General features: G+C 37.4%; 2 protein-coding genes across 3 annotated transcripts; one reads left to right on the forward strand and one right to left on the reverse strand.

Annotated features, from left to right (window-relative positions):
* Nucleotides 1–1,939: 1,939 nt before the first annotated feature.
* LOC140233656 (lysosomal-associated transmembrane protein 4B-like) lies at nt 1,940–15,514 on the reverse strand. The gene is made up of 6 exons (XM_072313757.1): nt 15,249–15,514; nt 13,047–13,176; nt 10,855–11,069; nt 6,292–6,399; nt 4,590–4,685; nt 1,940–2,746 (listed from the first exon to the last, which is right to left on the reverse strand). Exons 1-6 carry the CDS (start codon nt 15,339–15,341, stop codon nt 2,669–2,671), a joined length of 720 nt encoding a protein of 239 aa, XP_072169858.1. The 5' UTR covers nt 15,342–15,514; the 3' UTR covers nt 1,940–2,668.
* A 13,743-nt stretch (nt 15,515–29,257) lies between these two features.
* LOC140234104 (UDP-glucose 4-epimerase-like) lies at nt 29,258–42,256 on the forward strand. 2 transcript variants are annotated; one of them, XM_072314183.1, is made up of 8 exons: nt 29,258–29,381; nt 30,923–31,038; nt 31,461–31,574; nt 34,272–34,451; nt 35,188–35,368; nt 36,540–36,703; nt 39,363–39,477; nt 41,922–42,256. In XM_072314183.1, exons 1-8 carry the CDS (start codon nt 29,258–29,260, stop codon nt 41,969–41,971), a joined length of 1,044 nt encoding a protein of 347 aa, XP_072170284.1. In that variant the 3' UTR covers nt 41,972–42,256. The 2 variants fall into 2 exon arrangements, with proteins under 2 accessions (XP_072170284.1, XP_072170286.1); XM_072314185.1 differs by lacking the exon at nt 31,461–31,574.
* Nucleotides 42,257–72,089: the final 29,833 nt, after the last annotated feature.

Here is a 72,089-nt window from a genome sequence, read left to right on the forward strand (position 1 = left end):
CTTTTTCTTTTATTTCCCTCTATACATCATGTTCAAAATATTATACTATAGTTCAGTTGACATAAACATTATATTGAAGTTCCTTGTAATGTCCTAAGAATGAAAAAGCGTGTAACATACATGTACTTGAAATGTGCCTAAAATTGTACGGTCACATATTTATTTGGGCTGTATAGAGTGCCATATGTACTATGCATACAGAGTAAAGAAAATTGTCAAAACTTCTAGCAACTAGTTGCAACAATCACAACAAAACTCCTCATAGCTCTCCTATTGACTGGAAGTATGAAATGATACACCTGTATGTATGTACACTAATTGAACTGCTGGGATGTAGAGGGCACAAAGCATGTCTGCTCCTTATATGTACATGTATCTTAGAAAGAGGAGAAAACCCATTGGCATGCCCTGTTAAAGGGATGGTACAGTATTGGTGGAGATGAGAATTGGGCTTTAACTTTTTGCGAGATACCAAGAAAACACTTATGATATAGTACAGACCATACCATTTTAAGAGGAATTCAAAGTTTATTTGATGAAAATCAGGTTTGGAATGACTGAAACTTCCAGAAAAAAAAAGTAAAACAAAGCGATCGTAATAAAGTGTGGGTCCCACACTTCATTAGAATCACTCTTTTTTGGATATCTCAGCCATTTCAAAACCAATTTTCATCAAATAAATGTTGAATTCCTCAAAGAATTACATGCTTTTTCATATTTTATAAGACGTTTCTCATTATCTCACCCCAAAAAAGTTAGAAACCTGAAATTAGGTCTCAACCAAAACTGTACTATCCCTTTAAAGGAGCAGCATCATCACTCCTATTAACTTTCAACATCAAACAGCGCACATTTTGCTCATTTATAAATACTACCTTTTGAAATCCTCTAAATGAAAAGGGGGAAAGCAGAATGGCATATTTCATTTTAGCAAATATCATTACTTTGAGCATTATTCTCATTGCTTGAACTTTTCATATTCATTTACCACTCATATCTCCTTATTTTGACATGAAAATGCACACACCACAAAAGTCACTCATTCAGAGGTGAGTATCACAGACCTCAGATCATTTCACTTGACTTTGCTAAGATTTGAGTGCAAGAAAATCTTGTATGACTTCACATAGCATACTGTGCGAGCTGAAATTTTCGCGTACAGATATTTTCGCGAATTGCTACTCGGAGGACATTTTCGCGTGTTGTTAATTTCGCGGTTGCGAGGGTCTACAACTGAACTTACTTATTTGCGCGTTGTTATTTTCGCGTGTTGTTATTTTCGCGGTTCAAAGGAGATTCGCGAAAATAAAACCACCGCGAAAATTTCAGCTCGTACAGTACATCAATTATACTGACATGGAAAATAAAGAGAAGGGAGGAAAGGATGAAAGACAGTGAAAACATGGAGTAGGAGGAGATGCTCAGATTGATAATCTTTCAGCAAGCATCATGTCTGATGAAACATGAAAAATATGCCTATTTTTTGGCGAGAAACTGAGCTACTTAAACATGAAACCAACCTCTGACTTCTGACAGTGAGGGATTTCACTGAAACAGTTATCATCCCTGTAATGCATCACCTTTGGAGCACATCTGATGAAAACTTGATTAATGCTATTTTCAGTGCATGCGTAAAGGAACAGTTCTGAACAGATAGAGAAATAGTAAAGAGCAAAAATTAAATAGATTTAAATGAATAAAAAAATATATATAAAATAAAATAAAACGAAAAATACATAATAAAGTTAATATTAAAAAAAAGAAAAAAAATACAAGAAAAGACCTTCCCAAGTATTGCACTTCCAGTCAAAATAATGGTTATGTGGCTGCAGATTTAAGCATTCCTAATGATTTGGGAGAGTATAGCAATGCTGCAATTAAAATTCAAAATGAATACAGGTGAAATAATATACTACATGCATATATGTTAAGCTACCACATTCATGGAATAAGCTGCTAGCCAATGTAAATGTAATCATGGTAGAAGACGTGAGTAATGAAGGTAAATCTTGTGGTTAATATCATAGCAACGTACGGAAAGAGGTTGCTAAAAATAATCAAACTAATCTATACTCACACACTACTAATACAAGTCATTTAGATTCTCCTCACTTGTAACCTTATATTGACAAGGGTATTTCATCTACAATGATAAATAACAAACACCAGCAATAACCAATTAAAATTATCTCTAAGAGCATGATTGCTCTTCTTTTGCACACATGATAAAAAAACATTTAAATCTTTGAATGTTTTGATCCCATCAATTACATGAATGGAATTACAGCCAACCAGCAAACAAAGTAGATACAATATTAAATGTATATCTTGCACGTATGAAACGCAAGGAAAGATAAGTGTAGACGATCATATACATAACATACTGTACTCATTTATTCAAATTATCATTTCTCTGTTATTTTGTATTAATATCTGTGACAAGAGCTACTTTAATTACATGCAATGATAAATGCATTATAGTTATTTCACTCAAATCTTTAGATTTAAGTCTCCACCCTGACCCTAATTCAAACTGTTTGTGCCTTTTATTAATATGCTCCTGATAGATAAAGAACCTTGGGCTGCCTAGAATTAACAAAAACTACAATACATTTTTGTTGATCTTGTCACAGTTGCTGTGTAAGTTGTGGCAACTAGTTGCAGTTGTTCACTCCATGTAGGCTGGTGGTGGAGGAGGTTTGTCAATCTTGACTTTGATGGCTTCATCATAGGATGGTAACAGCGCCTGTAAAATTTGACAACATGAAACATCAAATCGTAATGAATACACTTCAATATATTAAAGTACTTTTCTCTAGAGGAGTTCAGGTTTATTTTGTGTTCTCTGAAAGTTTGCCAGCTGATACGTTCTACCTGTAGCTCAAACATTTGTTTTCCACTACCCAGATTTCTTTCTCCTATGAGTGGTGGCCCTTGTTTAGAACCACCCCCCCCCCCACCCCCGAATTGAATCTACAAGTTTGATACAGCTTTGAGTGATCATGTCTTAATCACTTTTTGTTTTTAAACACATTCCCATTTCCTCAAATGGGGTGGTGGACCAAACACCTGGACCCTTGGGTTAGACTTCAAATTAATGCAATTGAGGAACAATATCTTGATAATTTTCTCTGTCTAATGCTAGTCACCTTTCAACTTTCTCTACCTCCTCTCACCCTCCCCCCCCCCCCCCCCAACCACACACACACACAAAACATTGTCTTGTTTATTCAACATAAACATGCGAGAAGAAATAGGTGAAAATAATTTTGGTTTAAATACTGTCAATTTTAGATTTCATAGAACTTTAGCTTTCCCTATATACAAGAAATGATGTCATAGAACTTTAACCCTCCCTGTACACAAGAAATATTTTCCAACCTATTTATTCATTTCAACAAATAACATGATTGTTGGCCTCACAAGTGCATACAGGGGAATCCATGATTTGAAAATGTTTCACAACATTTCCATGACCTCTATCCATCACAACAAATAACATTGTTGGACTTGTACCTGAATGTTGAGAATTAATGATTGGAAAATGTTTTGCTAAATTTCAACATCCTTTGGTTTTTCACAATTCATCTTTTCTAGCGCCTCATTTTTTACTAGTTTCTGTAACTTTTTTTTTAATGATGATCATATCAAAGCTGGACATTCTTTAGCTATAAAGTTGTGGCACAAAAAGACATCTTTAACATACAGTACAGTGGTATTTGACCTGCAGCCTACTACCACCTTCAGGTTAATGCAAATAATCATCATAAGTTTATTTCTTCATGTCCACCAACTTTCAGTGCCATCAGACATTCTTAGCTGAATTGCTGGGAGGAACTGTTTTGGCATACAGTGTGCAGTAATCTTTGACTACTCTAAAATTGACTTTTCACAATAATAATTTCATGTACATGATTTGTTATTTCTACCCTTTCCAGCAAATCATGCAACTACTGGACATTCCTCGATTAAGAGATAGCCAACGTTGAGTACACTTTGACAATTCATTCTGAGGAATCAATATCAGCAGTGCATTCCCAACTGTATGGCATACGTGAGCCAGGTGCCAAGGAAATGCACCAAATACAATTGTACATATATATTTTTCCCCCTTGTGTACATAGAAATTTACCAGATCTGGGACAGACAACCATACAGTGGTTGACCCTAAGACTCCAGATGATGCCTATAAATGTAGATTTCACTTACACTGTAAAAGTGGATGTTTTCGTGTTACTACTTTTTTTGTGTTCGGCTGGGTAAAGAAGAGTTTTGCACATTTTAAATCTAGGGAATCAAGACATCAACTACTGGAACATATGGCAAGCAAAAATAATCGCATGCTTCTATTTCCACGCTAGTTTCCAGTTGCGCAAAATGCGTGCCAATTTCAACACTGCAGGAATTTCCACTTTAACAGTATCCTACACTGGATGGTCCTCTGCTTAATGCAAATTCTAATCTCTCCCTCCCATTCTCTGCCATGAAACATAAATTAGTTATCCCTCCTTAGAGACTTGGGGAGTTACTGTATGTCCTCCTGACTTTCAATTGTCCTCAATCAAAGTGAGGGTGTCCTGTAATCTTACCTCTGTGTCTCCTTGGCCACTGGCATTGGTTATTTCCCGGAGCTCCAGATTTGCAATGTGCTTGTAGCAAGCCCAGATGCATGCAATGCAGTAGAACTGGAATGGAAAATTGCGCATTGACAACAGTTACTCTCTGTTATAACTCGGACACGCAGATCATACCACTGAACTGGAATTACGTGAGGCACTGTACACCAGGAAGAGTCCATCAACTGAACTAAAATATTCTAGTGTAGTGGTCAAATGAAGTTACTTCCATATGCGTTAAATACTTTTCCTAGGTCCATTATGTAGAGACCTTTGCAATTATTAAATCGGTCATAACTGTATTTTAATGCAAAGACATCAGACATAACCAACGATCACTCTTTTGAGTATGGCTTGTCACGGCAACTGCACCTATCACATTGTTGATGCAACTTTCAATAACTGCAACAAAAAATCTCCTATTGACCAAAGTCACAAGATTTTTTATTTTTTTTTAATACACCAAGAAATACATTACACACCATTTATCTCTGCATTTGGTTAGAAGGAACAAAACAAAACAAAACAAAACAAATATTGTCACATCATTTACAAAGTTGAACATTTTACAAGTTGTAACGTCAATTACCGTATAGTCGCCACTTGCGTGTATTTCCTATGCACTCCCAGGTTGGAAAACTAACGATAGGCACTGAATTAGTTCGCTGCCCATAGCGCGCCACACATTATTAGCGTGTGTGCTATACCCGCACTTCAACGTAGGATGCATTGTGCATCATCGCCTTTGAAAAACTTTGTTCATCTGCCACCTGAAATCCATCCAAAATATTACATTCTCGCATTAAAAATGGTTTTGTCACCTGTTACATATGGTTAAATACATTTGGATTACAATTATTTGTGTTTTTATGGAGGAAAAAGGGGAATTAGGAATGTCTTTTGGGAGCGATGAAAATCCGTCGCCCCAGCTGATCTCCGATCGCAGCAAGCATTACATGTGATGTGAATGTCTTGTAACTTCAGGTAGCGGTGACTTAATGGAATCGATGTTAGATTACTCTCCACCTCCAATTGAGTCAACATATCTTGGGAAGTTTACTGCACTCTAAGGATAACAAGCTCTTCCCTCCACTGGTATGTTAAAGGACAAGTTCACCTTCAAAGACATGTGGGTTGAGCGAATGCAGCAATATTAGTAGAACATTTTAGTGAGAGTTTGAGGAAAATCGGAAAATCCGTTCAAAAGTTATGAATTTTTAAAGTTTCTGCCTAGTTACGGCTGGATGAGAAGACTAAATAGCTTGTGATGTCACATGTGTACAACGGTATAAAGAAAGTATGAAGAAAATTCAACTTATTTTCACTTTTCTCGAATAACAAAAGAACACCCAACTTCTCTCTTTCAGAAGGCAAGGGGAATAATATTATCCTTAACATACATCAGTAACAAGTCCAAGAAATGTGCACTTTATTCAAAAAGTAAATTTTTGTGAAATTCTTTTTTTATTTTCCTTATATCGTTGTACGCATGTGACATCACACACTGTCGTAGTCTTCTCATCCAGCAGATATTGCACAGGTACTTTAAAAATTCATAACTTTTGAACGGATTGTCCGATTTTCCTCAAAACTTTCACTGATATGTTCTACTAATACTGTTGCATTCACTCAATCCACATGTATGGTATGTTAATGGTACTTCAAAAAAGGTTACCTTGAAGAGCATGATGCCAAGGAAGAGAGCCAGTGCCACAAACGTAAACCATGGTGATTCGATGTCAAACCTGTTCACTGGCAACAGTTCCTTCCAGTGCATGAACTCCTGCAAGCAATAGAGATGGACAGCAAATGTTAACTATGTGTATGTGTAGATACTACATGTACATAATTTGTACATTTATACACTACACTGTCCGTATTAGGGCCAGATGTTGGGCCTCAATGTTACATATCTACAAGTGCACATCACCCCCTAATGCAATACTTTGCGGCAAGTACCATATTTCTCACTTACATGTACATTGTGTACATATAGTGGATGTTGTATTTTCTAATTTAATAAAAGGCCCATGAGGAAGTCTCACCCTGTTCAGCCCACTTTGTGCCAGCCCTTAGACACTTGAGGAGTTTGACAAAGTCACCAAATTACTCCTACATTCTACGACAGGATATCTACACTGCGGTGATTTACAAAAACATAAGTTACAAATTTTTTGTTCATTATAAGTGGGTCATTCCATCGGGTTGGGGCAAAAATTGTGACATCAGAGTCCAAAAATAGAAGTGTGATAAATGAATTGTTTTGTTTATTCCAAGTTTTGTGGGACAATTCTTCAACTAAATCCACTCAAGGCTTCATAATACTGTCCTTCATATTTGAGTAAACTGAGAAACAAGATTTGACAAAATACCACCATTACATGGACATCATTTATCATCCTTGCTAAGACTATACTTGCTTACCTTCAAAATAAAAGGAGTTGATCTCAATCACTCCTAAGAAACTTTTTACTAACAAAATTGTTAATCACTTTGTTCCACATTTTTCAACATGGTGCAAGTATTTTGACAGGTAGAGCATCAATAAATGGAACATGAGACTCCTTGTGTATAGCAGTACCATGTTCTGTGTTGTTCTTTTTTCTCACCAAGCAAAGAAATTCAATTTATGATGGAATGTAGAACTAGGTATTGAAGAGAAATCATGCCTAATCAGAATGCAATAATTTTCATTGGAAATACTTGACCACTTTTTCTGACCTGACCTTCCATTTTTTATGTTACCACCATTACACGGACATCATGTCTCTGTAACAGAGGTATAATTGGGAGCGTTATAACTAAAATGTCCATCAAGGGTCATTACATACCAAATTTCACTTTTTGCCACAGGATCAATTAATACTACTACTGTTGTACTAGCAGAAAAACACCTTGAATGTCAAATTCTTTGGATGGAAATAAAAGGACTAAATATTAAAGTTGAAACGAGAATGTAAGAAATTATTTACAAGTGATTTTCAAAATCATACTAATCCTGTTCAAGTTTCCACTTCAGTTTGTCTTTTGAATCATGTCTTTTTCTGTGTAAATACAAAAAGACTGTTAAATCTTATAATTTCTAAATCTTTGATTACTTTAAAATGTCCATATCTCTTTTAAGACATTACCTTAAAATGTGCATGCATCTGTTACATGGACATAATGTCCCCGAAATGGTGGTACAATGGCACAGAACTAACAGTCTGATAATGGTATAAAACTTGTGATACTTGAAATGATATCAAATGTACACATGTGTATGGCAAGTTGCATCCTGGTGGAAAAAAAAAAAATGGATGAATGCATGGCAAAATGTTTATTTTTTGGCACAACGTGTGCATCCCCCCTTTTTTTCTATAAAACTGCAAACATTTAGATTTTATGACTTTGTCCGAGCAGTAGATGTGTACAACTATTACTTTATTCTCATTCACATAACTTTTTCTTGACCTGGTAAATGAAGGAGAGTAAGAACACATAATGTTTGAGTACTCAATGATTGGTGTTTGACAAAAATAACTTATTCAACTTATCATTTTGATTTTTATTACTGTTACATGGATATCATGTCCCTGTAATAGTCATATCGAATGGTATTACATTACTGAATTTTGATAGTTGTCCAGTATCAACCACCTGATGCAAACTCAATATAAACTCAAGCAAAGGTATACATCACATCCAGGCAAGCTTCAAAAATGTGTAGCAATGAACAGGTAATAGTTTGTCTTCCATACACAATTATAACTCTGAGACCTTTGATGCATTACCGAAGAGATGTACGAAAAATGTACTAGTTTATTTCTCCTAAACTACAAGTATGTCAAGACATGGCATTACGACAGCACATGGTCGATACGTTCCAAAAATACTGTAGCTTGTTGAATTTGATTACTTTAATTTTCCTCACTTACATGGACACACAATAGAATTGAATATTAATTGCAGTATAATGATGTCATCCCTGAACTTATTAGTGGATAAAACATTAAATGTGAACATGCAAAAAATACTTGGTAAGCACAAATAGTTGTTAAAATGAATACATATATTTAAAATCTATATATATATTGCATTAAAAATTAACATTGAAAATAATCTCACATGCTTTTGCTTTTTCATATTATAACAAATACCCACTCCAAACAAATAGAAGCTAAATTTCAAGGATAGTGAACTGAAAAAAAAATAATAATACGTGCTGACAGGTTGATCAACATTCTTCACGAAGAAGTTGTGACTCCATCAACTTTCAGCACTCATCATTCTTCATTTGTTGTTTTTTTATCACTAAAATTGTATTTCATATCAATTAATTTGTTTGGAGAGGGTGTAGTTTGGGGAAGGTTACCAAAATTATTGACCGATAAATCTAGCTCTTGTTCGGTGGCTTCATGCAAAATGTACTGTCGGCAATAAAGTCAGATCCACTCCTGACCGCAAAGTTAACGAGAGGCTACCAAGCAAGAGGAACATTGATTGGTCTACCAGAATTATAGCTTAAAATGAATTGGACTGTGGTCATGCATCATTATGCACAAAGTAATACTTTTATCCTGACACAAATCCCACAACCAGAACTGATGTTTCACAGGACATAGAGAGACTACCTGATCTAGTGCCAGTAGACTACCTGATCGTAGTCGGTTTCTGAGGATTCAGTCCATACTAACTTAACATATTTTGGTGGAAATAATATGCCTAATTGCAAATGAAACATGTTGGCTAACAATCAAAACCTGTCTGTACAGAATTCTAGTAACAAAGATATCACTTTCTTTGAGGCCTTTACAGCAACTCTGGAATAAAACGGGCAATGTCTCACTTACAGTTTTCACTTACACGAAAAGAGGTATGTGGGACTGTTATAAGAGATTCTGGACTGTTGGGGATAATTTTTTTAACTTAAAAACACTTTCTCCATTATAATATGTTGACACATTTTCATGATAGGTTAAATTGATGTCATGAAACAAGTACCAATATATATCGCCTCATTTATGTCACTTTAAAAAGGAGAACTTCTTGGAAATCCAATCCACCATTACAGGGACATTGCTGGAAGATCAGCCACTGCAGGGCTTCAGAAGGCACAATATCAGATTGATTTATGTGCACATGGTTTTCAGCTTACCTCCCATCCTCCTGATACAGCAAGGTCTCTTCTCCAGTCTCTCTTTTTTTGGGCATGCCATGAAATGTGATCCACCGTTACAAAATCAGCCAGGACATCGCTCAAAACACCGGTGACCCTCCATTAGTTTACATAACATAGACATATGTTTTCAAAGCTGATCTTTTGATGAAAAGTTGCCTACCACCTGCCCTCTATTTCTGACACATAACCATGGAAAGGATAATTTATGAATGCAAGTAATCTACCACAATACCACCGTTACCAAAAAAGTTCAACTAGGACATCGCATGTAACGGTGGTGTGCCTGTGGTTGAGGAATGATTTATAACCTGAAGTCACTTTTCATTTGCTATCCTATTACTGTTTTGCTGATAAACAAATGTTGCTTTATCAATTGTGACCATCTGATTCTGACTTTGTTTATCTGTCAATCAGATATTTTCAACTGAAAACAACCTTTTTAGATGTCACACTTGGTACCCAAAAAAAGAGCATGGACATCATCACTAAAAGACACACCGGCACCAACTCTTGTGATTCAACATTTTTATTTCTTCGTCAAGTAATCACCAACACAATTACCTTCCCACAAAACCACATTGCAACATCAAATATCTAATGAAATTTTCAGGATAAAGCGAGCAATTCCTTAGGAACACAAAAAAGTGCTGTTGCCCCAACCCCGTGGAATGACCCAAGTGTCACAAAGCACATACACCACACAGGGTATGTACTTAAATCAATGCATTGATTCAGAGTATGCAACATTTTATTCTTCATGTTCCTTAATGACCCAATTTCCACTGCTCTGTTTATGTCTTTAATTCTATTATACAAGTGTACACTGTACAATGTAGCTTGGGCTATTTCTAATTGGGGGGGGGGGGGCTTAGAGTGGCTTTAAATTCTGTTCAAATTGGGTGCAATTTATGTGTTCTTCAATCTGTGCTTCATAAGTGGGCAAAAAGTTTGTGAAAATTGTCACGTCATGAAATCTATTACACTTCTATACAGTACTTGGGTCAATTCAATATTTAAAATTGTAACAAACATACAATTCAATAGATAATTTTATTCAGATTATATTTTGCATTGTACCTGGTTGTAGGGGAACTTGGGACTGTCTTCGTAGTCAAAGTCAGGGTAGTAAGACATGACACCAATGCAGGTGAGGAATGTGATGAAAAAGTCAAAGAGCTGCAGACAGAAGAAGGGGAGGAGGTAACCGGAGCGATACTGGATGATGCCTTTTATCATCATGGTGGTGATGAGGAGAAAGCAGAAGATGATGACCAATCCCACACAGTAGTCCGCTGCAGTCAAGCAAAAATACAGTGCAAGGAAAGGTAAAAACATGTACAACATATATGCATAAACCTGGGTGCAACACGTTTCAATGACATTTTGCATTGCAGCAGTGTATGGGGGGGGGGGGGGGAGTATTTACACAATAGAGGACAGATGGTGGAAAACAACACCTTCTGCAATATACAGACAGTAAACAACAGTTACTGTAAAATACACATGCACACACTGAGACTCACACATACACATGACATTTCCTCCCTTCTTGATTACCTTTTATACACACATTGTACACTGTATACTGTGCACTGTATTAAATACATTGTATGAAAGGGTATTACACCATTTGTTTGCACAGCCTGTACATTATGTACAAATTGTACATGTGCATGGTAATATAGTACTTTGATACAGTGTATCAAAGTACTATACCATGCACATGTACAATTTGTACATAATGTACAGGCTGTGCAAACAAATGGTGTAATACCCTTTCATACAATGTATTTAATACAGTGCATTTTTTTTTTTAATGGGAGCATGCACACACATATACATTATGTGTACATGTACAAATGTACACTGTACCTGTGTATCATGTCCTTGCCCCCTTCACTAGACTTACAACTGTACATACTGTACATTGTACAAAAAAATGTACAGGAACAGATGGTGCAACAGTTGTGATTATCAGATAAACAAGCTGTTCACATTTGTGACAAGCAGACAGCTTATAAGCTTATAACATACACTGTGCATACATGTACTGTACTGCATGCTCACAACCAACACAGCTGTACAGAGCTGTGTTGACACTGCAGCAATAAACTCAGCCAAAAAAGGATGATATTTTCCCACGACTAATTTTTCGCACTCGGCAGGGTAAGAACAGTTTCACGTGTTTGTAATTCCGCGGGATCAAGACATCATTTTATTTTACAGGAACATTAGCAAGCAAAAATATTCACATGCTTTTATTTTCACGCTAGTTTCTAGTTGCGCGAAATGCGCAAAAATTTCCACTTTTACAGTACAGTTCGCGGGGGGTGGAATAAAGTAACCTGATATGTGTAGGCCATTATGCAGTTGTACATTGCATCTGCTTGCTGCAGTAAAATAAAAGAGACAAAGGAAAGTGCTTGTGTACCAGTACATTTACCATTGTATTGTATACACTGCACATTGCTTCTTTTTGGAAAATGGACCATTTACAGTATACATATGCAAACATTTCACTCATTGTCAAAACACCAGGTATTCATAATTTTGAAAGGAAACATTTCCACCTACACTTTTACAATGTACCAAAAAAAAATATGAATGATTACAGTTTTGTTACAGCTTTATCACAGGAAATTGCTTTGAGGAAAACAAAAAAAAAATGCAGACTTTACATATTAAATGCAAATGTACATGTACATTCATTGTATTCATGTGAAATGTACATGTACAAAATTGTAGATATTATGGAAATTATGCTACTCATTACACTATATTCTTCTGTATCATGTAGATTATGTACAAATGTGTCAGGCGACGCAAAGAATGACTGTAGGAGTGACACTGAGATCACTAGTGTACAAATGTATAGTGTGCGATGAGCAGCGCTGATGTTATCATCTGCTGCACTGCTGAGATCATTGTTGTCACAAAAATTTCTTCTATAACGTATTAAAATTTATTTTTGCCCAATACTTAGTACCCAGGGTGCAGCGCAGTTAGGATTAAGGAAATGACAGATTTCTATACAGGCTACCAAGAACCACTTCATACATAACATAAATTGTACACCTACAATTGTACATACAATGTACATTGTACATATTATACATTGTATTCTACAATGTACTTCTCCAAAATATAGAACTTATAATCATATTTTGATATACAGCTGTACTTTTTCTATAAATCAATGCAAAAAAAAAAACAAACAAACCCAACAACAACAAACCCAAAACACTACAAAGCATCATGTGATCACTTACAAGCATCATGCTGATAGTTGAGGGGAGCCTCTGGTGGGTCATCGAAGTCAATAGAGCTACCGGTGAGATTTGGGTCGCCACCACGCATGATCATGGATGCAATAAGAACCATGGCACACAGTTGACCCAACTGCAAGGGAGCATTCGCAAGTACAACAACAGTAACATGCACTGCAAGAGTAAAATATTTCCAAAGTACCGGTACACTAATCTCAGTATTTATATTATTATGCATTTCAATGGTTACACCTTTGTATACAACACAGCATTTAGAGTTGATATGACAGTAGCTTGTACAATGTACACAGTGTACATACTTGTACGTACACATGTACATTGTACATGTAGATAATCTATAGGTTGTACATTTTTATGTCTTTATACGACATTGTGTGTTGTGTACCTTTGTATGACTGCCAATAGCAATGCTTGCCACAGCAGTGCAATGAGTATTTGAACTGAATAAAAGCTAAAATCAAAAAGAAAAGGTTGCTATCACAGACAAAGTGTACATGTACAGTGTGTTCTTTAATAGGCATCTGCATTGTACGTACATGTCCTACGTGTACTGTACAGTTGTACTCCCATCTCGGTGTATTGAGTGAATGCAGCAATATCAGTACATTGAATATGTGGAGCACATCAGTGGAAATGTGAGGAAAATTGGATGAGTTCAAACATTATGAATCTTTTGAAGTTGCACTGCACTAGCTGCCACCATACCATTGCTGGAGAAAAGGACTACCGAATACCGGTACTGCAGCTTGTGACGTCACAAGTATGGTAGCCCTACTACATATCGACCACCCTTCTTGAAACCGACCGCGTATAATTCGCGCACTGAACACTTAGTACGCACTTCTCTGCGTGCAAAGCACATAAAAATGGATTGGCTTTGAATGTAGATTAGGATGGTGTGGGAAAACGCGATAATTCACTGTTCATTAATGGTTTTAATCAAGGACAAAATTTCGAATGAATATTTTCACCGAATCGTAATGACAGCACAATGTAATGTCTATGGAAGTTTCTAAAAGGCTTCTAAAAAGCTTTGTACAACACGGTGTTCAATACAACTCGGTTTACGTGCATTGTCAATGCAAAATCAGCGGTCGATCCTAAAAACGCGATTTACCGCGGGGAGCTGAAACGAGGCCACGCAAGTTCGTCGGCGATATTTTTGCACTGAAACTTCGAATCGAAAAGGGAACAACGGCATTTGATAGAGCTGGATTTTCTCAATCACGTAGGTCAAGTTTTTTTACGTGAATTTCAGTGTTAAATATTCTTATCAAGCAAATAAACATTAGGCGGTCGATTAGTAGTAGGTCCAACCCTACACATACAGCTGTAGAACGAAAAAGAAAATTCAACATATTTTCACTGATCTTGCATAACAAAAAAAAGAGTACTTAACTTACCCGTTTCAGAAGGCAGGGGAATACCCTTAACAATAACATAATCTACAATAACATATGTCAGTAAAAAGTTGAGAGAATGTGTTCCCCCCCCCCAAAAAAAAAAAAAAAAAATTGTGGAATTCTTTGCTTCCCTTTATTGTTAGATGCATGTGACATCACAAACTACAAGTGTACATTAGGGCCTAATAGTCTTCAGACTCTTCTCATCCAGCAGTGACTGCACAGAAACTGTATACATGATGAAGCTTCATAACTTTTGAACAGGGTCAGGGGGTCTGATTTTCCTAAAACTTTCACCGATGTCAGTGTCACACAGTGATGACATGTGTGTTATTGATATTGCTGTATTCACTCAATTCAAACATGTAGGCCTACATTCTACAGCTTGTACAAATAATTTACTACAATGTATTAGATCATGCATCATATTCGTAATCATTGCATCACATCAGTGCTGATGATGTTCAGTACAGACTACCCTCTACGGTGCCACGGACAGACAGGCTAACTGTTAGAGAGCTCTAAACGTTACTATTATAACGTTAGTTTTGATTGATTCTTGAACCCACACTCTGCTCAGTATGCTACATTTAATACGCAGCGAGATCATACATGCCTGAAGACGAAGTACAGGAGAAGAGTAGAATTACTAGTAAATAGACACAAGAAGCATAACGATTAATGGCAACATCCAATGGCACATCAAGATTGTCAGCTTTCTTTCAAAATTCAATGTTGTTAGCTCATGATAACCACGAATCACGATAAAATACCAACTCACCAAGTGCCATATTGCAATCAACATGGATCCCTTCCTAACATCCAAACAAAAACAACAGGCAGGGGCATTCGGCACGTCCCAGTGGGTCCTCATTTTCGTTGTTTATCTTCTTCTTTACTGCGTTAGAATTTGTATCTGCCCTCTTTATGGAATGTTGCGAGGGCAACTTTATGACAGACCGCAAGATCTGACTGAAATAATGCCGAATTTCTCGATGTTTCCACTGCAGTTCCGCACTTCCTCATCTGTAGCTGCCGGATCATATCAGAGTGTGCACATACATCGTCCATGCATAGTAACATTGTATGTTAGTATAGTGCATGCAGTGCATGCGCAGTGGTGAGCATAAAACTGTACCGATTCTGTGACGCGCTATTGTATTTTTGGCATGGGCAGCGCCATCTGCGTTGTCTCACCCTCAGCCGACCCCCCTCCCACTCCAGTTGGTTTTATCACTGAACTCAATATACATTGGAGTTCTACGAAGCTTTCTAAGGGCCATTTTTGACAACCTGAAAAAAAAAATAAAAATACTACGTGCGTACGTATTATTATTACGTACGTACGTAGTATTTATTGAGTACGTACGCAGTATTATTACGTACGTACGTAGTATTTATTGCGTACGTACGCAGTATTATTACGTACGTACGTAGTATTTATTGCGTACGTACGCAGTATTATTACGTACGTACGTAGTATTTATTACGTACGTACGCAGTATTTATTAGGTACGTACGTATTGTTGATTACGTACGTACGCAGTATTTGAGTAATGGCGGCTTAAGCAGACAGGGCAGAGAGAGACAGACTCGTTTGTACTTCGATAATAGGTTTCAGCCAAAATGAAATATTATACACTATTAGGTTCCAAACGTACATGTTTTCAAACTTCGATCGTGCCGTACATCAAGGGCACTTTTGTTTTCAAAGCGACATCGCTCTACAATATCCATATTGTCAAAAGGGTGAACATTAAAAGACAATCCCTTGGGAATGGTCCAAAGTTACACCAACGCTCACGCCCCCTTGACAAAACACAGATATTAGCAACGCAAACACACTGTGTTCTATTAAGCACGGATGGTATTAAAAGTAGTCCCGGCAATACAGCAAATACACTTTTTATCAATGAAAAGTCATGGAAATGAAAGAGGCTTAACTTTACAAGATCTATACAGTGAAGTTGATCCACATTAAGATGGCAACCCAGTGGATGTGCCAAAAAATATTCCACCCTCACAGCAATATAGAAAACTTATAATATCATAATAACGCGAATATATTATGTTCCAAACGTACATGTTTTTAAAATTCCATCGTGCCGTATAGCGAAGGCACTTTTGTTTCCAAGAAATATTAATTCCGCAACATTGCTCTACAATAACTATTGTCAAGAGGATGAACCCAGTGGATGTGCCAAAAAATATTCCACCCTCACAGCAATATAAAAAACTTATAATATCATAATAACGCGAATATATAATGTTCCAAACGTACATGTTTTTAAAATTCCATCGTGCCGTATAGCGAAGGCACTTTTGTTTCCAAGAAATACAACTAATCAATAGAGAAGACATTGCTCTACAATAACTATATTGTCAAGAGGGTGAACATTCAAAAGTAATCCATTGGGAAGTGTCCAAATTTACACCTATACGCTCACTCCCCCTTATTGCAAAACACAAATATTAGCAACGCGAATACTGTTGTTCTAGCGTGAATGGTTGTAAAAGTAGTCCCGGCAATACAGCAAATACAATTTTCATCGATGACAAGTAATGGAAATGATAGAAGAGACTTCACTTTACAAGATATACAGTGAAGAGGGTGCGCATGCACAGCCCTGTGGGATGTGCCAAAAAGTAATCCACCCTCACAGCAATATAGAAAACATAATCATAAACGCGAATATAATATATATATATATTCCAAACGTATGTTTTCGAAATTCCATCGTGCCTTATAGCAGAGGCACTCTTGTTTCCAAAAAATGCAACTAATTAATAGAGGAAACATTGCTCTACAATAACTACATTGTCAAAAAGGTGAACATTCAAAGGTAATCTCTGGAGAGGTGTCTAAATTTACACCTATACGCACACGCCCTTTATTACAAAATACAGATATTAGCAACCCAAATACAGTTGATAGCGTGAGTGGTTTTAAAAGTATAGGTCCGACAATACAGCAGATACACTCTTATATAAATGAAAAGTCACGAAAATTATAGAAGAAGGTTTGCTTTACAAAATCTACACAATAAAGAGGGTGCTTATTGAAGGGCCATCCTGTGGCGTGTGCCCCCAAAATGCCCTTTATTCACTTGGCAATATAGAAAACATAATAACGCAATTTATGTTCCAGACGTACATGCTGTCAAAATTCGATCGTGCCTTATAGCAAGGGTACTTCTTGTTTCCAAGAAATGCAATGCAATCAAAACAGGATTGCTTTGCAATAAGGGGTGCACATGTAAAGCGGCCCCTTGGGAAGAGCCCAAAGTTACCCCATCAACCCCGCGTCCCCATTATACGCAAAACGTGCATTATGCCAGGGAGGTGAGACACCTCCCTGGTTATGAATGTACTCTTACAGCTACCGCTAATTTGCATTTTATGTAAATTATTTTTGTATGACCAATTCGAAAAGACATCCATCGTGTTCACTGACCTACAAAATATAAGTTTATACACTTAAATCTTTAAAATTGGATGACGGGAAGCTAAGATCTGTCAATTTTCTCTCATTACAGGTGCTAATTTGCATATTATGCAAATTTTACTATTTTGCCCCACTGGATTTTTTTTTTTTTTTGGACTTTTAGTATGGTGTTCAGGAGGCCTCAACGACTTGCACTGCAGTGAAATTCCGACTGTTGCAATTAGTGGTGGGTTACCCCCTAAAAAGCGCTAGATTGACTGGACTAATGGGCCAAAGTACAGGAATTCACTTCATAACAATTACAACAGCTCAATCTCTGAACTCCTTCAAGAATAAACTAAAATTGTTTTTACTGAAATCTTACAACATCCAACCGAGTTAGGTTCGTTTTACCATCTCAGTCAAGTCATCATTTTCTTTGAACATTATACAATTATTATGAATTTATTATTTTTTTAACATAAGTCCTCCTTACATGTTCCTGTCAGTGTTCCGTATATATCGATGTGTCTATTCTCTCTTTTTCCTGCATTCTTTAATACCGATATATTATGTTATGTATAAAAATTTTTGCATTATATTCAATCCAGGTTGTATTTTATCACTTATTTAACATCATGGAATCTGTAGCTTGCTTGCGTCCCCATGGCACATGCTGTAGTTTTTCCCATTTTTTCCTTTTTTTTTCTTCTTCTTTTTCCTTATTCTTTCTTTTTCCCTTCCCAATTATTTTGATTTCATGTCAGTTGACATCGGTTCGTTTTATTTTGTTTTATATTGCTGTCTTGTGTATTTTCTGAGGGTCCCATATCGTACAAGCTTTGCTTCTTAGTGGGACCCTCCATTTCCATCCCCCATCCTTAGTTAACTTGTATTATACGCTTTATGTATATATTAGCAAAGATATAATTGCGGGGTTTTTTTTCTTTTTTGTTTTCATCTGCTACTCATTTTCATATGTACCTTGCTAAATCACATTCTGCAATTATTACAAATATCCTGTACATTATGCAATGTATATAATTTCTTTGTTTATTTGATGGAAGTGAAAATCATAATTTGAATCTTGAATCTTGAATAGTAACTATCATAAGAATCTAAGATAAAAATCTTAACCACAATATTAAAAAGGTACTTCTAATAACAAATTCCTTGTCATAATCATGAATTGCAAAAAGAAAAAGAAAATCATCAAAGAAGGGACTTCTTAAAATAAAATAAAATAAGATAAATAAGAAAAACAGGTACATTCTAAGGAATGAACTCCGAAGTTCCCCTCCAAAGCGTGTTTCCGCTAATGTGTCTACGTCTTCAGTAATTTTCAGTATGGACCTGCGCTTCTACTTTTTTTCGACATTACATGTATGCGCGTGTATGATGGTTAAACTTTGAGCTGAGGTTTCAAAAACTTATGAAGACGGACGTGTCTTAAAGGTAACGCCAAATTTAAGCAGGCTTTTATATTGATAGAATAATCTTTGTACACAGATGAACTGAGTTTTAATTTCAAGGACAACAAAAACTCTGTTCAGTAAAGGATTTTCCCCCGGAAGACGTCCCTGGGGCAGTTGTCAGGTGGGAGTGGTCCTCCGGGGGAGTAGTCCTCCGGGGGAGTGGTCCTCCGGTGGAGTTGTCAGGACTCTGTGGGAGTAGTCCCCAGGAGAGTAGTGCTCCGGGGGAGTTGTCCCGATACGAATTAGTAATACAAGTTGTACAATGTAGCTCGCTCTTCCCACCGAACTAAGGCTCTTCCTCGCGAGCCTGAGCGCGCGCGTGTTCGTTGTGAATCGCACTACTGTAAACATTATACAATCATGTACAATGATGATAATAAGGATTCGTTGCGGAGGAAGGGCTGACGGATATCACGCATGTAAAAAAAAAAAAAAAAAAAAAAAAAAAAAAAAAAAAAAAAAAAAAACCCAACAACAACAACAACAAAAACAAAAACATAGTACCGGTACTTTGCAGCTGAAATCATACGTGTTCTGACAGTGATCATTTTTTTTTTTCAGACACAGTTTTACACTGAATTTCATTTTCTTGTCAAAAATGTACACCATTTATGTTGGAATCATGTGAAATATTTAAACGTAGTTTTTATTCCCGAGTATTGTTCCGCCATGCAGGTGAAATTAAATAACTAAGAAATCACAACAGAAAAGATATGAGACGAATTTGAAGGAAAGTTTGACACTAAAGATCGCTAAAAGACGAAAAATTGCTTTTGCTGTTAAGAGTGCAGCGAGACTGACGGACGAATTTGAATAGGAAAAGACGAGAATGTGTGACAAATGACTAAAATTAATCGAACTGACTTTGTTCGAAAATGATCGACAAAAGACAAATTCCAGATTTTCTTGGGACGAATTGAACTACAAATCTCTTAAACTGCGAATGAAAAAAGGTTTGAAAATGAACTGGAAAACCTTTAATGTACATTAATGTATTATTCATAATATGGACGATTTGTGGCGATTCTTTGTTTTGTTGCTGTTACTGTTGGTGGTGGTGTTGTGTTGTTAGATCATAATGACAAGTCTATACTGTCATGACTTTGTTCCTAGTCCGTATATTATACCGCTCGCCGCCATATACGCGGTTAGGCCTATAGTTGTCATATGTTACTTGTGTATTGATAGACCATTCAACAAACAAAACTGCTATTGACATAGGAAAAAAGTCTTAGGAGTTTATTGAATACCGGCATAGAACTTTTTTGATGACATAATATTCACAGCCTCTCAAAGGAAAACGTCATATTTATTAACATTATGTTGATTTGTATAAACACACACACACACACACACACACACACACACACACACACAAATTAGAGAAGCCATAGATCAATAAGGATTCTGGGGGAAAAAGATTCTAAAGAAAAAATGTATTATTTTTAAAAGTTTAGAGAGTATAAAGACAAGATAATGATAATAATATTGGCAACTCTAGTTTGTGATCTATTTGTATAGGTCTTGAGCAGCTCTCGGTTTGTGCATCCCCTAAAGAAAAAAAGACAAGGAAAAATAACCAAATGGAAATATTGTTATTATACGTGTCCTTTAAGAAAAATTAAGATTAGTAATTTTTTTTTTCAGAAAACAAATGGAGATCTGCTCATGCGCCTTTAAATCACAATAGCTGTCCGTCTTACTAGGTTGTGTGCAATTCAAAATTTTTTGTATGATGATTATTCAATGGTTTCTTCAAGATTTCTACAGAACTGTTTCTCTGATTTTTTCTTTCTTTCAAAGATCGAGTTTGGAATTGAAAAAAGAAATCTTCATTGCTATCAATTGAGATATTGAGACTTTATCTACAGTAGACAAAGAAAACAATTTTATGTAATAATCATCGGCCTATCTTCAAGAACAGGTTAAAAGATTCATGGTATCAAAAGTAAGAATTTATTTATAGATCTTATAATTTTCTCTATATAGTTTAATATTTTGATGATTGGACCTTCAAAAACTGTGAACATTATTATCAAATCACTACAAAAAGGAGCAAAATATCAGGATAGAATTTCCTTCTGAAGGGAAACTCTACTTGGTGTTTAAAGTTGACTGTGATAAAGAAGAGCATGTTTAAAGGTCAAACAGTATATAACAAAAGTTTCATTAAAATCTTACTATATGCACAGCCCTGTCGCTGTAACGCCGTGCATGCCTCGGGCTAATTAAAATCAGACCAACAATAATGACAAAATCTTTGGAAATTCAGGACATGCAGTGTTGAGTGCAAAATATAGGGGCTAACATGATATATGGTATAGGGCAATGGTGTCATCGATCCATATTTGAATGAATAAATGAATGAATGAATGAATGAATGAATGAATGAATGAATGAATGAATGAATGAATGAATGAATGAATGAATGAATGAATTACATGAATGAATGAATGGTTTATTGATTATCAATCTTCGCAGCCGAATGGCTGATTTGCGGCTGATTTACAGAGATAAAAATACAATGAGACAAGATAGATTACATACCACAAAACACAAACAAAATACAATCATTACAACAACAACAACAACAATAATAAATCATCAGTATACATTATAGTGGCAATACGTAATACACGTAAATAAATCATATTACAACAAAGGCAGAGATGAGTGAAAAAAAAAATGTAACCTGGGGCCCCTTTCATAAAACTTGTCATCAGTGACAACTGCCACATTTCTATGAGAAATTTGCTCTCAGCCAATCAGATGCAAGGATTTCAGTAGCTTGTCACATCTATGACAACTTGTCACTGATGACAAGTTTTATGAAACGGGTCCTTGGTTTACTATGTATATCCTCCATTTATATTGACATTATCACAACCCTTTCAGCTATAAAAAGAGGGTATAGAAGAAGAGAGGCGGCGTGGAATGGAGAATGTTGAGAGATAGAGAATACCACATGTCGTGTGAGGCTGAGACAGGAACAGAGAGAGGGGGAGAGAGGAGAAAAAAAAAGAAATAAAGGCTGGGGGAGAAGAAAAGGGAGGCATAAAGGGAGAGCAGGAGAAATGTAAGGATAAAGGAGAAGAAGAAAAGGAGTGAGTATAATACAAGAGGGGAAAAGGAAGGAAAGAAAGGGAAAGAAGCTGTGTGTACATGCCTCTTGATAAATATAAAAACAGACAATTCAAACATAATGAACATACAGATGTAAGCACATTATTGCACTTCAGTTGAAATAAGGACAAATACTTATATGCATAAACATTCACTACATCTATATAAACCTCTACATAATTATAAACACTTCAAATTATTCAATCTTCATACCACTATCTTCTTTGATTATCAAAATATATTATACAGAAATAGATACACTGAGCAAGTCTGAACATATGCAAAAACAATGATAATTTGATTCCGGCATTAAACACTTGAGTCAAGTCTTGAACTTTCACCAAATCTTTAAACCATACACGCGTGTATGCAAATTTCATGAACATAACTTGGGTCATTTCTATTCTCTTAACCATTTAACATTTAGACTCTGACCTTAAAGGGATCGTACAGTTTTGGTTGAGACCTAATTTCAGGTTTCTAACATTTATGGGGAGATAATGAGAAACCTCTTATAAAATATGAAAGAGCATGTAGTCCCATGAGGAATTCAGCATTTATTTGATGAAAATTGGTTTTGAAATGGCTGAGATATCCAAAACAGAGCGATTCTAATAAGTGTGGGACCCACACTTTATTATGATCGCTTTGTTTTACTTTGTTTTTGGATGTTTCAGTCATTCCAAACCCGATTTTCATCAAATAAACTTTGAATTCCTCTTAAAATGGTATGCTCTGTACTACTTCTTGAGTGTTTTCTTGGTATCTCGCAAAATGTTAAAACCCAATTCTCATCTCCACCAATACTGTACCATCAACACAAGTCTCCCCCCCCCCCAAAAAAAAAAAAAAAAAAATCTGATAATTATTTAATACATGTATAACGCACTGCATTTCATGAATATCACATACTGTACCTTCAGACGTGAGTAAACATGGGTTGTGTAAAAATCCCGGTGCCGTTACAAATTTCATATACAAAAACAAAATGTAAATGATATATGTCAGAGGCTCCAACTTCAAAATTCGGCATACAATGTGCATTTATTTACATACCTGTACATTACAATATTTTGTTCATTAGGTCCACTATAATTATAGAAAAGAATGGTAAGGGGCTTTTCTTGTACCTATTCGTTCTGCATCTGACACCTTGTGGGTTTTTAATACGAGCGGGTAACCATTCTCGAAAGTGGGGTGATTTTAACAACGATTTTGCGAACTGACTATGCACAGATCCATTCTCCTTTCTTAGATTTTTGTCTCTGAACAAAACTACAGTGAATTCATTTATTTATTCATTATTTTTATCAGACAAAAAGTTTGTCAACACTTTTTTTTTTCTGCATTTAATGCAGAAAAAAAAAAAAAAGTGCTGCACGCAGCGAAGGTTTGATAGAAAATTGGACAATAATAATTTTTTGTGCGATGTTAATGTGCTGCCATCTATTGGGGGAAATCTTCTTCGTTCAGTGTACGCATTTAAATAATCTGGCTTCCAGACCATCTTCTTCGCAGAGGGAGCATTTTGCCGAAGGGACTCTGTCCGCAAGCCCCCTTAGCCCTGGCTACTACTTTTTTTTTTCCTTCTTCTCTTCTTCTTCTACTTTGAAAGTTGGCAATAGTCATAGATGGCATGATCTTCTCTAAAGTTATTAGAGTTAAAAGTTAATAATCTATAGTGTGAAGGTCTTTTTTTTTTTTAAAGAAAAAACATAAACCTGATGGGAAATCTAAGACATCTAATCACAACGGTTCCTATTAATGGGATAATTATTGCTCCCGGGAAATATCTGCACGCTAAGACAAACATATTTTTTTTACTTACAAACATAACCCTAACCCTTAGAATCTCGAATCCTTTCATCGACAAACTAAACCTAAAACCTTATATCACAACTCTAACCACAAACCCTAAGTCCTTGATGGAGAAAAGAAGAATGTTACAGCTAAATTGTCGCACAGGAGCAAATGCCGTGTCACCAATCACACTATGCTTCCTTTGAAAAGAAAAAGAGATTCAGGGAAAACTGCTAAAAATATGCTTCCCCATCTGTCATGATCCTAAACTTCAGAATAATAATAATAAAAAAATACATTGTGTTACAGAAAATAATTATTATGAAAAACTCATGATTGAGGCTATTATTATAGGTTGACTCAAGTTTCACCTATACTTTGAGTCCTCATCATACAGTTGCAGGGCTTGCAACCGTAGGGTCTTATGTTGGTTTGTGATGCCCGATCACAGTTTGTGTGTACATGTATATGTTTGTTAGTTTATTTGTTTGTTTGTGTGTGTGTGTGTGTGTGTGTGTGTGTGTGTGTGTGTGTGTATTTAGTTTCGAATACTAGTACTGAACTCAGTGACTGCATGCTATGCAGGGATCGGTCGAGATGGAACATGGCTTTTCAGACCTGTCAGAGCCTGATTCTGCTATCCTGTATGGTACTTGCACAGTGGCGGATCCGGGGGGGGGGGGGGGGGGTCCACATGCCCCCTCATTTATTTTTAATTTAAAACAAAAGAAGTAATAAAAAATGAGGGGGGGGGGGGCGTGCGCCTTTTTTGTAAAGGCGTCTCCCCTTTATGGAATTCCTGGAACTGCCCCTGCTATTACACTGTACAGGTCAACTCACAATGTGAGACAACGTGCATAATATACAGGGCTCCACACTAACTTTTTTTTTTTTTTGGTGGCCCGATGGGGCCACCAAAATCATCAATTTCGAATTTTTGGTGGCCCGAGAGAAAAATTTGTTGGCCCGAAAAAAAAAACCATTAAAAGTCCTTGTTTAATTTTTAATGAGTCAAATATTCAAGTTTTATCATAGCAAGAATTTGAAGCTGGACATATCTACTCATAAATAAACCTTCACATTTCCGGCGCAAAAAGTTACGAATTTATCGACATACTTTTCAAAAAAAAAATTGGTGGCCCGAGGCGGGCCACCAAGATTTGCCCTTTTTTTGAAATTTGGTGGCCCGACTTTCATTTTTGGTGGCCCCGGGCCACTGGGCCACAGTTAGTGTCGAGCCTTGATATATAGCATTATGGAAAACAATAAAATCAATATTTTAATGACGTCATGACGTCATTCTCACCTGTCACAAATTCAAAGCAGCAACTACCCCGCATTGGGCCTAATTTATAAGCTTGATTGTTTAATACTGCAGAGTTGTCAACCTACATTGCACTCAGAATGTGGAACGGTGTGGGGGCGGGTGGGGGGGGGGGGGGAGTGCCATAGATCATGTAGGACTTCCTTGCTAGCCAGACGTACTTTATATTCACAGCTCGATAGGAACGAAAAAAAAAATGTCTTTGATCTGTGAACATTAAAAAAAAATCATAAAAAATAAAAAAAAAACAACAACAAGTTGGACAGAGGAGGCTGGACTCGTTGTTTCTCAATTCAAGTCAATCTTTAATTCCGGTTCAATATAATTTGCTCGATGTGAAAATGAGCAAAACAAAAGTATACAATGAAAAAGAATTAGCAGGGAAGATTTGCATCTTATCAAGATAAACCAAGAAAAAAATAATGTCAAATATTCATAAAAGGAAAACAGCTTATCTTTTTTTTTTCCAGCGAGAATATTTTGACAACTTGTCTGTTACTAGTATTTACAGTTGACTTCTGTTTTGTAAATGAATGATCATACGTGCCTGAAAAAACAGACTACGCTACAGTGACCTTTTAGCTATCGCATCGACCCATGAACTGCAAACACAAGTCATGTGTGTAACCCTAATCTCTTTGGTGCATTCAATGCGTGTGGGTGACACGTAGCCACGTTGCACCCGGACTGCGTTGGCGATAGAGTGTCATGGCATGCACACTGGACACAGCATGCATAGCATGCAGCGCAGCAGCCGTCGACCGACGTAGTCGATCGTAGACTGGAGCACCGGTTGCACCCGGTACCGACTCGCGATCCGATCATTCGCCGGTGGTTTGCTGGAGGTGCGGCATTGCTGTCTTGCGATCAATATCAGCGGTGTGAATATGAAAGTATAAATTACGAAGACTTTTAGCGATTTACACATTTACCCAACCCGACTGTGCTGGACAGGACCCACATCACGCTGTCAGCTTTTGTTATTTTTTTTTTTCGTCATTATAACGCTCGAAGAAGACATTGTGAGTATGGGCTATGGCCATTCATGGGCATATCTATTCTCTGTGTGTGTGGCCTGTATTGAGGGCAATAAATGAGGCTGTGGCCCGGGTGGGTTCTCGATAAACCGGATTCTGCTTGCCAAACAGCCGGCCTGCTGCTGCAAGGGTTCCCGTAGACAGAAAGATCCGTCTGTCTGGTTGCCGGAGGAGTCTTTTTTGACGTTATCGCTCTCCTCTGGGATCCGTGGAAGCCAGCCGCGGATCAGTGTGGAATACTAGTAATCCCCGACGACCAGACACAGACCGATCTTTCGGTCAAGGGTTCCCGTAACCCCGTCGCGGGGCGCTGTAACAAAGTAACAGCCCTTTACGGTACGTATTTGTCCGTATGGGGTCGCTGCTGCGGTTAGGGTTCCCGGTGCAGCTGTGGGATCCTGGGGGGAGGGTGTTTCATCGACGTTTGTTGGCGCTGACAACTGAAATCACCATAGTAACAGTCAGCGACCAGAGCATCTCAGCCAATCAAAACCAAGAATTTTGCTGAAATTGGTCAGCGCCGACAATGACAAGCGTTGATGAAACACCCCCACCCCCCCGCCCCTGGTTTGCTCCGTCTGGCGTCAGTTTTGTCTACCCGTTCTCTACGGAAACCTTTGTGGTGGCCTGTGCAGGCTGTGGTGTACTGTATTAATAAGCAGAGACTCCAACCCGTAAGCACCTTCTGATCGGGAGATTCTCCCGCCCGAGACCCCTAGCAAACGGGAGACTCCAACTTGATCACTTGCACATCACGAGCACGAAGTTCCTTGCGGTCTAGGGTTCTAGATGCTCTCTCGTGCTATCTAAGGCTTATTTTTTAACATACCGCTGTACAATGAAATTAAGCAAGAAATCATTTCAAGCGGGAGATATTAGATCTCAAGCGGGAGAACTGGAGATTCTGCAAAAATGGGCTTTCAGCGGGAGATCTCCCGTCGAACTCGGCACAAAGCTCAATAAGCCAGTTCACAGTTACAATCTGAGCATGCAGAGACTCCAACCCAAAGCACCTTCTGATCTGGAGATTCTCCCGCCTGAAACCCCAAGCAAACGGGAGGCTCCAAGTTGATGTGTGCGAAGTTCCTAGGGTTCTACATGCTCCCTGGTGCTATCTAAGGCTTATTTTTTTCAACATACAATAACAATAAGTAAGAAATCCTTTCCAACGGGAGACACAGAGCCAGGGCGGGAGAAATTAAATCTCAAGCGGGAGAATGGGAGATTTTGCAAAGATGGGTTTTCGGCGGGAGATCTCCCGTCGAAAACGGGAGAGTTGGAGTCTCTGTATAAGGCTGTGGTATTTCAGAATTCAGTATGGAGTGGGTTAAGTTACGTGGTTAATATACATATTTATTTTGATTACTAAATCACCATTCATTTCAAGTCAAATCATGTTAAAAACATGTTCATCCTCAGCTCAGGTTTATGATGGGCTAGAATAGAAAAGAATGAATACAATCCAACAAATATTATAAGAGTTGCCATGGCCTATATAATATGGCAATGTAAAGGGTTGGTTGATAACTTTATGAAAAAAAGACTTGACCAAAAAAAAAAAACCAACAAAAAAAAAAACAACAACCAAACAATGTCTTGAAACAAGAAATGTGCAAAACTGCAAGTTACTTCAAACAAAGTGTTGCAGAATTAATTTCAGTTATTGCATCATGACAAATGTGAACGGCATTACGCAAAATATTCTTAGCAGTTTGACCAATCATTTTTTAGCTAACGTCAGACCCCCCAAAGCATGGTTAGTGGCATTACCGTTAATAACGTTACATTTGTCGGGAATAATTCTGCAGGTCATTTCACCCTTTTGTAAGTGACAAAATGTCACATGACTTCTGAGTATTGTCTTCATCTTTTTCCCTTAAGCAAAACTTTGAAGAAAATATCAAAGGAACTCACTGTAATTTGCATTTAAGTGAATTACAGTAAGTGTCCCCCGTCTCACATGTGCATTTTAAATGATGGTTTTAGATCTCGCAAAATCAATGAATACAAAAAATAAAATCTACTGATTTTGAATTTTTAGTGGTGAACATGATGCCTGGAGGACATTAGTTGATACCTAAATTAAACATTAAGATAAAGAGGCACATTTCTTTTATCCATGTCATGCCCTCCTAACTGCGGAATTGCCCCTTTGCATGTTAGTAAAATGTCAGATTTTATCTACAAATGTAGGTGTTTATATTTACAGGTTCGAGGTACATTGTTGAAGTGTTGTGTTTTCTATCGAAATAAAAATTTCATGGGAGTCAGGGACACCACTTTTTGTCAGAACTACAAGGTTGTACAGTGTTGAAAGTTTGCATAAATCATCTTGATGGTAATTTGTTCATTTTCTGCACAGAAGTGAGCACTCCATTTTAGATTACTAGTACCGTACTTCTCTTTTTTGTTTCATGTAGGCCTACAGTCATTGTATCTCCTAAGGATGAGTAACACATGTAGCTTTATTTTGCCTCATTTATTCTCATCTAATGTCACTGTTGCACACAATACTGTAGATGTTGAATATTCCCTGAGAAATTTTTGCAAACTTCATCTTTTATTGTCCTTTTTTTTTCATCCTTTTGATCGCAGCATCTCCCCAGAATGGCAAAACCCGTTGTTCTTGTGATTGGTGGAGCTGGCTATATTGGCAGCCATGTCATCGTAGAAGTCGTTGCCAAGGGATACCATCCTGTTGTCATCGACAACTTCTCAAACAGTGTCAAAGGTATCTTTGAACCGTATTTGTTGTTTGTTCTTGTGGTGAACGCTGCATTGATTTGCAATGTGTCCGTATGCGATTAGCATTGCAAGTCACTAGCCGCATTTACACACAGGTTTGTTTAATTTTTCCATGGCAATGCAAAAATGAATTTTATTTCCCATTACAGTTGAACCTCTCGTATCCGGACAAGTCGGGACCGGGGCTCATCCGGATAAGGGATTTGGCCGGATACGGGAGACTCAATGCTTTATACATGTACATATGTACTGATGTAGCCCATTGTAGTACCACATGTAGTAATGTGTGTACTGCAACCTTTTCATTGTTACATTTGGGGATGTTTGGGGACAGGTGTTGAAATGTCTGGAGGTAAGCAATTTGGAAGGAAATTTGATGTAATGTATGTTAATCATGTTGGAAGTAATATGTAATTCATGGTATGTTTGGGTAGGAGTTGTCAGGAGTTGGGAATCCCCTTTCCTCCCGTAATTATTAAAAAAAAAAAAAAATCACGGCGAGATTGCGTCCGTATAATAGAGAGATCCGGATAAAGGGAGGCCAGATAAGAGAGGTTCAACTGTATTTACACTTGAAGCAGAGGAGAAATTATTGCTATGGATAGAAAATATTTTCCCATTTATAGTGAGGAATTTGGGGGATGGCATAGTTACTAATTTCCCCCCTACACACAATCTTAACAGTTTTTCCATCATGGAGCAAGAATCTGCAAGGCCTATTTTAAGGTGATGAAAGTTTAATATACTGTAAAAGTGGATATTTTCGCGCGACTAATTTTTCGCGCTTGGCCGGGTCAGAAGAGTTTCGCGTGTTTTTAATTCCGCGGAATCAAGACATCACGCACAGGAATCTATGGCAAGCAAAAATATTCGCGTGCTTTTATTTTCGCGCTAGTTTCTGGTTGCGCGAAATGCGCGAAAATTTCAACACCGCGAAAATTTCCACTTTTACAGTACATATATGTAGATTACTAAGTGGCATAGCTCTGTGTGCTAAGGGGATAGGCCGTCAATCAATAGACAAACCACACGCACATTGGATACACTGCTAGTAGTCATGGATCCTATCATTGCATTGCCCTGACTCTCTCATACAACTGTACTTTGTTTATCCAAGGATACCTCCGTGGTTTATTTAACATTTGCCGTAAGGTGTCACAGCTGTTACAGTGCCAGTGTTCTCCTCTGAAGCTAGCCTTTTGACAAAGCCTCCTGACTGAGGCCTGGAAAAGAGGCTGACTGCGAGGGAATGAGTGAACGGGAGGCCGAGTAGTGCAGGCAGGAGGCCTTTCCAAAGCTGACATGAATTTCTTAATTTTTAACCTTTTTTCTTGTCGATTCTGCTACAAAAGAAGGTAGCAGCCAATCAGTGATTACATCGCTGGCAATGGCATGGCACCGGATGAATTACACTGTGTACATGCATTGCATGCATGTTGGTGGCTTGCTCATTCTGGTGCTCCACGTATACAGCCTGCGTTGCTATGCAAGGCAGTTGATTAAATCCTTGATTTGTTGAAATTTCAGGTTCTGGTCCCAAGCCCCAGGTGATACAGAGGTTAGAAACCATCACAGGGAGTCAGATCGACTTCTACGAGGTGGACATGGCGGACAAGGCTGGTTTGCAGTCAGTCTTTGACAAGGTGAGTGGTTGACATCCCACAGATATGGCTTTTTTTCTGCCTCTTGTCTTATAAACAAAAGCCTTCACCTCAGAAATAGAATTTCCTCCTTGATACAACTCCCATACTTGACACATGTATTCCATTCAAGTATTTAAGTATTAGGATTGCTGATAACGACAATTACATGTAACTGTAAGTGAATCAAACTGTGTTTCTTCCTCATTTCCTTTTCTTCATGAGAGCAGAAAAGTAGTAAACATCTACTTCGTGGTATGAAATGAATGTAGCATAAAATGATTTTAAGACTGATGCTACCATTCCAAATCAGTTGATACATTTAGCTGTTCTTTTCATTTCAGGAATGTGTGGAGTCTTCAATTGAAATTTGTTCATTGTTGTCAATGTCTCCTTTTATTTTTGTCCCCTATTTCTCTTCTCAGCATGCCATCGATCATGTGATACACTTGGCGGGACTAAAGGCAGTGGGGGAATCATTGACTATACCCATTGACTACTACAGGTGCAATGTTGGAGGGACACTCAATATACTTGACGTAGGTCCTATTCTTCTCCCTCTTTTTATTAATAAGTGGAGGATGGGCTGATTTTTCTTCTCAGCATGTCCCAGAGACCCCTGCCCGAGTATACTCGAGACTTGTCCTCAACGGTTACAGATCTGGTAGTGTCCGCATGGGGGTTCATTGAGTGGGTGGCTGGCCCGGTTTGGATCTATGTGAGAATCCGCGTAACAGATAATTGTGAACTGGTTTTATGTATTCAAGTGCATGTACATGTACACACTGTCACATAGCGGAAGAATCATGACTGGAGTCAGCCATTACCAATGAGTGCAGGCTTTGATGCACATGTTCCCTGACAGGTGTTATCATTGATTTAGAATGTACCCCAGTGGACAGCAAATGAATTAGGCCACCCATTAATCCCTACGCTGCCTTGTCCTTAAATACATTTAACCCTATTCTAACTGGGCTATTTGAGACCAAGTTTTTACTGAGGGGGGGGGGGGGGAACAATTTGACCCCCCCCCCCCCCTTCAGATCTCGGCCGCCGATGGCGCGATTGCTGCAAAATTTTGCATGAACATAGAGCCGGATGTCAACTACAAGATTACATGGTCATACAATAGAAAAATGTTGATTTCATATTTTTAAATAAATTAATTATGCAGATTAACGCATGAAATCATATTTTCACCTATAACTCCATCAAAAAGACTGAAGGATTATAAAATTTTTGTGTCAGAGTTCCTCAAGACACATCAAACAATTTTCTTGTAAAAAAATAGCGCAATCAAAATCATTTTCTTTTGTTTTTATTGTTTTGTTAATTTCTTATGTATTTTATTTTTTTTTCAATCTTTTGTTTTCTATTGTTATTTTGCCAAAATTTGTTGGAGGCACTTTTTCAAGCTTATCTACATTAGAATTGATTTATTTCAATGGTTAAAAGTTGAAATAATCTAATTTATATCAAACACAGTTTGCATTGGATTTGCACACAAAATCATGAATTCGAGCGGTTTTCGGGTTGACATGCATATGCAAAACACTGCATATTCAAAACGGTGTACCTGGACGTCGCAAATTTGGTCTCAAAATATGCGGGAAACTTCAATGAAAAAAGTCATGAAACGACGCGGTAAAATCGTTGCGGGGGGGGGGGGACGTCGAATAGGGTTAGAATAGGGTTAATACACTCTGGCAGTGTGCCAAATATCACATAGAGTGGAAAGGTTCAAAGGTCACCCCTTTTTCACATGAGATAATCAAAATAGCGACAATACAACAAAATTAGTGTTTTGGATGGGAGAGCATGACGTCGCTGGGGTGACAAGACCTCGTAACTACAAAATGTCACATGTTCAGGAGAGCCAAAAAACATGGCGGCCAAAGCATTGTGGCGAATGGGATAGCCTTTCCTTTGACATGCCGTGGTGGCTTCATTTTTGGTGTAAGAAAGTTGGGATTTGGACAGGACATCACTTAACCCATTATTTGACCATTAATACAAAAAAGTCATTTTCACCAAAATTGCAGATACAAGGTCTTGTCACCCCAGCGACGATGATTTGAGTTAACGGTTATGTACCAGTATTAATAAAAAGCGATTGAATGAAATCAATGTGGCCAAGTGACTGATCTCCTTTAAAGGTGTTTTCCTATGGGCAAGACATTCTAGGGTATTTGCTAGTGGGAAAACATGTTTTGCATGTTAATAAATGACAAATTACAGAAATTATTTATCATCACTGAGCTTTCATGTCTATAAAAAAGCTCTCTCTGAAGGGGATTATTCTTGCCCTTATTTTTGTTTTCATTTTCAGTATAAGGTTGGAACAAGGGTGATGACAGAGAGCTACACTTGTAGTATGTGTGACCTAGTATTAACAGGCATACGAGTTATGTGGAGATTAAATACATTTACGGGTATGCCAATTTAATTAAATGATCAATAAATAACTTCACACCCATGATCAAGATGACATTTCTATTAAAGGGACTGTACAGTACCGGTTGAGGTGGGGATTCAGGTTTATAACATTCCTAAGTGAGATAATGAGAAACTTCTTATGAAATATGAAAGAGCATGTAATTTTAAGAAGGATTCAGCATTTCTTTGAATAAAATTTGTTTTCAAGTGGCTGAGATATCCAAAAAAGTGATAGTAATAAAAGGCAACAGGCCACGCCTTTATTAGGATCTCTTTGTTTCACTTTGTTTTTGGATATCTCAACCATTTCAAAACCTATTTTCATCAAATAAAGTTTTGATACCCCTTAGAATTGCATGCTCTTTGTCGTATCATAGAGGAGTTTCTGAATATTTCGCAAAATGTTAAAAGCTAAAGCTTCACCTCAACCAGAACTGTTCACACCCTTTAACCCATAGAGGACAGGTTGATTTTGCTCTAACATGCATTTCCAATAGACACCTGCCCGTGTATTCTGGAAAATCATCTTCAGCGGGTTAAGACAGTTATGGTTGGAATTTCATTCAGATGTCTATAAAATAAAGTTCCAGAAATTTTCAGTTATTTGTGCTTTCAGAGAATGGTATACATGTAAACAAGTACATTATACATACAAATGCAAATTGGACTTCAGTTGGAGATTTGTAAGCCAGTAGCATTAACACCTCATCTATTACAAAGTAAGTTACCAATTTTTGTGAAACTCGTCATCACAACCCTTCTTCTTTTCCCCTGTTCATGTTTTTTATGTGTCTGTCCAGGTAATGAAACACAATAAGTGCTACAACATTATATTTTCGAGTTCAGCGACGGTGTATGGTAATCCGGACTACCTTCCCATCGACGAGAAGCACAGTGTAGGGCAGGGCATCACGAATCCTTATGGCAGGACCAAATATTTCATTGAGGAGATCCTCAAGGATCTAAGTAAAGCAGAGAAGGTAAGGTCAAAGGTCACGGTGATATTTTTTCCTTTCTTTTGCTCGCTGTGATGATGCACAAGTTTATTCAAATTACAGGAACTCTGATTTTCCAAGCTCAATTTTGCCTTTATCTTGGCACTTCACTATGCAATAAAGATAAATATGAATGTTGTGCGCTTTGTTGCAAACTGTAAACCACATTATATTACTTACAGAATGGAAACTACCAACAGTAATGGTGCAGCTGAATTTTTGGTTTGTGTATTTGTTTAGTGTGGTTTTTAATTTGTGTATTCCAAAGGGTGCCAGAGATGTTGTTAAAAAGTTTATCCCATGGTGTTTCTTGCTTGTCAGCATTTAGTAATTTTTTTTTTTTATTTGTATTCGTCACAGATTAGTGTGATCAAATGCTTTATTTTTCACTGTCATAGCAATGTCTTATTTTGCAGTATTTTTCTTGACGTGCTTCAAGCCGTATATGATGTAGAATGTACAAATGTGATTGCATATGAAGAGGGTCCTTGGATAAAGGCATTGGACTAACTGATATTACCTGATGTTTGGTAAGGTTAATGTGCATTTACTATGCCAAAAAAAAGTGTCCAAAATTGTCACACATTGAAATCATACTATTTTATGCTTTTAAATTACAGGAAGAGTAGGAAAATGAAAATATTAGGAATTGCAGCAAAAAGGAATTGAAAAAGAAATTTAAGGTTTCTCCCCCAAAATACATCTGATTTCACTTTGATAGGAGTGGAACGTTGTTCTATTACGATACTTCAATCCCGTTGGGTCCCATGAGTCTGGTATGATTGGAGAGAACCCCCAGGGAGTGCCAAACAACCTCATGCCATTTGTTGCCCAGGTTGCGGTGGGTAAGCGACCGTGCGTGAAAGTGTTTGGCACGGACTACGATACACCGGACGGCACAGGTCAGTATTTAAACAGATGTTGCCTCTTTGACAATTTTCGTGGTGAAACTGAGTTTACACCCATATGAAACCGTGATAAAATTTGGAGAAGCTGTGTACTCGATAGTGAGGGAAAGGTATGCAAAACCTTGTTTTGGGAGCAGAAATATATTTGTTTTCTTTTTCTCATGCAACATTTAACCATCTGGGTCAGTGGTCATGATTAGTGCGCTTTTCCTACATGTATGTGCAATTCTTGGCCATAGTTTTGGGGTAATTATAGTGATTGTGTGAAAAAGCAAATGCATGTTGCTTTACCCAGCAAGGACGAGTCTTGAGTATACGCGGGCAGTTGTCTATGGGAAATGCGTTAGGTAGCAAAATCATACCGTCCTCAAGGGATTGACTGCAGACATTTGATTATACATAGTATTGCTCTTGTCATAGTAGATTTGTGGAAAGAATAAGATAAATATATATCAATGGAAAATTTAGCTTTTAAAGAATATAAAGTATAGAAAAATGAACTTTTTTGTTGGGATAATATTAGGCATTATATTACATATTAGACAGGTCATGGTGATGAACATGTCGGAGACTTCCATAACCAGCTCCAAAAAAAGAAAAGAAAAAAGAAGTCATTGACAAAGCACAAGAGAAGGACATCATGGCGATACAAGGGGACTGGAATGTCAAGGTTGGAGGAGATGCTCAAGCACAGTGCTAGACTATTCTGGATAGATGCATCCAGCTTCTTGAGTTTGCTACTGCTATAAACAACTTGATCCTAGCAAACTCTCTTGGCTCTCATCAGAATTCAAGGGGCTGCACGTGGCAGAGTCCAAATGGCAAATCCCACAACCAGATCAGCTGCTTTATGGTCCCCAAAAGCATCCGATCTGGAGTCAATGCAGCACACACTTGTCCTTTACCAGGGACAGATGTTGGAAGTGACCATAATAGTCTGGTGATGTTTGCGACTTTCAGGGTGTTAGCTATCAGGTTTCCATAATGTCTTTGCTCATTTAGGCGATATAGATTACCAACGTGTAGGAACTCCTTTGGCACTGCAACCTACATTAGAAACATTTATCATCAATTAAAATTTGTAGTATTTTATTACAAAGCATCATTATTATCTTTGACTGTCAATAAACATTATCTTTGACTGTCAATAATTTCATTCTTGCAGGTGTGAGAGATTACATCCATGTAGTTGATCTAGCCACTGGTCATGTGGCAGCTTTGAAGAAGCTGAAAGAAGGATGTGGCCTCAAGGTCTACAATCTCAGCTCAGGAAACTTCTACTCCGTACTGGACATGATCAAGGCCATGGAAAAGGCTTCAGGGAACAAGGTGCCTTAACCTACCAGGATTTTTTTAACTAGCGATAACCTTGGCGTATGAAGTTAGCTGGCCTTATAGAGAGTCATAAAGTCTCAGTCCAATAGAAAGACCGTGATGACACTATATGGATTAAGGGGATAAGGTACCTAATCTGTGTTCTTTGGCAGTTACTTTCCAGACATCTGTACCAACTAGTGATAGCACTTACAACTGCGCTTCTCAACAGGTGGGATGGCGTAGCAGGTGGACCTTAAAGTGAAAACTAAGTTCTGGTAAGGGCCTGAGAACCCGTCTGACACCATTTCATATTTGCTTGCAATATATCGAAAGAGTCTACAAAGAAACTTACCTGGCTGACGCGGTTTGCCGGAATGATGAGTCGTTTTGGAGTATTTTGAGAAAAATAATAAAAGTCGGTAGACCGACTTTTATTCCAGAAGGCTCCAGACTAGCTCGGTCTCAGGGAAAACTCGACCCTATTTCAGACAATTTACACACAGTTCGTGATCGCCATGTTCATCAGTACTCTATACTACGGGTACGAAACGAGGCCTTGATGAGCAGACAGGAAAGTGCGTGCTAATAATCCTGTGCAAAACAAATGGACAGCGCGCGGTCCTCAAGCCTAAATACGCACATCACCTCAGTTGCTGAGACGCGCGGTCTGTGAAGTTTTTGTTGTTGTTTATCAAGCGTCTTTGATTGTTTTTAGAGGTGCTTGAGAGGCGCACACTAATTTTGCATGCGCGCCAAAGAGGTTTTTGATGCGCGCGTTGTAACAACTCGGACCATTACTGCGAGTAGCTAGAACGCTACAATGTAGTTTATACAGGCCGCTCCCATATGCATAGTACAACGCTGTACAATCCAGAGGGACAACCAATACAACTCATCCCGCCATCAAGCACAGCGAGACTGAGTTATCCCCGAGTCCGAGTCTAGCCTGACCCCGTTCGGGTAAGTTCTGAGACTGAACGTTTTTTGTTAATATTTCCCATTTTCGTCGTTACCCATCGAATATCTTGTTATTACAGCGTTATTCCGCACATTTCCTAGGCACACGTTCACATTTTGGAGCAAAATTTGACAACTTTTGCAGGCTTACCAGAACTTTCTTTGGGCTTTAAGTGTTGGCCAACAATGAAAATATACATGATCTAACTGGGCCTCTGAATAATTTGTATGAAACAAAATAGGTTTCAGGTTAAAGAAGGTTGAGAAGAAAGGCTGTAGCAAAAGTGCCAATCAGAGAATAAGGGTCAACATAAACTACCATGCCATCCTCAGGCTTACTTTGATAAATAGAATAAAAGCAAGCACAAAAAATAATGGAGTAGAGTCAAATTTAAATAGAAGAGTAGGGCCTATCTGGGCCTCATCTGGATTGTAACTTTAATACTATTGTAACTATAAGTATAGTCAGGATTAATACTTAAAGGGACTGTACAGTACTGGTTGAGGTGGGGATTCATGTTTTGAACATTCAAAACATAATGAGATAATGAAAAGCCTCCTATGGAATATGAAAAAGCATGTAATTTTAAGAAGGATTCAAAGTTTATTTGATGAAAATTGGTTTTCAAATGGCTGAGATATCCCCAAAAGTGCTAATAATAAAAGGCGACATGCCACAACTTTATTAGGATCGTTTTGTTTCACCTTGTTTTTGGATATCTCGGCCATTTCAAAACCGATTTTCATTGAATAAACTTTTGATACCCCTTAGAATTGCATGCCCTTTGACATCTCATAGAGTGGTTTCTGAATATCTCGCAAAACTTTAAGAGCTAAATCCTCACCTCAACCAGAATTGTACACACCCTTTAATACCATTGTAACTATAAGTATAGTATTAATACTCAATACTAAAACTCTAAAATTCTACAACTTCTTATTCAAAGAAGTTGTAGAATTTTTAATAGAGTTTCGTATATCGTCAAGAAACGGTGATATCGCTCGCAGTCGCATTAAAAAAAAAAAAAAATGAAGGAAGTAATGATGTCATCACCTAATACAAGTCTCCCCTCTCCCTTTGACCTCTATCGTTATTCAAAATCTACTTTGTTGACATGAAATCATACAGCTTAGGAAGTACAGCGAATGTGGGAATATTTACAATGTTGAAATTTTTGAGCATTTTATATGACATGCAAATAGTGCAAAATAGAAAGTATTTGAATATTTTTCTTGTTATATGTAAAGCATTTTATGTCTTTCATTCTGTGGAACTTAAACATGCACAGTTTTACCTGGCTAAATGTGAAAAATTACTTATGCATTTTTTTTTGTTAAACTTAATGCTTCACATCAGATTTTAGTAGTTATTTAATTACCAAGAAGCAGTGATTCTTTTAGGGTAGAGGTTTCTAGTTACTAATTATTGACCAATAATCTGAGATTATTATACTTTTGCGTACACACCAATGCGAGGATGTAAAGAGATAGCCTCTTGTGATTGGCACATTAGAGCATTGTCTTGGTAACCCCTTCTGCACCAGGGATTTCAAACACTGTGTTTAATGCTTTGGGGTTTTCTGAACCAGTCCACATTCAAAGCACTTCAAGGGTTAACTCTCAGACTCTCTCTCCCTCTCTTCCTCATTCCCTGCCCCTTTGTCTTTCTTTGCTCTGCTCTGATCATGCTTTTTGGTTGTTCTCTGCTCCCTAGATTGCATATGAAGAGACAGAAAGGAGAGAAGGGGATGTTCCAGCAATGTACGGCAACCCTGCCTTGGCGGAGAAGGAATTGGAGTGGAAGGCTACGAGAGATCTCGACAAGATGTGTGAGTATTTTGTACACCTTGGAAAAACCCCCCAAAAGATTGAAAAAGGGGAAAACTTGAAGGAAAATCTGGAACTTGAGAATGTGCCTGTACTTGGAAAATTCATGTCATCTTATCATTAACTATATCATCGATGATAATAGCATCTTTTAAACACTTGATAACACAGGCGTTCTGACTAAGAACAGAAACAGAGCAGGAAAAGTTGATCTTTAAACATGTATAAATATAATACGCCTTGAAGTGAGGCTAGTCAGCAAGCTTAATGTATATGCTGAATATTTCGCGAGAATTTCATTTTTGCAAATGTTGCCCTTCAGGTGCTATTCGCAAATGTATAGACATGAGAAAATTATTGACTCTGATCCCGATATGTATTTTTTTAATTTATTTTTTAGTCCCGACTTGAATTTAACGTGCACACACACAGTTCTCCAGTCAGTCCTGTACTCCACAATTGCGAATTTATCATTCACGAAATTGCCAGGAAGTCCTGATTCGTGAAAAATTCAACTTTCTTAAAATGTTGCGTATTAGAGTAACTGATTACCTTCAGTTGTGATTACTATCATATGTTGATGTTTCATTCTTCATATTCACTATTGTTTGAAATGTGTCATGCAGGCTTTTGCATAAAGCTGTGGGTAGTAATCAGTCCTGTGTGAAAGTAGATTGGTGACCCCCAGTGGACCCCAGGACTCTCAAATTGGGAAGTAAAAAGTAAATAAAGAAAGAAATTTATAGCTCCAGATATCCTATGTACTTAAAGTGAATGTACTTTATTAACCCTAACTAGGCCGGGGGGGCCTCTGAGGCCCCCCCCCCCCCCCCCCCCCCCCCCCCCCGTCGACGTTCTGCGCGATGTATCGCTAACGCGAAAAGCTATCGCCGCGACGTTTCATGACTTTTTTCTTTTGAGTCTCCCGCATCTTTTGACACCAAATTTGCAATGCCCTAGTGCGCGGTTCCGAAGTTGCGCATAAATATGTATGTGCATGTCAGACCAAAAATTGCTCAAAAACGTGAATTCGTGTACAATTTCAATGCAAACTGTGCTTACAGGCAAATTTCATAAAAGTATGATTATTTTGGGATTTTATTGATTAAAATCAATTAATAACATATTTTCTTGATTGGAACAATGTCGCGGACAAGTTTCATTGAAAAAACAATGAAAAACATGAAGTCGAAAAAACATAGAAATACATAAGAAATTTAAAAAACAATAAAATACTTAAGAATTTTTTTCTGATGGCACAATTTTTTTTCTCTTATATTTGCTCAGGACACTAAAAAGAACATTTACACAAATGTGCCCATTTTGAGCTCTATTTAGGGATTTATACCAAATTGATTTCATGCATCATTATGCATAAATTAGCATAATTTAGCATAAATGATAATTTTTAGAAAATTTAACTTTGTGATACTTTAGATTACATCATAGGCAATGTGTGTGCCAATTTTTGTCGCGATCGCGCGGTCGACGGCCGAGATCTGGAGGGGGGGCCTGGGAGGCCCCCCCCTGGCTCTATGATCTACCTAAATAGCCCGGCCTAGTTAGGGTTAAAACTTGTTTAGGTTTGTTAATGGCAAGTCCAGATGTGACCCCTTAAGGACCAAGAATGAAGCTGGGATCTGCTTTCACATTTTCATGTTCTTTTTGAGAAGGCACAGTAAATTTTTGGATAAAATTGGAAAGTTTTTGTGAACACCATCCACCCCCCAAGTTTGCTATCTTCTTGTGTAATAATCTGCAAGAATGTATGAAAAGTGGACTTGTGATACTCGGCCGAGTGCTAGACTTCAAGGTCTTTTTAAAAAAAAAATTTTCAATGCCTCTGCCCGAGGGGTGCCGGAGGCATTATTTCACCCCCCTTTCGTTTTCTGTCAATTATGGTATACTCATGAGCCATGAGGGGATAATTCTGTGTTGTGTGACAGTGGCATTTCTAGTTTGATTTTGTTTGGGTATGAGGGAATAGAAGGGAATGGGGATTCAAATATACATTCATTTGCATGAATGCATCTGAATATAGCTGATCCTAACAAATATTGTGCTCTGCCCCCTCAAAGCTGGTTTCACAACACCATGGGCATATTCAAAGTTTGAAGATGGGTTGTGTTTATTTCCTCTGTCAAGCATGAGAAAGTGTGAATGATTGCAGTTTTGCGAAGATTAAAATTCTCTTTGTTCTGTAAAAGTGAACATTTTCGCGCGACTGATTTTTCGCGCTCGTCAGGGTAAGAAGAGTTTTGCATGTTTTTAATTCGGCGGAATCAAGACATCAAGTACTGGCTCATATGGCAAGCAAAAATATTTGTGTGCTTTTATTTTTGCGCTAGATTTTGGTTGTGCAAAATGTGCAAATATTTCAACACCGCAAAAATGTCCACTTTTACAGTATGTTGTAATTGTCTTTTTTTAATGTCTTTTAAACCAGGTGAAGACCTCTGGCGGTGGCAGTCGCAGAATCCAAACGGCTATGAGTGATGGCAGGTCACAAATTATTGACCGGCAGTCTTTGGAATAGACTAGGGTCCAGACTGAATCACAGGCCCATTTATGTGTGTCGAGATATGTTCCTCTGGCACACATTTCCAGCTGCAATAAAGTGGTTTGAAATTAGAAGAGATGTAATTATATTTATATGTGTAATTAGTCTAATGTTCACATGAATGAATGTCACCAATGAAGCATTTGAAACATATTCTATTATTTTTGAGGCATGTGTTTCTAGGACACCTTGAGAAATTGCAACATATCATGCATTTGTTAATTCACTCTAGCATTCTTTCATTTTTATCAATCTTCTGAAGGAAGGGGGGGGGGAAGAATAGGTCTCGTCACATGTTTTGTTGACTGTAATTAAATTTCTAGTAATTAGGTATTATAATTCCAACTTATATAAAGGTTTAAATGACCAGTGTGCTATCGTTTGTATCTTTAAATGATCCTGTTAAAAAAAAAAAGACAAAAAGGTAGGATCCTGTTGTAAAAAAAAGGTTCAGACTAGTAAGTATTATAAAAAAATAAAAAAAATAACATACGTGGTTATATTCTCAGCTCACAGTGACATGAACATTTCTCACTCATTATTTAGTTATTTGCTAAAATGTTTTCATATGAACATTTTGGCTCATTATTTTGTTATTGGATTATTGCCTTTGATGGTTTGTTTTTTTCTTTTTGCCTTCGTAAGAAATGGGTCTCCAAGATGCTGAAATGCTTGAGTATTTTTTCATATTCTGTGTTTCATTTGCTTGTACATGTACTCCAAAATTAAATCTAGAGAGATGTATTTTCTTAAAATTATGATACAATGAAAGAGTGGGAAATATGTTTTCAAACCTGGCAAATGGCTGAATTGCCTTGACACCCATTGCTTTGAATATCATATTCATCTTTTCATCATTTTTATGCCTCCGGCAACACTTTGTTTTATAAAATGAGTACGTAAATTCATGAAATGCAACCTCTTTCCCCATCATGTGTCCGGTGCATTTTGGGGACCTGAATTTTAACTTCATTGTAATGAGAATTTAGTTGAAACCGTGTTATGAAAGGGGCACATCGTACCTGGTCTTCAAGCCGGTTGAAAGGAAGATGTTTTCAAGGCAGTACTTCTGTAGCCTTGAATGTATCCTGCTTTTGTATGTTGTCCTTGCTAAGAGTAAAAATTCGTTTTTTTAAACAGTTACCATTAATGTCCATGTTGAAAGAGATTGAACGCTCTTGTGTAGTCTATTGTACACTGTACTACTTAAAGGGGATGGCTAGTAACTGATCAGTGGGAATCAGTGGAAATGCTGGGGGGTGATTGTTCCAATTCTTGTGGAATTCATTTAAGAGTACATTATATATCTATTGTTGTGTGAAAAATATTTGCTTCAGACCAGTCTCATATTCAAGTAAAGAGCAGTTTCATGCCCGTCACTGTACAGGCATGCTAGCCTGGAACCATTAAACTGCACATTACTTGAATATGAGACCATTCTGAAGCAAATAATTTTCACCCAACAATAGATATATAATGTACTCTTAAATGAATCACACAAGAATTGGAGCAATCACCCCCCCCCCCCCCAGCATTCCCACTGATTCCCACTGATCAGTTACTAGCCATCCCCTTTAATCATGCGCCAATATGTGACAAGCCACCAGTGTTCAGACAAGGAAGCTATAATTATTGGTGCTGTGCATAGCTATGGCTTCTCACAAAACTGTCAAGTTCAGGGGCCCGTTTCATAAAACTTGTCATCAGTGACAAGTTGTCATAGATGTGACAAGCTACTGAAATCCTTGCATCTGATTGGCTGAGAGCAAATTTGTCATAGAAATGTGGCAGTTGTCACTGATAACAAGTTTTATGAAACGGGCCCCAGAATGCCCTGATAAGACACCAGAGATCAATTTGAGCATCCCCTGAAGGTATTTATGTCTGTGAATATCAGTGCCAATTTAAAGGGGAAATCCAGTCCAAGTATAAGTTAGTCTGATATTAAGAAAAGAGTAAAGTCTTACGAGTTCAACGGTAAAAATTTGACTGAAATCGGATGAAAAATAAGGAAATCATGACCTTTTGAAGTTTTGTTAATTTCTGCAAAACAGTTCCTGTACAGTGGATATGAATATGCAAATGAGTGAGCTCACCGTTTGAGCTCACCGTTTCATAACCTCACAATTTTCCATTGATCGTAGACAAAAAAGTGACGAAAATTAAATATTTCTGTCATTGAAGTCTGACATGTGATTTATTCCTAGTGCAATAACTTTAGAGTAGGTATCAGATATATTAGAATTTGAGCCTCGAGCATAATTGCGTTTGAATGAAAAACTGGAAATATCAAAATTTTATGTACAAACTATGGCAAGTTGTGAGGGGATGACATGCTCACTTTGCTATTTGCATATTTGCCGTTCAAGAACTGCTTCCTGAAAAATAGCGAAACTTCAAAATGTCATAACTTCCTCATTTTTCACCTGATTTTGATCAAAATTTTACCGTTTAACTGGTAATATTTTACTCTTTCTTATCAGACTAACTTATATTTGGACCTGACTCCCCCTTACAAACATGTGACCCCTGCCTGAAGGTCTTGTTCGAATACTAGCTGGAGACAGGAGGACCTTTTAGGAAAGAAGGGGAAAAAAACCCCAACAATAGCCATAGAAAATGACCTACAAGTGTATGTGCCAAAGCAAGTGCATGTGTGTGTGTGTGTGTGTGTATGTATTTCTGTAGCAGTTTCAAGTATTGCAGTGATGTGTGAAGTATACTTGACGAATTTCTCTGGCTGCGTTGCCTGTCACAGTGATGTGCATCTTGAGAATGCATTGTGTTGATTTCAAATCTGTCGAGTAGGTGCAAACTGAATTTGGCGTTAAGTTTTATCAAGACTTTCATCCTGTATCTCATGTACAACAGATCCATTTTTTAAACCAAGATTAGGCTGCTCACCGTCATGTGCCATAAATCACACATAGAAATGTTTGCTTGCGATTCCTAAAGGGGGCACCTGAGTAGTCCTTTTTCCTGATTGGCTGATGTGCTCAAATTCAAATCAGATCTTCTGTTGAGACAAAGTGTTCTACATGTATTTCTTTTGAAATTTTCACTCTTCTGTTTGATACTGTGTAAATTTGGACTGCTCGATGTGAGAGTAAGTGAGTGATTATGGTTATATTTCTACTACCATGGGGTCTGTTCTTAAAGGCAATATCTAACATTTGCAGATGAAACAAAAACCCAGCTTTAGTGCTTCATTAAAGGTCTAAAATGTGATTTAGGCATAGAAGCAACCATCATAAAAATTTTAATCAGTATAATCAATATCAAATATTGTTAGATATACAAAATGTGAACAATAGTTATAATGAAAATGTTTCTAAATAAACCATATTATATTTTAGGCTTTATTGCAAAAATTTTATACTGAAAGATGTTTTGTCATACAACTGACCTACGAATGTATTAAATGTGATAAGTCAGAACATTTTTTTTTTTCTGAATCACTGCTCCCAATGGGTACAATACCTTTAACTTTGATTGTTTTTTGTTGGTCATTTTCATTATGTGACTTTCACTGACAAGTTATTTGTTTGTATTTATAATTTGTATTGCAACATACATCATTTGTACTTGGTATCTTAGTCTATGCTCAAAGTTGTTGGATCTTACTGACTTGTATTAGGGACACACCTAATTGCGAACCCTCAAATGTCATAGAAGTTTGTCCTGGTCGTGTTTTCATACTTTCTTTTTTTTTTTATAGTAAAAGTTATTATGATTTATTATTATTACTATTTCATATTGTATGGCTGAGAATGTGCATAATTCATTTCCATGATTGATATTTAATGATCTCTGTAATCCTAACTCAGGAGAGGGCATCATGTGAATTTATCATGTTTTCATAAACGGGAACTGCATGTGATGTCTTATTCCTGAAATTGTAAGATGCATCGTCGTGCTTCCATCTAAATCCTGTTGAGAAAAAGACGGTTATGGTGGATCTTTCCGATATGCCTAGTATTCAATGCTTCTTATCCCCTCCCCCATTTAGTTTTAAAAGTTAAATTTCACTCTCAGGAGTTTACATTGTTGTACTTTGGTGATTATGAATTTCTGTGTAGGCTATACATTACGGAGCTTTAGATTTTGACGCGCGGACGTTTGAGCCGACGCTTGCGCTGGACGTTCTCCTCTCCCTGCGTCGTGTGGAAAAGTAGGTTTAGATTACGCTGGGACGCAACGTATGAAAAATAAAATCGCGCCCCCATAATGATCAATGCATGAAGTAGTTCTCTACGTTGCAAACTGTGCGGACGTACGTAAAAACAGCCCAGTACGCGTAGTGAAAAACTCAGGCGACGCAAGCTAAAAATAGATCGACTTGATGCTCGCTTCTGCGCACGCTCAGAACATGTTTTTTCCCTCTGAACGTCCGCGCGTCTAAAATCTAAAGCTCCCTATTAACTTTGATGTTAGGTACGGCTGTGTAGGCCTATCTATGTACAATGTATGTGCTTCCAGGAAATATGTAACATGTTTGTTTATGATAGTGTTGATAAGCAGCTGCATGTAACTTGTTAGGGACAAAGGTAATACAATGCCTATGTACATTGTATTACGTTTCATTATGTCCAACATTGCATGTCTTATTCAGATAATTGTAGCAGAACCAGAAATATGGTACACTTTAAGAGTAGGGATACAATACAGTATCTGTCTCTTGCATCCTCGTTTCTCTGTAGAATGTTCAAAATCTTCCTGAGTTTGATTTTTCATCAAGGAATGCGGTTATTATACCCACACTTTTTTTCTCCTCATTCTCATTTGAGATGTTAGACATTTAATATTTGCTGCACTTTATACTGTCGTGTATGTAACTTGTCAACATGTGTACTGTTAACATGTTATCAGTGTCTTATTGTTAACAAATTGTTGAAATTAGAAAAAAAAAAATCTCCACGATGAGGGTAGAGAATTCTCTTGTTAGGCATGTCAGTTATGTTCAATTTTGTTTGTTCTGTGTATTTAATTGTCAATTTTTGATAAGTTTTGTTTATTTTGATTACACAGCAGTTCAAAAGAAATAGACAAGAGAACTATTAATTACATGTACATTTATGTCAATTTCATCATAAACTTGGGGGCTGTTTTATTGACCAAAAGTTTTTTTTTTTTTTTTTTTTTTTTTTTTGTGATCCAGGGCAAAGAAAAACAAGGCATTTGAAATTGTTAATCAGGTCAAGCTGGGAAATGAAAGAAATATATTTATGGCTACTGAAAATGATATGTCTGGTCTCAATTTGTCTCTATTATAAGTTGAGATGCCAACTGTCTTCTTTCTTTTCTTTTTTTTTCCAGTGTTTTGTACTGTCTGTGTGTGTGTGTGTCTGCTTGTGTATGTGTGTGTGTAATTTTGCCAAAATACTTCCGATTCCATGCAAAATGCTGTTTTCCCAAATTTGATTGCTACAGGTGTTCATTGCAAGAAAGGTAAAATACTGTTCCACCAAAAAATAGCTCTTAAACCTATAAAGCCACTCTTTCACCCTTAATCCAATTTCAACCAAATTTGGTGACTTTTCCTAAAAATTTATTGCAAATATTTTGATATAATTTCACTATGTAGGGCCTAGTTATGTTTGATCTTGCTGGGTGCCATGGTAACCATAAACTGACAACCATGTCAGATTTTGCATCTTTTCCTGTTCCAATTTCAATTAATATACATTTTAATAGTGGATGAAATACAATGTAGATGCTCCTTGGCTGAAATTTGCTGAAGAAGCAAAATATGAATGATTATTGCCTTGAAATGTTTTTTCTTATTATTTCCTTTGTTTTTGATGTGACATAGACATTAAACAACAGTTATAATAGAGATGATTAATTGAAAAAGAAACACAATATTTTCCAAAGATTGCCCTTCTATTTTTGTCGAGCCCACCGGAGGTGTGAGGAGACTAAGGGATCGCCTGCGGCGTCTGTCAGTCCGTCGTCCGTCCGTCGTCCGTCCGTAACGCTACAAAAACTTGAATAACTCTCTACTGAGGACTTCAATTTCAATCAAACTTGGAGGAAAGAGTAGTTATTCAAATTTACACATTTCACCAAACATGAAGGTCACCTCAAGGTCAAAGGTCACAGGCAGAGGTCAATGAACTTTAGGGCCCAATGTTAAGTTTTTACGGCCGTTTCCATTATGGCTCATAACTTTTGACGTATATGTCCATTTGTGACCAAACTTGGATGGTAGATGTCCCTTGGGGAGTTGAAGGTCACCACAAGTTCAAAGGTCACAGACAGGGATCAACGAACTTGTAGGGCCTAATGTTAAGTTTTTACGGTGCGTTTCGATTATGGCTCATAACTTTTGATCCCTATGTCTGTTTGTGACCAAACTTGGATGGTAGATGTCCCTTGGGGAGTTGAAAGTCATCACAAGGTCAAAGGTCGTAGGCAGGTCAATGAACATTTGGGAGTTAGAAAAACATTAATTTCTTAATGGGCGAATGGGCGAATGGGCGAGACACAATTTGGCACTTGCCTTGTGTGTCATTTTGATTCTTTCACCCAAGTTGTGCCAATAATATCATTTGTTTATCATATCATCAATCTGCAAAACTTAAATCAAAATTCCAGTATACTGTATTATGAAAATATGAAATATGATAACTATAGGCATCCTACTTGTATCTATCCCAAACAGTACATTACAGGTCTCATAAAGTATTTTTGTATATTGTTATGAATAACGCCCCCATGTGATGACCTCGAGAAATTTCAACCATAACATAATAATGAGGTTTGACTTGCTTATCATTTGTGGCAAATATGAAAATAATTCGTCGCTGTCACCACGAACTGGCATTTTAGTGAAAAATGGTAGGATTTCACGTTTTCGAGATTTTCATGTTTTTTGATAGTACTCTAGACCCTTTACATTCCTGCTAAATTTGGAGGCCCATATTTCAATGGTTACGTAATTATGACGTACACATCAAACGACATTTACCTAAATCAGCGGATTCAGATATCACAAAAGAGACACTTTCCAACGCGCACTAAAACGCCTCTTTGTGAAAACAAAGTTTGTAGGTCGCGGTACTCCACGAAGTGACACATTGCTTCAATGTGTGCGAATGTCTCTTTGTCAGAGCCGACGCGTCATGTTTTCATTGGCCGAAAGTTGCAACATTGAGACATTTTAACTCTACGGGCATGTAGGCCTACCGGAACTGCGAAGAACAATATCAAAGGTTGGTAATTAAGACAGATAGTTTCATTCCTTATCATATTTGGAAGATTTAAGGTGAAAAATACAGATATTTATAGAATCAAGCGGGACTTGAATAATGATGATGAGGAAAGATAACATGAATAAGTAATTAAGGTTATTTGTAATGTTGAAGAATTTTCAACCATGTGTTGTAACGTTAGCCCCATTCGTTAATAGTAGTGTTACTGTTTGAATAGTTCATGTACCGGGTAGCGACGCTTAACATTATGCAGCCTAACCAACGTCTTCATCAATCACCATTTATGGGGAAATACTGAATAGCCAAATCTAGCATTTTTTAAAAGATCCTTTTTTTATTCGGACTGACTAGGTTTGTATAGAAGTACGGTGTTCCCGTTATTGGAAACTATTTCAAACATATTGCACACTGTACACCCAGCACTTGACAAGCACAAGGTACGATAATAGTAATATGCCAGAGGCGGACTGTGGAAGAAGAAGAAGAAGAAGAAGAAGAAGAAGAAGAAGAAGAAGAAAAACTGTTAGGAAAAAAGTAGAGGCCTGATGTTGCCAGTGTTATAATTTAGATCGAGTTAGACTCTTATTTAATAAGCACTGTAACTGTTAGGCCTAACGATTACATTTAATGTCATTATCAAGACCTAGACGAGACTAAGATGGACTAGGTCCTAGTGTTCTTGGATCTTTATTGTTATACCCGGCATGAATAAGCCTTGATTGAAGGGGTTACTGAATGGAAGTCGACGACCTAGACTTCGCCTAACTCACAAGTCTACAATTCTGACAAAGATTTGGTTAGTTCAGAAAGTTGGTCCAGCAGTAACGTTTGACTATTGGCCTATGCAGAGGTCTTGGTCTACTTGGATTTGATTTTTGTATAACTTTCACTCAGTATCACTGAAAAACTTATGCGTAGTTTGAATCTGTATGTTCGCACCTGGTGTTCAAGTAATGCATAATTAGCATGTATCATGTGTGTTTGAGTGTGTGCTTGTGTGTGTGTGTGTGTGTGTGTGTGTGTGTGAGGGAGTGACGTGTGTAGGTACTGTGTGTGTATTTAATATAATTTTGTAAAATAACCGCAACTTATGCATCTAAAATGCATGATGTATGCCGCACACTTGGTACATGTTTGTGAATTCTCATCGTGTCTTTAGGAACATGTTAAGTAAAAAAAAGAAAAAAAATACTAGTATTTCCAATGTCATAATGATCATGCGCAATCATGGTTTCTTCCCTTTCCTTACAGTGCATAGTGGGATCACGCTTTGGTGCCCAACATGGGGAAACGCAAAAACACATCAAGAGATGCCTCGAAAGCAAGGTACCGGTATATTGTTCTCTACCTTTCAAAAATACTTGATTTACTTTGCTTCATGCTTTGTATCGAAGTATTCTTAGAGGTGACAAATATTGTTTATTGATCTCAGAGATTTTGTTGATCACCCCCAATTCCTTGAAACGCGTAGGTTGATTATCATAAAACTTTATGACCTTGACATACTTGAGAATCTTACAACAATGCGTTCTTTTACAGGCAACCAATGAACTGATTTGAGAACTTGTGTGGTGTGAATGTGCTTGTTAGAAAGGGTCACTACACGGGCAGTGGCATTCTGTAATCTTGCTAATTTTGCAAGGTTTGGGGCAAGCCAAACATAAGGCCATTACGAAAATGCAAACTGGATGAGATTTAAGCATGGGTAATTAAAGCATTTGATATTTTCTAATGAATCCTAGGTTGCGTAGCTGATAACGAGCTGATTTTGAGACATATTGCTGTATTGAATTTGTGCAGACATTGTCATATTTGAGTCTAGGAAAACACCAAGGCTTACAGAAAAAATAACTGGTGATGACACATAATTTGACATAAGAAAGAATATGTATTAATTTGATCACATCATGAAATGGATGGTGTTAGGACCCCTCGATAAGATAGGCTTGTGAGTAGTGCCCTATAGTGAATAATAAAACAACAACATGTACAATATGGCAAGCTGAATAAAAACATAACAAATATACAAGGAAATTAATAATAAGCTACAAAATAAACCACAGAGACATCCACATACACGGACCACCCGCATATTCAAACAGCATGACGAGTTTTTCGTGAGTCTAGTCATTGTCGTAACTGTGAGTGGAATGATTGCTAGAAAACACACACACATGCGAACGCGCACGAACAGACTTTAAAAGTACTCGTATTATTACACCGACCTGGCAACACGATACTTACTGGACTGGAATCCTTTCAAAATGTTTACATTCACTTAGGTCTGAGCTCGTGATTGTCAAGTGGGACCTGACCCAAGACCAGAATACTGTGGAGGCTCATCAGCTACAGTTCAACGGGAAGCTAACGATGGGTACGCGGGTAACCATGGATTGGTTCGGGGTGCCCTGGGAGGGTACCGTCACAATGACAGAAAAGGATGTCCAATCCTGCCCAGACAACGATGTGTCCTCTGATTCAGACAGTGATGTTCCTCTTGCACGCCTCGTGAAGAGTAAGGCTAGACTAGTACACCAATTAAGATTTTTTTTTCCATATCTGATATGACGAAAATGTAATATTTCACCCATGAGACAGTAAAGCTTCCCTTCTATCTATCCATAATAAATAAATGATGTTTATTCTGATATATTTTCATACGGGGATAAGTTTTTACCTGTATCTGCAAAAAAAAAAAAACCCAAATCTATTTGATATATGACATATTGTGAGGGGATGATATCACAAATTCGCCTGAATATTCATTAGGATGGGCCAAGAAATCTCCCCCCCCCCAAAAAAAAAAAAAGAAATCTAAGGATATCATATCTTCCTTATTTACTCAATTTTCATTATTTTTGCGGCGCTCTGTAGGGATTTTATTTTTTCTCTTAGTTGATGTCATTTCTGGCCCGGATGTCCCCTTTAATAATAAAAATCATGAATATATATTTCTTCATCTAGTAGATCAAAATGTTGAAAGTAATGCTATGAATTGTATCTTTTATGCAGAGACTAGCACTGAGACTGGCACTGGCACTGAAAACGAACCTGGCCCAGCATCGTGTGAGCATGTAGGATGCAGAGAGGAAGTGTGGGCGGCATGCTTCAGATGTTTGTGTTTTTTATGTTTTGAACACTTTACGATAAGTGATGAATGTGCAAATCATAATGAGGCATTTAGAATGATGAATGTAGATTTTAAGGAGTCACTTCACTACAATACTGCTTCAACCGTGGGTTCTGCTCCACACACAGATCAAACATCCTCCATCCAAGTGCAGCACACCCCTGCTTCGACCACAGATTCTGCTCCACACACAGATCAAACTTCCTCCATCAAAGCACAGCACACTCCTGCTTCAACCATGGATTCTGCTACACACACAGATCAAACATCCTCCATCAAAGTGCAGCACACTTCTGCTTCAAACACGGATTCTGCTCCACACACAGATCAAACTTCCTCCATACAAGTACAGCACACTGCTGCTTCGACCACAGATTCTGCTCCATTCAGAGATCAAACATCCTCCATCCAAGTACAAGACACTGCTGCTCCAACCATGGATTCTGCTCCACACACAGATCAAACTTCCTTCATCCAAGTACAGCACACTCCTGCTTCAACCATGGATTCTGCTCCACACACAGATCAAACTTCCTCAATCAAAGCACAGCACATTCCTGCTTCAACCATGGATTCTGCTCCACACACAGATCAAACTTCCTCCATACAAGTACAGCACACTTCTGCTTCAAACACGGATTCTGCGCCACACACAGATCAAACTTCCTTCATCCAAGTACAGCACACTCCTGTTTCAACCATGGATTCTGCTCCACACACAGATCAAACATCCTCCATCAAAGTGCAGCACACTTCAGCTTCAAACACGGATTCTGCTCCACACATAGATCAAACTTCCTTCATCCAAGTGCAGCACACTCCTGCTTCAACCATGGATTCTGCTCCACACACAGATGAAAATCGCCAAGCTTCCTCCAACAAAGTACAGCACACTGCTGCTTCGACCACAGATTCTGCTCCATTCAGAGATCAAACATCCTCCTTCCAAGTACAACACACTGCTGCTTCGACCATGGACTCTGCTCCACACACAGATCAAACTTACTCCATCAAAGTGCAGCACACTTCTGCTTCAAACACGGATTCTGCGCCACACACGGATCAAACTTCCTCCATACAAGTACAGCACACTGCTGCTTTAACCACAGATTCTGCTCCATACAGAGATCAAACATCCTCCATCCAAGTACAACACACTGCTGCTTCGACCATGGACTCTACTCCACACACAGATCAAACTTCCTCCATCAAAGCACAGCACACTCCTGCTTCGACCACGGATTCTGCTCCACACACAGATCAAACTTCCTCCATACAAGTACAGCACACTGCTGCTTCGACCACAGATTCTGCTACATACAGAGATCAAACATCCTCCATCCAAGTACAACACATTGCTGCTTCGACCATGGACTCTACTCCACACACAGATCAAACTTCCTCCATCAAAGCACAGCACACTCCTGCTTCGACCACGGATTCTGCTCCACACAAAGATCAAACTTCCTCCATCCAAGTACAGCACACTTCAGCTTCAACCATGGATTCTGATCCAGACGTAAATCAAACTACCTCCATTCGAGAACTGCTAGCTATTATACCGAATGATGACCCAAAGGCCTGCGTTCCTGAAAGGAACGGTCATAGTTTTGTTGTTGACCATGAATTCTTCTTGCCTGAAGACCATCAGGTCACAATAAGTAATGATGGGATCTCATCCCAAAATTTACATCATGCTAAAGCAACTTTTGATGGGCATGCTAGCTACGTTCCTGAGGTCTATCAAGCCCCTTCTATCGATAATCATGATGAAGTATCCTACTCCATTCAGTTACTTCATTCTGTCCCCTTCCAAGCACATCAAGATGATGCCAATTTTGATCAAGCTCCGTCGTTCTCAATGGTGAGTCACTGCACTACACCTTCAAATGATCAGGCTCAATCCATTTCAGAGGTGCCTCAATTACTTTCTTCTCAGGTACACGGTGCTGCCATCATACTACATGATGAAATGACCAATATGAACAACCTCTCAGGGTCCCAGGAGTGCCCTCAAGATGCAGATGAAATCATCGCAGATCTGCCAGATGGTTCCGCCGAGATGACAAGACAAGACGACCAAGAACGTGACATATCACAAGTTTTTGCAGTGGATGGCTCACCAGGTCAGCTTTTTACAAAACAGACAGAAAATGCAAAGAGCTGGAATGCTATCGTAAAGGAAAAGAGGAACAGCGGAGAAGGATATTTATCCGAGAAAAGTGGACGCAGGATAACAGGAAGAAAAACAAGCACATTCGAAACAAACTGCACAAGGTGTGAACGAAAGAAGTATTCATGTCATGAACTGAATCTGTCTGATCGAGAAAAAATACGATTTTCCTACTACAACATGGATTTGCAACGCCAAAGAGAATGGATCGCCCGTCACCTCGATATCTTGCCCGCCAACAAGAAGAATAAGTCATATTCTTACTACCTGCCGTCCAGCAATGACTCCCATACAAGATATCGTGTGTGCAAAAACATGTTTGTAAGAACGCTTGGAATCTCCCATCGCCAACTTCGAACAGTGGTAGCAAAGAAACAAACATGTGGAATCGTGCAAACTGAAGGAAGAGGAGGCAGGCAACAAAAAGAGAGAGACAGGCGACTAAGAGAAAGCATTAAAAGGCACATTGACAAGTTTCCCCGAACAGAAAGTCATTATTGCCGTTCACAAAGCTCTTGCCAGTACCTATCATCTGACCTGAATGTTAGAATAATGTACCAAATGTACATTAAAGACTGTCAAAACGTGGCTTCGTTTTCCCTGTACAAGAAAGTCCTGAAGGAGCTGAACTTACGGTTCCACCGACCGAAAAAAGATCTGTGTGGGCTGTGTCAGTCCTTCCACGGCGGAACCTCAGCACAGAAAGAAGAGCTGCAGGCCCAGTTTGACTCTCATATCTCGGAAAAAACAAAAGTACGTGAAAGAAAGAACGACGCGAAACAAAGAGCCGTCAATGATCCATCATTTCATGTTGCAACCTTCGACCTACAACAGGTGATATATTTGCCCAAATCATCAAGATCTGAAATCTTCTACAAACGAAGATTGTCTAATTACAACTTTACCGTATATGACGTGGCTTCGAAAGATGCCGTGTGCTACTTGTCACATGAGGGTCTAGTAAAAAGAGGCGCTTGTGAGATTGCGTCAAACCTACACAACTACATGAAAGGTCTCGATGAGCAGGGCGTAACTGAAGTGGAGCTTTATTCAGACGGGTGTTTCGGACAAAATAAAAATTCCATTGTCCCTGGAATGGCACATGCTTTCCTTTCTGAATCACAGTCAGTGAATAAAGTGACGTTCAACTACTTCGAACCCGGGCACGGTCAGAATGAAGGAGATTCGGTACACAGCACTATAGAGCGAACATTAGACCGATTTGAGGAAATTACGATGCCTGCTCAGTTGGAAACAATCTGTAAGATGGCCCGACAGAACCCAAGGCCATATAAAGTTGTGAAGGTGAAAACGGAAGACGTCATGAACTGGAAACTCCACAGTCAGCAAAGAGGTCTTTTGCGGATTCGAACATCAGAAAGTGGACAACATGTTGACTGGACGAAATTCAGGTCCGTGAAACTACTCAAGACACACCCTAACGCAATTTTCTTCAAATACTCTCACTGCCAGGATGACTATGACATGATCGATATTGGTGTGGCCCGCCGAGGGAGTATGCCAGGTGCAAATGTTGAACCTCTGTATGATGCACCTCCCAAGCTATCTCAGGGCAAATATGAGGATCTGCAAACGTTGTGCAGTGGGCAGACCCCTGTCGTAAACCACCCAGACTACAAGAGGTTCTACAGTATGCTTCCACACTAAGTGTGCTTTTGATGTTTGAAGGTTTGCATAGTGCTACGGATAGTCAGAGAAATGGTTTACGGATCACCATGTGGTAGCTCTAAAGGACTATAGATAAAGTGGATAGAGATAGAGGTGAAACAGAGAGGCGAGAAAGGAGGAAAGTTGGAGGGAAGAGTATATTTCTTGAAACTGGGTGAAGTCCTGAAAAGGACAGTAAAGCAGAAGAGGTGGGAGGATTGAGTTGGATATGAGGAGACTTGGCTTGAGTCGAAGTCGAAGAGAAGTCGAAGAGAAGAGTTCTGATTATTATGATTAAGTGTGTTTTGTACATATCCGTGTCTGACTTTTGCGATCAGCCTGGTTGATCAGTTCAAAATGGGCAAAGTTGCCCGACAGTTTTCCAAAGTTTACATATACGCAAACCATAATGTGATCTACTTTGTTCAGAACTAGTGCATATATACTAATGCTGACCTCTCAAAGATTCCATGTCACATCACGATACAGCATTTCTAACAGGAAACTCCGTTAATGTCAGTGAAAATAAAGAAAAATCAATGAGCGTATATAACATCTAAACAAAACTGATAACTTTCTCACAAATTTATTGTCATGAAAATGCAACAAATTACAAAACATACGTTTAGAATTAATTTCATTGTATGAGTGCTACTCAAACTGTTTTGAATTCGAAACACGTACCATATCTAAGGAGCTTTTGATACCAGAAATCTCAAACTGAAAATAATATTTGTAATACCGTTAAAGTTCAATCAACTCATCTTTATTTCAGTGATACTAAGTAGCCTCGAGATATCTAATAAAGTTTCTCTTAAGTTCACATCTTATGTGATTTGGTAAAAGTGGACAGAGTTGTAAACAGGTCTACATCCGGGTTTCTGCAGGATATAAAGCTAATGGATTGTTGATGATGAAAGATGTGTTGAATTCTAGTTTGTATGTTTTGTAATGATGATAAATACGGTTGGTTTTTTAATGGTTTACATGTTATTGGAATATATGTATATGTGCATGTAATGTATTGTATATATATATGTATATATATATATATATATATATATGATATATAAAGTATGTAGGTATATGATAATGTTTATTGAATTGATTAATTTGATTGATAGGGTTTAAATAGGAATGATGTAATGATGAGCCTGGTGAGAAAGTATGGATTTTCTTTCATAGATATTTTTTTTAATGTATATGTAGATTAAAAAAATGATAATGATACTGATATGATTTTTTAATTGATTGATTGGATTGATTGATAATGTGGTAAGGTTTAGGAAAGTTTTGAGGGATGTATAGATTGAGCTGGAGGTTGTACGGAAGGTTTTGGATAAGTGTAGTTGATGATGTTTATTTATTCTATGATTAATGAAATATGTTGAGAAGGGAGAAGAGATTGAATTAGATTAGGGTAAGAACTTTTTGTTTGTGTTTTTTATTTCATCCGGTGCTTACCGATGAATAATTTGTAGGATTTTGTATATTGTGCCAGAAAGATGCGGAAACAAATCACCCATATCAGTTTTTGTTGTATTCACAGTTAAAGATAGAGATATATTAATAGGTCGAATGTTTGAAAAGTGATGTTGATATACACTGTATGATGTTTTTCTGTTTTATAACGTTGGCAAAAAGGTGCCTGTCTTATGTTGTATATGTCATTTCAATGTTGTTCATGTAATTGTGTATTGTATATTTTTCTGTTTTGTAAAAAGCATGTGAACAAAACAAATATCCATGATATGGACAATAAAGACTGAAATGAAATGAAATGAAATGAAATGTCTGTGTATTATTTTATTTCTCCCTTCCTCCGTGAGATTTCTGGGTCAATCAGTTACTTCACATGATATTTTTCTGTCATTCATTCTGTAATAGTCATTAAGTCTTAATTATCATGTATACATGCATTTTTTTCTTATTAGCTGCGTGAGCTTCTGTGGGTGTGTATGTGTGTTGTGTGTGAAGGTGTGTGGGTGTGTGTGGGGGGTGAGGGGTGTGAGTGCTTGTGTTTGTCTGTGTGTCCCCATAATGTCTGTGTACACCCTGTATTATAATGTGAGAATGCGCATTTATGTCTCTTTGTCAAAACTTCGGACTGTGTAGTGAAGTTTTCACAAAATGACATTTTGGTTTCGGAGCCCATATTGGCGTACTGAGAACTGATATTTCAGCACAATTCATATCTATAGAAAGTTTGTGTTCTGTTTATTCCCATACATGAATTTTGAAATGATTTCAATAAGTTCAAGTATAGAAATGTGAACAGACAAAACGATTGCCCGATTTCTTATAATTTGTGCTGGATACTCCATTGACAATGCGTACGCAACACTGAAAATGTCACTTCGTGGTGACTGCGCACAGCGGGAAAACGATTTCTTTAGTCACCACGAACTGACATTTTTGTATGGAAGCTAATTCTGACGAAATTCTTGATGATTGATCATAAAAAAATACTCCAATAGCAAGCCTGAGTCATGTAGATTGACTACATATCAAATTCAATGTAATCTTATTCCATTAACGCATTCAAACATAAAGTTTAAAAACATAAAAACTTTAAACGCGATTTACTCGAAAGCAACTTTCGTGCGCTAGAGCGCTAAAATGCCAGTTCGTGGTGACAGCGACGAATTGGAATATAGGCCTAATAAGACATAAGTATACTGGGGATCAGAAGTTACACAGAAAAAATCAAGTTTTTAAGCATATTTCCTATGCATTTCATTACATTTTGGTAAATAGCGTCCTCCATGGGTGACCTTGAGAAATTCAAATGAACGGTCATAAATACATAGTTTGAGTTGCTCTACCCATGTGCCAAATATGACGATACATCAAATAATGATTACTATGCCCCCCACCCCCGGCTTGGAAAGGATGAAACTAAATTGGGCTTTACAGGGTAAAGAATCTGGCAATGTTTTCGTTTTGTTTTGTTTTGTTTTGTTTTGTTGTTTGATTACAAGGTTGGGATCCCTGTTCAAGTGCAATTTATCATCACCTTGTACAGTACATCACTGAAGCTCAGAAAGTATGAAATTAACAAGAAATAGTAAAAAAAAAAGCCCTACTTGTATTCTTTAGATTAAATATTTATGTTTTTGGATGATATAAAAATATAACTGTGCTACTTCAACCCTCAAGCCATCATCCATACGTCAATGCAAGACACACACACACACACACATACACTTGATTCTTTAGATGGATTTCGTTCGATGTCATCGTGTTTACAATGAAGCAAAAAATGCGAAAAAGATGATTATATGCGGTTTCATACAAAGAAAAAATATGCGTCTACAAAAATCTACAACATATATGTATACAAATGTATACAACACTATAATTAGGGATGAGTCTTACAATACCAAATTCACCATGATCAGTTTGATCAAACTTATTGTGAACATCTACTTACTCTCACAAAATACACACAATCATACGACAGCATGACACAAAATGTTTCAATAAGCTAAAATGTCATAATTAAATCAAATTTCAATTGATACAACGAAATCCGTATTTTGTATAATAATAATAATAACAATAATAACAATAATAATAATGATAATAATAATAATAATAATAATAATAATAATAATAGAATTATGATAACAACAATAATGATAACATTATTATTATTATTATTGTTATTATTATTATTGTTATTATTATTATTATTATCATAATTATTATCTAGATATACCCCTAACCACTTATGTGAGATTAAACTTATTGTGAAAAAAACAAACAAACAATCTAAATGTGTGTGTTCACAGCATTTGCCAACTGAACTATCCGTGTTCCTATACATCCACCATAACAAACAATCCCCCATCCCACCTCCATGCATAATTATGGAACCACACTATAGCCCTGTTCCCCGCCTTGGACAATAAAACAGGAGGAGATTACAAAAGCAAATTTTCAAAAGCAAAAGTTAGGGCGACAACGTCCGAACAACATTTTGCGGGAACAGTTTTATCGGGGGGGGGGGGGGGGGGGCTCCACGTTTTCAAAAGTTTGTGGGGGGGGGGCACTTCAGACTTCCGTTCATTTTTCTTTTTGGAAGCAATTTGAATTCATTTGATATTACAAGGTGATTAGTGCTGTTATTTGGACTCTACTTTCAATCAGATTAAGTATGCTTTCAACATCCTTGTTCTTCTGGCGCCTGGATATCGTTCCCTCCCCCCCCCTATTGATTTAATTCTATGTTGTTGTTTTTTACGTCGTTGCTGCTTGTTTGTTCATTTTATTTTTTGGTTTAAATCTTCTTCACTATATTCCGGTTTCTTTTACTTTGTAAACAGTTTGTCCAATATCATTTATTGTATTCCAACAGATACACATAGAAATGTTTTAAATTACTGTGATCGATTATTATCTGGTTATTTTTGTAAAACAGATAATGTATTATGTCACTTACCAATAGACGATCTACCACATCACGGTGCGCCTATCGTTCACTCTTGTTCTACTGGCGCCTACAGTATATCCTGTGTTTTTTTTCTCTGTCTCACAGACACACACAGACACACACAGACACACACACACACACACACACACACACACACACACACATCTCTCTCTCTCTCCTTCTGTTGCTTTCTCTCTTCCTCCTTGCTTGATTTCTATTTCACATTTTACATTTTCCTTTTCCTTCACAGTTGTCTTTACTGAACAACAGTATTGATATTGGATTGATTGCATTCGAATGTTACACGTAAGTACCGTAGTCTATAGACATAGTCTAAATATATTGTAAATAATCATTATTGTTAATTACTTACTCATGTAAAAAGAATAATCCCCAATACCAGCTACGGTGACATAGGATTAATAAATTGTCATTGTCATTGTCATTATAAAAGAGTAGGAAATTATGAGTGGAAATGAGTTGCTAGCTTGGCGGAAGTCTGCACTCTCCGAGTGCTTTTCTCGTTAAAAATCATTAAAAGAAACGGGCATATAAAGTATATCCGATATGAAATAATATCCCCGGTTGTATGGAGTGAAACACTATATATCCCCAATTGAAGCCATTTAGAGAGAGAGAGAGAGAGAGAGAATACACGCACGAACACATCACGCATGCGCGCACTCACAAACACACACACACACGCGCGCGCGCGCGCGCACACACACACACACACACACACACACACACAAAGACAATTTTGTTTCATCCGTTTTAAAAGAGATTCATATAAGGCCTAGATTTCACCTGATCTAAATTTGCATATAGGCCTATTGGTTTGTTGCGACAGTGAATCCACTGCTTCAGGACCGCGATCATGCAAAACTTGGAAATTCCATCACTCTCTGTCTGTAGCAGGTCCGAGTTTGGGGAAAACCCCTTTACCATGGAAACTGGATTCACAAAGGAGCAGAATTCAATCGTAGACACAATGTACTATACATATGGGTACTCACCCGAGTCCAAAAACCTCCGACATGGACCCTCCGTGGCGTTTTACGGCCGCGTATAATGGTATCAATAACTCTAAAAGGTGTTGTTTAAACAGCTGCGTGTCCTTTATTTGCCGGTCATTATTTTTATTTTCATGCCACTTTGTCAAGAACTATAACATTTGCAAAAGACAACAGGATGGTAGACATGGCACCGTGATCCCTGATATATAATGACGCAAATATCAAATAGATACGCCCTTCATTAATAAAATCCAGCAAACAGTGAGTGACACGAATGCTTACATTAAACAGTGTTAAACCCATCGGCCGGAATTCACGAAGGTGGTACAATAAATTGAAACCATGGTTTAAAACCATGGACAATTTGTATGGCGGGCCAAGTGTCGCATGACCTATTTCGTTACGAGATCAGTCATTTTGTGAGGTACTAAACAAACACGATTTTTTTACCATTCTAAGAGGAATTCAAAGCTTTATTTGATGAAAATTGGTTTTAAAATTGCTGAGACATCAGACAACAAAGCAAAATGATGCGATACGTATACAAGGTGGATCCTACCTTTTATTAGTACTCTCTAATTTGGATATCTCAGCCATTTCAAAACCGATTTTCATAAAAAATAAAACCCGCTGAATTCCTTTTAGAATTACACGCTCTTCCATATTTCATAAGAGATTTCTCATTACCTCACCGGTAAAGTTAGAAACCTGAAGCCAGGTCTCAACCGTCCTAAAACTATGCCATATCTTTAAGGTGGAAGTGTCCGTGGAGAGATATGGATAGGTCGGTTGGTACTGCACCAAGCAGTGCCAAGCGCACATATTATCATACTTAATGTCGTTTTATTTATTTTTTTTTTTATTCAGTACAATCTGTCATAATAAGGGGGTAGCTTCACATGTTAAGGGGAACATGCTGATTTCATTCAATCAATGTATGATTTTTAGCTTTAATACTGTCGGCTTTTGTGTCATGCTGTGTCTTCATGTGTCCATGTTATTGTATTGTTAGGCTTATGTCTGATTTTGCATTGTATAGGCTGTTGTATCGGCCTTCATAGTTGAGGTTGAGGTTGGGGTTTTTGCACAAGGTTAGTCTTCGGTTTGTTTGCATAAACCTGAATGAAATAATTGTCTGTTTTTATGGTTGTTGTTGTTTTTTTTTTTTTAATGTGAACACGATGCTCATATCGAATACAATACGAATAAAGGATATCATAAAAATTGTGTGTTTGCGTACATGTGTGTAGTCACAGTCCCATTACTATTGTGTCTGAATCATGCCCAGATTGGTCACGGAACGGGAACCTAGTCATCACCAGGGAAACGATGTAAACAATGTACTGGGAATGCAGGACCCCGCTGCAGTGAAAGAAATCGAAACAACTATTCGCTTCGGGAAGTATCCTTTTATATTTTCCCTTCTATTCTTCTACTTTCAAGCTGCTTTACGGCTTTTGACTGCATGCTTATGAATCCATGATCTTAATGTGTGTGTGTGTGTGTGTGTTTATGTGTGTGCGCGCGCGATTTTATAGCTGACTGCTTATTGTACCTGTGCTTTCAAACTTCTGTACATTTTGCGTTGATCATTGAATAAGGGTCGGTATGGCAGTTTAATACTCGTGTAATTTCCAATTGACAACGGCGTCACGTTGTAGTTGAGTTAAAGGGATGGTATAGTTTTGGTAGAGATGTGGTTTAAGGTTTTTGAACTGTTTAGTTAAGTTAGAATCAAATCATCATCATACAACACTCTAAAAACGCAAATGTTGAATCAACATTTGAAAGGAGTGACAGCATTTTTTGAAGTGTTAGATCCAACTTTTAAAATAACATTTTAAATGTTGAATCTAGCAGGAAAACTAACACTTTGAAAATGTTATCACTTCTCGGCCCTTTCAAATGCTAATTCAACATTTGTGTTTTTAGAGTGAATTATATCAAGATTACGAGCGCAGTACGTCACTCCCCTGTTTGAAGAGGTCGGGTTAGCGAAACCTTTGTATAAGTTATTGACTACCCTTTAAAGCCAATTTCTGTATAATATTCTTAAGAAGGGGGGGGGGGGGGTGTCAACTCTGATTTGACTAGAAGCCTGATTCAACAATGTGACTAATGGAACATCATGGCCTCTAGATTCTGGCTATCACAAGGTTCCACTAATGACCGTACGTTTATGATCATAGTGCATTTTCATGACATTACGATCTATAAGCCGTATTTCATGCCTTACGTTCTCGACATTACAGACTTGCAGACTTTGATATTTTTATCATAATTGGTAGCAGTATATACTGTAGCTAGATTGTTAAGCAGACGGATGAAGATACGGGACATTAGTTTTCTTCAAATTTCTTCGTCATTGATAATAGTATTTAGGAAAAGTTGTTCAATGTGCTTATATACAGAGTCAGCTATACTGTAAATATCTACTTTATCAAATTTTATCCAATTCGTTTCACTACAAAATGTGCACCATTTTTAATTGAAATTATCTTAGAAACGGTAAGCAATTCTAATTTCAATACGACTTACTGTGAATAATGATCAATTCAATTCATTTCAATTGCATTCCATTCCATTCAATTCGTTTATTTAAATTATGAGTCACGAAAGACAACATAAAACATCCTGTGTACAAGACAAAACATACGAACAATCACATAATAAACACACACAACAACAAAAGCAACATCACGATTACCGTCATGACTTGTTAAAGATTACAACAGGCAAAAGGTAAAACGGAAAATGGTGTACACATAAACAGCCAGTAAGGCTTGTAGCGTGTGTATGCCGTTGTCAAAATTATGCTAAAAAGTTATTTTCAGAGATCATGAATAAATTTTATACAGAAGATACACAAATATAGACATAAACACACAACAAAACAAAACAAAAATAAAAAAAGACATGAAAAAAGATGGTTGATTGCATCGATATAATTTCAATAGAAAGACAAAAGATGCCTTTTGGGTTCTGCTACTTAAATGGATTATTGTTTTGCTTTATTCCCTGGGTTTATTTATTTCAGAAAATTGGTCCTGTATGACGAAGGGTTTGCTTTAATTTCGTAGTACTAGGATGTTTGCCTTAATGAACATTGTCGCATAATAAATACGTATATTTGAGTTTAATGTGAACATAGTCATGATGTAAGGAGATGTATCTGCATGTGTTAAAACGTTGCATTAAGGAAGTTACTTGAAGTTTATATATCATACAACTTAAGTGTTTTCAATCGTTTAAATAACTGAGAGGTGTGAGCTAAAAAGTGTGGAGATCTTGTAACGTGACGAATTGCTTTCTTTTGTACATAATTCATCAAGTTCGGAATTAAAAGTGTTTCCCCACATAACATTGTTTGTTTGTTTGTTTGTTTGTTTGTTCATTTTCCATCTGAGAAGATGGCTGGACAGCCCATATTCAGCTACGTTATGCGGGTCTTCCATGGGGTCCAGTTGGATGTGAGGTGGGTCCACTTCACCGGGTTAAACAGCCTGCTCTTTGCGATGAATGAATGAAGCGGGATCTTTTACGTGCATGAGTTGTTGCTCTCTCATACACGGGACCTCCATTTTATGTCCTATCCGAGGGACAGAGTGTTTTGCCTCTTGCTAGAGGGGACGGTATGCTTACACACAACATTGCTCAGTCCAGACTCGGGTTCGAACCCGGGCCGAGTGATCGTGTTGCAGTACAACAAATGAGGTGAAATAAAATAATTGTAAAGAGAAAATAAGACAAAGAGTGGTAATTGAAACTTCAAACGATTTAAAACACCAACAAAGTACGCAACTTTTCTATATAGATTTTCAATATGTTCACGTCAGTCAATATTGTCATCCAAAATACCCAGCAACTGAACTGATTTACATTGAGCTATGGGCCTTCCATATATTTCTATGCCATTTGTTAATTGCACATTTCCCTCTTTCTTTTGAAATAACATAAAATATGTTTTATCTCCATTATTTTAATGACAGTTTATTACACCGAAACCAATTTACAAATCTAAACAAATTGTTATTTACATTATCGCATAAAATATCTATATTACTATGTGAAGCGAGAATGGTAGTGTCATCAGCATATAAAATGAAAGTGAAATCAGGGCAAGAATTAACAATATCATTGATATGAAGCTAAAAAAGCAAAGAACCTAAAGTCGACCCCTCTTGAACCCCCTGGCAAATCGTTTTAAAATCAGGAGGAAAAGAATGAAGAACAGTATATTGCATTCTGCCAGAGAGATAAGACTCGAACCATTTCAAACAAATACCTCTAATACCATATTGGATGGTACAGTATTGGTGGAGATGAGAATTGGGCTTTTAACTTTTTGCGAGATACCAAGAAAACACATATAAATAGGACAGAGCATACCATTTTAAGAGGAATTCAAAATTTATTTGATGAAAATCGGATTTGGAATGACTGAAACATCCAAAAACAAAGTAAAACAAAGCGATCGTAATAAAGTGTGGGTCCCAAACTTGTTAGACTTGCTCTGTTTTGGATATCTCGGCCATTTTAAAACCAATTTTCATCAAATAAACGTTGAATTCCTCATGGAATTACATGCTCTTTCATATTTCATAGGAGGTTTCTCATTATCTCACATAATACACACACACAAAAAAAAATGTTAGAAACCTGAAATTGTAGGTCTCACTCAACAAAAACTATACGATCCATTTAATTTTTTTAAGAAATAGAATGAGAAATAGAATCAGAGCACTTGAAAGGTCCATAAACATTCTAATTTCACTTTTATTAACACATATTTCATTAATCATTCCATCTTGTATTTCAATAATAGCCACTTCAGTTGAAAAGAATTAGCGGAAATCATACTGGCTCGGGGACGGATATAAAACATTTTTGGAAAAAAATTGTAAAATGTATTATGCATTACCCTTTCAAGGATTTTTGAAAAACAAGGTAAGTGAGTTGATATGGGTCGATAATGTTACTAACAACTTGGGGATCGCCTTTTTTTTTTCAATAAAACTGAACTCAATTTTGCTATTTTCAGCTTGGCAGGTAAGTACCGTTGGAAAAAAAAAAGATGATTAAAACATGCCTTTGAATATTGAATATTAAAAATATGTCTTTAAATTTTATCGGGTTTTGCAAACAAACACTTCATATATATATATATGAAGAGTTTGTTTGCAAAAACCGATAAGTCCATTTTTGAAGATTTTGAAGTACGGCCTCTGTCATAAAGTACAAAATAATACCTTTTAAATGATATATTGGTCACTACATATAAAGGTATATTTTTGAAGTTATGGTCAAAAGAAGCAAAAATTTTCTTATTATTCTCTTTATTTTTCTTGACCTTTAATCGCAAATATCTCCATTTGGCAAATATGGACTTATCGGTTTTTGCAAACAAACTCTTCATATATATATATATATATATATATATATATATATATAATTCTATGTGTGTGTGCGTGTATGTGTGTGTGTGTGTGTGTGTATCATGAAGGGAATGATACGGAAGAATATAAATGCAAGCGAAAGAAACACATCTCATATTACATGTTTACTCTATCGATCTCCCTTCCCACCCCAGCTAATGGTCTCGACTGTGAGAATGCTCATGATTCCGCATCTGTGTGATTACGTGATATTAGGCCCTCTATACTTACTAAATCAAGTTAACTTGACATGTGAACATGAATGCTTCATTCTGGTATGCGTGCTAAGAAATGAAGCAGTATAAGCAACAATGCCTCTTTCGTTTTCCAAGACCCCCTCCACGATTTTGAACTTATTTTTCGTTATGAGTTTTGGATCTTTCTTTATACTTTTCTTTTTTTTTTACATAAACAAGAAAGAAGAGGACAGTAGCTCGAGATACAGGTCTTAAGGACAAATGAAAGGTGGGACGAGGATGACTCCATGTGGAGAGGCAATATTGACCACAGAATGTTATGTGCGTGAAAGAGCAAGTCCAAAGTCCTCGCGTTGGAGTGCGGGAGGGGGGGGGGGGGGCATTTCATGAAGCGTTTTATCAGATACTTTTTTCTTCCTAAAAACTGTTAGGATGCCGAAATCCTTTCATCCGATTGGCTGAGAGCGAATTTGTCAGAAAAAAAATCCGACAAAGCGCTTCCTCAAAATGTCCCTAAGGGCTCTCACACAACCACATCAACCAGTTCTTGGCACTAACATGATCAATGGTGCAGTAAATAGCATGCCTACATTCAGAGCCAAAGCTTTCAGGACCTGCGCAGCAGGGGGCAATGCGGATTGGCCCCTATTGTTGCCCCAGAGTACCCAATCCTCCACAATCCTCAGTTTTCAAATTACGGTTTTCTTCTTTGGGACCTAACTCACACGGGTGCCTGCATTCACACGAGCTAGACACCCACGAGTCACACAGCCAACGAGTTTTACAGCCCACGAGTCATACAGTCCACAAGACTATATACGTCACCAAGGCCCATGAGCTCGACATCAAGTAAAATATACGCCAACGAGATGTACAGTCCACCAGCTCGACACAAGGAAATAAGGCCCACGAGACTAACACTTGGCGAAAAAAAAAATCCCGATAGACCGACATTATATAATGTCGGTCTTGTGGGCCTTATTTTCCTATAGTGGCTCGTGGACTGTATGATTTGTGGGCTGTATGACTCATGGTTGTCGAACTCGTAGGATGATCTCACTTATACTATGTGATATTTTCAGAAAGAAAAGAGAAATGGTAACAAAAAACAAACAAACTTACAAACTTTAAACTCAATACAACATAGAATCACAATAGTCATACACCACTGCAAAACTTTGTTGCAAATCGGTCGTCCATTGCGTTGGCATGTTAACTCCGACTAAAATCGTATGAAGGTATAAAATATATTTGTTTTTGGTTGGTTATTATTGTAGATGATGTATTTTGTTGACGATGAAATGCCTGTTCGTAAGTCCTATTTACTAAGAATGAAAACTATGTAATAAAAAAGAGGAAAAAAAATAACGTGCGAGCGATTATGTTTATTCGCGGAGGAAATGGAAGGAAAATAATGGATATTATATATTTTGAAATTTAACTTTATTCTCTACTGTAAAGAGACTGCAAGATCCCTTTGATCTTCGTTCTAAGGATATATGCAAAATCAATGTAACGTTTTATGGGTGCTGTTCGTTATTCCGAAGGTTCGATATTCCGAAGGTTCGTTATTCCGAAGGTTCGTTGATCCGAAACACGCAAATTCCCTATTACCTAGAGGTTCGTTAATCCGAAAATGAAAAAGGGTTCGTTAATCCGAACATTTGTGGCGTTATTCAGAAGGTTCGTTATTCCGAAGATTTGTTCATCCGAAAATGATATTCGGAAAAACGAACCTTCGGAATAAGGAATCTTCGGACTGAAGAGCCTTCGGAATAACGAACCTTCGGAATAACGAGCTGTAACCCGTTTTACACATTTCAGATATAGACTCCCTGAATCCATTAGTTGCCCTGTTGTGACACCACAAAATGATGAAAATGTCAAAAAGAATACTACGAAGTTCACCTTATCTAATTGTGTTCGTATTTGTTTTTTTTTTCCCCTTCAGTTAAGAATAAGAGAGAACTGTGACAAGTTATACAATTTTCCATGGGGGTGGGGTGGGGGGTCACTACAACCCCTAGCATCGAAGTACATCTGCTTTTTCTCCTTTGTTAAAGTTTCTTTTTATATTGTAAATTTCAAGTATTTCCGGGATCATATTTCACTCCAAATTTCTGCATCAAATTTTTGTACCTGGAAAACAAAACAAAACAAAACAAAACAAAAACCAACCAAAACGATCAGTATGAATATTCATATAATCATAAGCAACAAAACATTAGATTAATCTCTACCATTATATACCTCTCATATTTTAACTTCTGATTATACCTTTGACGATTTTACCCTTTACATTTTCACTTCTAACTTTTTAGGGCGTACCTGTAGAATTCTAACTTGCCATCAAGGCTGGAATTTAGCTGCATTGACTTAAGTACTTTGAAAGTTACCTTTGATGTAATCCCCCAAACATTCACAAAGTGTACTTGAAGCCTCGGACCAATTGACCGTGGTTTATCGAAGCTTTTTAAGTGATTAATTTTCGAATGCTTTTCGGAGGTCAATATCACCGTAGTCCCAAACCAGTCTTTCATAAATTTTGACAAGTGATTTTGATGGACGGTACGGTGAACGTTAACCCGAACTGGTTTTGCATTGTATAATCTTATAGCTGCATTTTAACAAGGAATAGCCCCATGATGCACTTTTTTAGGCGTATAATTAAGAGCCGAACACAGATAGTAGACTAAAATAATTATGTTCAGTCTTTCTACCTCTTTTTAGGATACGTGTATCTTACTCTTGAATATTTAAGTTTCATGGATAAACTCCCTGTTCTAATTATCAGATTTAACACAATAAATACACTAAAGGGAATCGCAATGTATACTAGTAGACTATAGTTTCAACGGACACAATGGAAGTTATCGCCACCACAGACTTTTTATTTAGAAATTTGTGTGTAGTACTTAAAATCATACCCCTTTTGGAAACTGAAGAGAATGTATACGTCTTAATATCTTTTTTTTTTTTTTAAACTGTCTCTCCTGCATCGATTCTCATCACAGTTAACATGCCTTCTACGCTTCTACTGCATGGCCTCCCTAATTTTATTAAGAAAAAAAAAACAACAACAAAGGAGTTTTTCTTGTTTGTCGCTTATGACTTGATTTTCATTTCCTATAGTCATGTTTTTTTTTCTTCTTGTTTTCGATAATATGATAATTTTGCAATCACTGAACCCACCTGATTTTAATTCTCCTTATAGCATAGTGAGGGTTCGCCCTTGGGTTCAACTGCAACGTAAGGAGATCGTACCACAGGTGCAGTAACTCAGGTGGAATTCCCCAGTCGTCTATTTAAGTTTGACCTTTATATTCATGTACTTTACTCAAAAGCGCAATAAACCATTGAAAGTATAAAAGAATGTGGGGGGGGGGGGGGAGGGGTGTGGGGATTTTTTTTTTCAGATTATTTGATATCGGAAAATACTGGTGAAGGGTGAATAAAAAAAATGCAATTGTTTGTTTAATGAAAAGGTTTCACGATTTTCTATTCTACTTGAGAACAATGACGCCTCCGACGACGAAAAGTGCAGACAAAGTTTTGCGATTTGTAAGCATCTATCAAAAATGATCTTGGGTGAGTAAATGGACCCCCAGAGGGCATGAAACTTTTTATTATTATCATTTTCTTTTTCATTTCATTTCTTTTTATCATTTATTTTGCGCCGTCAGTTCCCGTGTGTTGCTGCTTGATTGACGCTGGAAGAAATCGACAAAACATAATTAAAGCTATGCATAGAAATGTCTTTATTTCATTTTACCTGACCATAAGTTTTTTGCCAAATCATTCAAATTCCACTTTGAGTGGTCCAACCGACATGCAGAGAAAACAGTCCTACAGGTCTGTATACTGTAGGTAAAACAAGGAAACATTTTGACTGCGGATGAAGCGAAATAAAATCCTCTTTTTCTCTTAATAGATAGGATCATAAGTGAATGTATTCCAATTTAAATACCCATAATAAAATGTTCGATCAACTGGTGTATTCTTAATCATAATGATATCGAATGTGGCGAATAGCAACCGAACTTGACATGCACTGGTAGTCTGCTACTCATTAGGACGTCTAAACACAAAGAAGTCAAAGTTAGTCAACTGTGTGATAGAAAATGCCGTAAATCACTCCAGTCAATCATACTCCCAAGACCACTCCCCACCACAATCACGACGCTCGCTGGATGTGCAGTCTCCAGTTTTGTCACTTTAGTTGGGTTCAACCTTATTTGGAGACAGCGCGTGAAGACAACCGGAAGGGTATTACAGGGTGTCGTGTGACTCATACGCGTCTATTGCCCTAGTGACTGGTTAAAGATTCACCCTTATTTTAAATTTCAGCGCAATGAGACCTCTCTTACGATGACGGAGACGACAGGCCTGGGCGGGTATGTTTAGTAGCATTTTGATATCAAAATTAGTGACAACCTCTGTTTTTCTCTAATATCTCTCACTATCTATGTCTCTATCACTGTGGATATAATATATATATATATATATATATATATATATATATATATATATATATATATTTATATATATATATGAACATGTATATATATGCATAAACACTTATACCGAGTTGCCGTCTTAAAATCTCTAGTACCTAATCATTATTCACCTCTGACAGTGAAAAAAAAGTTACCTGCTTAAACACGAACAAATTTCAATTAACGGGCAATAGCGTTTTGTGTGTTATATATTTCCTAGTAGCTTTTAATTTACGATTGTGTTGTATTCATCTTCTGGTTATTTAAATTCCTGTCCTATGTGATGTAAT

This window comes from Diadema setosum, chromosome 10 (genome assembly GCF_964275005.1).
Source record: "Diadema setosum chromosome 10, eeDiaSeto1, whole genome shotgun sequence".
Lineage (NCBI taxonomy): Eukaryota > Metazoa > Echinodermata > Echinoidea > Diadematoida > Diadematidae > Diadema > Diadema setosum.

Coding starts and splice junctions, on each gene's coding strand:
- LOC140233656 (XM_072313757.1), bottom strand. CDS start 15,341: ATGAGGACCCACTGGGACGTGCCGAATGCCCCTGCCTGTTGTTTTTGT. Junction 13,177..15,248: donor TGATTGCAATATGGCACTTG/GTGAGTTGGTAT, acceptor GCTCCCTTGCAG/TTGGGTCAACTGTGTGCCAT. Junction 2,747..4,589: donor GTGGCCAAGGAGACACAGAG/GTAAGATTACAG, acceptor CAAATTTTACAG/GCGCTGTTACCATCCTATGA.
- LOC140234104 (XM_072314183.1), top strand. CDS start 29,258: ATGGCAAAACCCGTTGTTCTTGTGATTGGTGGAGCTGGCTATATTGGC. Junction 34,452..35,187: donor ATCTAAGTAAAGCAGAGAAG/GTAAGGTCAAAG, acceptor TCACTTTGATAG/GAGTGGAACGTTGTTCTATT. Junction 39,478..41,921: donor GAGAGATCTCGACAAGATGT/GTGAGTATTTTG, acceptor CTTTTAAACCAG/GTGAAGACCTCTGGCGGTGG.